The sequence below is a fragment of the Cricetulus griseus genome, chromosome 2 (assembly GCF_003668045.3).
Source record: "Cricetulus griseus strain 17A/GY chromosome 2, alternate assembly CriGri-PICRH-1.0, whole genome shotgun sequence".
In the NCBI taxonomy this organism is placed as follows: Eukaryota; Metazoa; Chordata; class Mammalia; order Rodentia; family Cricetidae; genus Cricetulus; species Cricetulus griseus.
Genome location: NC_048595.1, coordinates 348,502,082 through 348,574,170, shown reverse-complemented (window position 1 = coordinate 348,574,170; position 72,089 = coordinate 348,502,082). Strand labels below are relative to the sequence as shown.

General features: G+C 35.6%; 1 long non-coding RNA gene across 3 annotated transcripts; it reads right to left on the bottom strand.

Annotated features, from left to right (window-relative positions):
* Positions 1-20,858: 20,858 nt before the first annotated feature.
* LOC118238398 lies at positions 20,859-46,238 on the bottom strand. Of its 3 annotated transcripts, XR_004768579.1 has the most exons (3): positions 41,109-46,238; positions 21,585-21,848; positions 20,859-21,012 (listed from the first exon to the last, which is right to left on the bottom strand). It is a non-coding gene; the product is annotated as an uncharacterized LOC118238398 (long non-coding RNA). The 3 variants fall into 3 exon arrangements; XR_004768577.1 differs by lacking the exon at positions 20,859-21,012 and having other exon boundaries at positions 21,177-21,848; XR_004768578.1 differs by lacking the exon at positions 20,859-21,012 and having other exon boundaries at positions 21,177-21,790.
* Between the last annotated feature and the right edge of the window lie 25,851 nt (positions 46,239-72,089).

Genomic DNA, 72,089 nt, shown 5'->3' with positions numbered 1-72,089 from the left:
GTACTATTCCATGGACTGGTGTTATGGGTTGAATAAAATGAAGAAAACAGTTCATGAATATTAATCACTCTCTGATTTCTGATTGTACAAACATCTTGGCTAATATTCCTGTCAATTCTATCACATACCAAGATCTTATATATTTAGCCTCTATATAGTTTAAAATATGAAAAAAAGAAGAATCAAAGACCACACATCGCTGATAATATAACTTAAGTGCCTTTGGGTAAGAATTAATATATGAAAAAACAGAGGCAGTAGGACTATGATATAATCCCAGTACATGAGCTAGTTTGTTCGAGCCCAATCCCTATGGTAGGATGTCACGCAAAGACTTAATGCATGGGAGAGGGGCCGTGCCTGCCCCAAAGTACTCTACCAGACTATGTTGACTCCTTACCTGTTAGGAGTAGTGAATTGCAGGTGGTCTTAGGAGGAGGTAAAGGAGCATTAGAGGAGAAAAGGGGGATTGGAGGAGGGGTGGGAGAGAGAACACTGGTTGGAATGTAAACTCAAATAAAATATTTAAAAAAATGGTGTAAAACATTTGAAATCTAATAACTTGGCAGACTGTTAGCTTTTCTCAACCCCAAAGCTAGCGATGTCACCTGATAGTATCCTAGGCCTATGAAAACACTTTCTACATTTTACTTCAGCCTTCACTCAAATGGAATTACCAACATATTTCAAACATGCATTGGTTTATGGATTTCTTTGCTCCTTGAAACTATAAACTCCTTGAAATTACTTCTAATTTGAAACATGGAATTTGAGCTAAAATATGACTGTGTTCCCAAGGCCATAGTTACTCAAAACTGCTCCAGAATAAAATCTCCTTTATTGCTTTTTAGAAGATGAGAATTGAAGTTTTTTTTTTCATTGACAATATTCTATTGTGTATATAATCAAATAGTATACAATTTATTATGAGGTTATGATCATATACACCAATGATTTATCTGTTGTAATAATATTTAAGTAATGCAATAATGTAATGTAATAATATGTAAATATATGTAAGTAATATAGGTGATACACATATCCAATATCATTACCACTCAGTACATTATGGAACAGATTTGTGGACCCTCTCCATTGAGTAGCTTGCCTGAAGCTGGGATTGGTTGAAAGTTCACACACACACATACACACACACACACACACACACACACACACACACACACACACACACACAAAACTTGTTTGGTTATTGCCATTCTGGAAAATACCAAAACTAAAAGAATAAGTTACTACTAAATATTGAATGTTTTTGCATCATCATATTCTTTCAAAAGTTAATGAACTCCTCAAGTTAATTTCATTCTATAACAGTGATAATTTATGTGTTAATTTTTCTTTTCTTTACATTTTTAATTTTTTTCATTTGTTGAGATATTTTGTAGCCCAAACCAGCTTCAATCTTATGCTCCATCTTCTTTGCCTACTGTAGGGATTTTTTTCACAGGTTTAAACTGCTTACATGCCTGGCCTTCCTCTCATTCTCGCCCCAGTAAATCAAGGCAAGGGAACAAAAAAAAGTTTACACTTTTACACCTCTTCCCCCAACACTATACCTAATATCATGAATCCTATAATTTCTCTATAAAAATTATTAATGTAATCAGGATTACTACCATATCTGCTCTTTCCTTAATTCCATCAATTGTCCATCTTTAGTGCATTTTAAAATCATAGATGAATTATTTTGATGGAAGCATGCCCTCCCAAATCTGGTTTCTCTAATTACTCACACATTGGAAATAGAAAAGCTGGGTAAGAGATCAGGAAGCACTGATGTAAATATAACCAATAGAATTCAAGAGATGGAAGAGAGAATCTCAGGTGCTGAAGACTCACTAAAGGATATAAAATCATCTACCAAAGAAAATCAAAAGTCCAACAAATCCCTAACATAAAATATCCAGGAAATTTAGGACACCATGAAAAGACCAAACCTAAGAATAATAGGTATAGAAATGTAAAGATATTCATCCCAAAGTTACAGAAAACATACTCAATAACAACATAGGAGAAAACTTTCCCAACCTAAAGAAGGATATGCCGATGAAAGTATCTTACAGAACACCAAATAGATTGGACAACAAAAAGAAGTCCCCTTGGCACATAATAATTAAAACATCAAACTTAGAGGAAAAAGAAAAAATAAGAGCAGCTAAAGAAAAATGCCAAGTAATATATAAATGCAGACCTGTCAGAATTACACATGATTTCTTAATGGAAACTTTGAAAGCCAGAAGAACCTGGATAGATGTTCTATAAATGCTAACATGGAACATGGATGCCATCCAAGATTACTGTATCCAGCAAAGCTAACAATCACTATAGATGGAGAAAACAAGATATTCCATGACAAAAAACAGATTTAAGCAATATATATCTCCAAATCCAGCTCTACAGAAATTACTAGAAGGAAAAATCCAACCCAACAAAGAAAACTATGCTCAAAAATACAATAGGCAATGGATAATTCCACTTTAACAAACCCCAAAAGAAAAAAGGGAGGAATTCACAAATAATAACACTAACAACAACAAATCCAAAACAAACAAGAATCAACAATCAATGGTAATTAATATCCCCCTTTGCCAATGGTCTTAACTTGCCTATAAAAAGATACAGGCTAACAGAAGGATACAAAGAGAGAATCTATTCTTCTGCTGCATACAAGAAACACATCTCAATGTCAAAGACAGACATTTCTTCAGAGTAAAGAGTTGGGAAAAGACTTTCCAATCAAATTGATCAAAGAAACAAGTTGGTGTAGCAATCCTAATATCTAACAAATTACACTTAAAACTAAAATTAAAAGAGATGAAGAAGGGCATTTCATACTCATTATAGGGTCCCATTTTTAAGTACATTTCCTAAGTATAACACCAGTAGCACAAACTCTGAGAGCAACAATCAATTAATCTAACCTCTTGAAACTGAGTGCTTCTTAAGGCCAATGATATGGTCAATAAAAAATGGAAGCCTACAGAATTCAAGAAGATCTTTACCAATCCCATATCTGACAGAGGTCTGATTTCCAAAAATATACAAAGAAACAAGACACCAAATTACCAAATAATCCAAGTAAAACTTGGGGTACAGATATAAACAGAGGATTCTCAAGTGAAGAAACTCAAATTTGCTAAAAGACATTTAAGGAATAGTTCATCACCCACATTCATCTGGGAGGTGCAAATTAAGGCAACTCTGAAATACCATCTTACACTTATCAGAATAGCTAAGAACAAAAACACTGATTATGGATTATGATGGAGAGGATGTGGGAGTGCAAACTTGTAAGGACACTTTTGAAATTAGTACAGAGGTTTTTCAGAAAATTGGGAATCAATCTACCTTAAGACCCAGAAATAGCACTCTTGGGCATCTAACCAAGGATGCACAATCTTAAAGGCATTTGCTCATCTATGTTCATAGCAGCATTATTTGTGTGACGAACAATCAAACAACCGAGATGCCCCTCAACCAAAGAATTAATCAAGAAATGTCGTATTTTTACACAATGGAGTATTACTCAGAAATGAAAAAAACAATGACATCTTGAAATTTGCAGGCAAATGGATATAACTAGAAACAAAACCTATTTGAGTGTGGTAATCCAAACCCAGAAAGACAAGTATGGTATGTACTCACTCATAAGTGAATATTGCATATAAAGCAAAGGATGAACAGGCTAAAATCTACAGCTCCACAGACCTTTAATTTCTGATATGTTTATTTAGGATCTTATGGTCACTGATTTAGAGTGTGTGTGAAGCATGTTGTGTAAGTCATCCTGGAATTATGTTAGTATATATGATGTCAGAGATTCCTTTTCTAAATACTTTCCAGTAACATTGATATTTGTTGTCTTTCAGCCATAATTTGTTATGATACTACCATCATTTTTCTAAATTTTCCATGTACCAATTGTAGCATTTATAGAAGTTTCCTTATTCTTTAAATATATTTGATAACTGTAGTTAGTTAACTTTAGGGAATCTGGGTCTCTTAATGTTTTGTAAGTATTAAAACAGTGAGCTGGAAAATATTTTGGCAAGTTAATGGGTGAATTTTAAGGAAGTGTTCCTCAGAAAAGCTGCCAGTTCCACAGAGTTTTGAGATAGACTGGAGTCTATATCAAAATGTGAACTGACATAAGGATCCCTCTTCCTTCTGTCCACTCTTATAATACTGACTTACTATATCACATAGTGAGTTCTTCCTATCTTTTATAATATATTCCATATCTCGTCTGAATTCTCTCCATGGTAATCCAATACTAAGGACTCAAGAGAAGATTAAAACAACATCACAGTGATAGATGTTAAATTTGTTTCATTGAAAACAAATAACAAGCAAGAACAAAATATTACTTCTGATTTAAAACAGAGAAATAATATATTCTTGAGTCAAATACAGCCTGATTTAAAAAGATTTCAGTTACCCCAAATAGCATGTTCCAACATGCTAAGAGTTTTATGAAGATTGTTAGCAATATAACAAAAAGTTATGAATTAAGGGGATTTTTATATAAATTGGTAGAAAGTTAATAAAGACAGAATATAGAACAGTTGGGAAATCTCAGCTTTTGGCGCACCTGCTAAATGATGATATTCTTAACCCTAGGATTAGTGGAAGGCAGTCATTTTCATAGTTACATAGAAGTTGGGTCCTACAAAGTAATGGGTTGTAATTAGCTAGTTAGAGGGTCCAAGTATATATCAATATAAACGTGGTTTCCTATTTGGAATATACCACTATAAAATAATTCAACCTTAGTCAGTCAAATATCCTTGCAGAATTTTTAACAGTACAGCTTTTTTCTGTGAAGTACAGGGTATATTTGCTAAGAAGTTTTTTAATTATTGTTTTAATTTAGTATCCATTACTATCAAATGTAACTTCCATCCATAATTTATATGTAATCTTATAGAATAATATCTAATTCAAACTCTATGTAAATATCACTTAAGTAATTATGTTCTTCTCAAGGCATTGATAAGACACTGAATAAATCATAACATATGGAGGCAAATTGAAGAGTTCTGTTAGTGTCTCTGGTGTCTGACAAAATAGTTACTCCCTTGTAAGTCAAAGGATACATTATGTGTATTTGGAGTCTTCACTAAAATAACCAAGGAAAGACAATTTTTCTTTTATTTACTTTTCTTCATTCCTTTCATTTTCTTCCTTTCCTTCTTTCTTTATTTCCTTATATTTTCTTCTTGAGACAAGGAATCACTATCTAGTAATGGTTTTCCTAGAAATTACTATGTATGTCAGATTGGCTTCAAAATAATAGCCCCCATTACTGATATCTTCTGAATGCTTAGATCAAAGGTCTATAAAAAATGTGTGCTATCTTTCCTTGTAGGACAATGTAAAAATGTTACAACTTTTATGAAAAGTTCATATTTGTTAGAAAGTTAAGCCCTGATATTAAAATGGGTCATTGCAATCACAAACCAAGAGCAAACACAAAAATTAATGCTTGGATGCATGCTTCCTTTCAGCTCATGTTAGCTTCTTTTGCTATTTAAACCAAGGGAATCATGTTAGTCACACTTGCCTTGGCCTTCCCACATCAGCTGAAGTTATCAGTACAGTCACCCACAGACTTACCAATACACCAACTATATGTACAATCTCTCACTGAGATTCTCTTCATAGTTATTCTTTATTATGTGAAATATCCAATTAAAACTATCACAACCTGTAAATTTCTTTCTGAGCATCTATTTCAATTAGAATGTGTCTAATTTAAATTCAGGAGAAAAGTGATATATGCTAATGAATTGTTCTTCATTTCTGCAATTCAATCAAATGGTTACTATATTATATAAGCTAGAGAATCAGGATACATGGTGTTTTGACAGGTAAAACAATAAATAAGAGACCCAGAGGCAAATATTGGGGTTCAAGCTGAAGACCCCAGGACTTGGGTGTTCCTATTCACAATTTTGCTGGAGAATGAATGCTTGATACTGAACCTTTGCTCCTGTTTTATATATAACTACCTAATGCTGGGATTAAAGGACTAAGATGCCTGGTTCAGAGATCATCTATGTGTGAGTTGTTTCTCTATATGTCTGCATCAATCTTGTGTAGATATGGGTGGTCTTGGACTCACAGAGATCCATCTACATCTTAATCTTTACTCCTAGGATTAAAGGTGTGTACCACTATCTCCAAGCTTCTGACTGCTAAGTATACAAGGGTGTCCCTGGCTTCTATGGCTTGTGGATAATCTTCCTTTCTGAATCCTCAGGCAAGTGGTAATAAATCATAAATAATATATCACCACATTGAAAATTACTTGTAATAATGAGGTTCATGTAAAATCAAAATAATGAAATATCATGTACTTCTAAAGCATAAGTAGGTTAAATAGATGGAATTTTATGAGAAGTCTCTAATCTTATAATATTTGATATAATGTTTAAGAATATGTATTTATTTGAGTTAAAACTTAAATAACATATGAGAATGTTTTTTACAAGCATTTTCCCTGAAATTTTCTTTATCACCAATTTTAATTGATTTTCTATAGTAGATATATGATCTTATTTTATTTGAAGACCCATATTTAAAAAAGATTGCAAGTAAATAAAGAAGTATAAGAGGGAATTGACTTTATCATATATTTCAAGATATTTTATTAATTCCCATATAAAAACCACTCCTGACAGGTAATTTTTTAAAAAGCTTGTTGTGGTAGTTGTGATTTGTTCAGCTCGTCTTGGAAAGATTTTAATTATTATTGCACTGCTTGACTACATTCAAAACCTCTAAATTTGTCAGTAAAATGAAATTTCCTTGTGTAATGTTTTAATTACTTCAAAGAGTGCCTTTCTTTTGTGATCATAAAGTCAAAACTCATTTCCATGTTGAAACAATGTCCAGCTCAGTAGGAACTGAGAATGGTTGTATGCACTGCTTTCCAAGCAAAGAGAATCTGTTGCCATTCAAGGGCTGTCATTCTTTTTTAAACCTCATTCATTATCATCATCATAGTTCAGAAACAATGAACCACTTCTTAGTTCTTAAAACTGCGAATGCAATAATCAAGTATGCATTTGGTTTGTCTTTAAAACATGAAACAGAGAAAAGTGAAATTTCCTCTGCTGCTTTAAATTTAAAATATATGCCATATGAAAATGTCTTTCCAGCACTATGCTTCCAAGGTATTTCAGAAGCATTAATATTATATGTTTGCATATGCAATTTTTGTTTCTTTACCAAAACTGCATATATTGAAAAACCCATGTCCACTTTCTGAAAGAAGCCTATCTATAAAATACAAAGAGCCACATGCTGCTTTTCATGTACAATTCCTTGTGCTTCTTTTAAATAGTCTTTTTAAACCTGTGAATCTTATTTTAATTTTAATTGTACCATTTTACCCTCAGATAGGGCTCTTCCTTTGAAGCCAGCCAAAGGGCATAGTGATGACACATTTCAGCCCACAAGCAGGACAAATATGTGAGGAAGAACTCCATCAATGAAAACTCAATTTAGACTAGGAAGTGATTTGAATTCATACCTCTTTCAATTGGGCAGCAGGAAAGGAACCAATATTTTACCAAATCAAAATTTGCAGCAGAAGATAAAAGTAAATTTCACTATTTGGGACTTTGTGATTCAAAAGACTTATGGGAAAGGGAGAAGAACAAGAATTACATAGTAAACCTGTCTACAAGAGCTGATAAAATGGGCCATAGCATGCCAGCCATGGCAGGATTCATTTCAAGGAGCAGAACTTTTTATGTGATACATTTTTGGTCAAGGCACACAAGTCAGGAAGCTGGAGAACAAAGCAAAAAGTATGCATGAACGCATGAGTGAGTACCAACACACAAGCACACACACACACACAAACACACACACACACACACACACACACACACACACACACACACACTAAATGCACATGCAGCTAATCAAGCCTTACTGTTTTCTGTATATATGGCAGTTCAATAAACAGAAATTTATGAAAAAGTAATTTCAATTATTTATGTTTTATCACATTTATATCCCTGTCTTCTTTCTTCTTTTTTCTTTAAATTAGAAGCAATCTTATTTTGAAATATCAATCCCAGTTCTCTCTCCCTCCCATCCTCCCATTCCCTCCACCCAGTCCTACCCCATCCCTTTTCTGCTCCTTAGAAAGGGTGAGGCCTTCCATGGGAGATCATCAAAGTCTGTCACATCATTTGGGACAGGGCCTATATCCTCCCCAATGTATCTACACTAAGAGCGTATATCCCTATGGGAACTTTGAGCCTAATGTCCATTCTTACATTATGGATAAATACTATTTTTCACTGGAGGCCCCATAGATTTCCCAGGCCTCCTAACTGACACCCATATACAGGGAGCCTGGTTCCATCCTATGTTGTTTTCGGAGCTGTCTATTTGGTGTCCATAAGCTCCCCTTTGTTCAGGTAAGTTGTTTCTGTAGGTTTTGCCAGCCTGGTCTTGACACCTTTACTCATCACTCCTCCCTATCTCCAAGTGGAATGCAGGAATTCTGCTCAGTGCTCAGCTGTGGGTCTCTGCTTCTGCTTCCATCTGAATGAAGGCTCTAAGATGGCATATAAGGTAGTAATCAATCTCATTAAAGAGGAAGGATATTTAAGATAGCTTCTCCACTGTTGCTTAGATTCCTGTCTTCAATTTTTTTTTCAGAAGAAAAGAAGATTATTCATCCCTTGCTAGGTTGTGAAAATAAAATTGAAATGTAAAAAATGAGCTTGTAACAAAGGACACACTCTTCTTGAATACCTTGAAGATAGAACAGTGTCTTGAAATGTTTCACTCTTCCAATCTATGTTCCAGGCTCATTTGATATTTGACTTTCCTACCCTGACTAGCTCATGATTCCAACAATGTGTCCCTTCTTGATAATATACTTGAACATATCCAGGGCATATCTTTTTTTCCACTTAGGCTTTTCCCTGTTTAAGGAAACTGTTCTAGATTTATATCCTCATGAATTTTTATTGCTATGCTATTCTTTATACCATAAAGTCATTTTAAAACAATAGTCACTTTGCTATAATACAGCACTGTTGTGTTGTACTTTATCATAGAATATTAATCATGTTTATGGAAGTGTAAAATGCCCATTCCAACTTTACTTGGAAAAACTTTTATAGTCTATTGTTGTTTATTTCAAATGTATAACTTATCAACCACCACTAACATAATACAGCTTGTTGATGAAATAAATATACTGATATAAAACCAAGCAAAATTTGACTTCATGTAATTTATTATTTTAATTCTCACTTCATTAGTTGCTATGAGTTGAATTTGTCCTTCACAAAACATTTTAGAAAGATAATCTTAAGTACAATTAAATTGGAGTGGGATGAGAAGTAGTTAGGCCATTAAGAATGGAGTAGATGAACTGATGATAGTATTACAAAGTGACTATGACAAACAAATACACACACACACACACACACACACACACACACACACACACACACACATACACACACACACTCACTCACTTTTTCATGTCTGTCTCCTATGTCTACCTTTCTTCAGTGACTTACTATGTCAAAAAGCTTTGGTTTCAATATCAGTATAGGGAAGGAAAAAGCAGGCGAATCTCTGTGATTTCAAGACCAGCAAAGTTTACAGTTTTATTTCCAGAGCAGTCAGGACATGTAAAGAAACCTTATCTCAAAAATCTCAAAAATTAAAACCAAAGCTAAAAGTAGAAAGAAAGAAAGGAAGAAAGAAAGAAAGGAAGGAAGGAAGGAAGGAAGGAAGGAAGGAAGGAAGAAAAAAGTAGGAAAGAAAGATAGAAATATGTTGGATCACCCAGAATATAGACCTGTGAAATAACTGCTTTCTAGTCTTTCTAGATAGTCTACATGGTTGCTCTATAATAGTGTTCTAAAATAGATTAAATTAATATGTAATCATCTGACTCTTTTTCTACACTTACTGCTCCATCATAGAAAGTGAATATTTGACATGTTATAGAAGAAAAGAGTCAAGACTCCTGCTCTTACACATATAAACCTGTTAAGCACATGGTAAATTTTGTTACCACAGAAATGGGCTCTAGAATGACCTTCAGAGTCTTTCAGATGAGCATGGCTAGCTCATGTAAATATACTACCAATTGGCCTTGAGATTGTATTTAAATATATATTTGTGTAATGTTCATATTTATGTCTGGAGAAAATAGGCAATATTGCATGAAATATGATTCAATAATAGGTGATATTTTCTGAAAATGCATGTGATTTGATGAATATATAACTATATAGTATATGGAATTACATTATTTAGCAAGTAAAAGTCTCTAATCTTCCAAAATAAGGATCTCTGTTTCTGGGGACAGTTTTAAGTTTTGGGACTGAAGTTAAGCCTTTTCTTGCATTTGCAAGTCCCTCATTGCAAAACCCAGAAATGGAAAAAAATATGAGGATAACACATAATGTAATTTATTTATTAATAGAGAATAAATAAAATGATAAGCAGTATTACCTTTAAGTGAAAAATGCTTAAATAGCCAAATAATTCAAAAAATATTTTACATAATCATGATATTTCATGTATGTTGATTGTTTGAGTGTTTGTAGGATGATGAATGGCTATAAGAGTAGAGAACATTGTGTCTATAGAATGGAAGAAATGTCACAATTCTTTAAATAACTATTTAAACTTCTTATACACTAATGTTTTCACATTTGTTGTCAAATCAGGACCTGCCTGAACTGCAAACTTTTTTCTTGTTACCCTAGCAAGATTATAAAAGAAGATAAGCTACACTTTCATTCATTTACTTATTAGGAGAATATTTAGGTAATAATAAGGCGCTCAACTATCCAGCACCAAATTCCATTTGTCCCAAAATTAATGAACTTAATAAATTTTTCATAAGTCAGTTAGTTTCAGTGGCCTATAGATTAAAAACACTATAATGCCAGATGGAGTATCAGAGATATGTATGAGGCTTTAATTATCTAAAAACCAAAAATGAACTGTTCCTCCTGATACCTGGGGATTTTAATGAAGAACATACATATGTTCTTCTTGCTAATTGAAGATGAGCTTCATTTTTACAGATTTAATCTCCTGAGAATTTGAAACATAAGAAAGAGAAGGGTTGAAAAGAATTTAAAAAACCCCAAATTAACTTTGCTGCAGTGCTGCCTGTTGAATATAAAAATTAATAGATGATATGCATGTCTACTAAGTACATTGCAATTGGAATACATACACATGTATAAATATATACGTACAAAAATATAATATAGTAGTTTATGGATCCATAGTTATTAATTTAACAGTTACAAAAATGTAATAAATATTGTTTCTGAAACAAAACTATTTGATCCACAGTATCAATGTTGTTAAAATACTATTTTTACTTGTTGGAATCTGCTAATCTGTCTTGTGCGTACCTGAGAAGGTACGTGTGGATTAAGGATAGAAACGTATTAGAGACAGAAGAGAGATTCTGGAGGGTATCCAGGGAATATTAGAATCTGCCCTAAGTTTATCACTCAGAGTGTTTATATACCCCAAACAAAAAGGGAGAATATTCACGTGGTGACTGCATGCCTTTCCTATATTTCCCAGAATCCTCCTTCTTTCTTAGTCCCACCTAATTTGCTCCCCTATTGGTCAACAGTGCTTTATTTATCAACCAATAAGACAAACATATACACTGAAGGATCTTCTCCATCACACCTCTGACTAGAACATATCTCTTAAATTTCTACAAAGAGCAAGAAGCTTGATACTAGCAAGACATCAACAAATGTGTCCTTGAGGTAATATTAAAAAGGCATACAGTAAAAGAGTAATTAACTCCAGTTTCAACTTTACATGTTATAGACTGGAGAATCTATCATGTTTTGATAACTATTTATGTCTTAAAATTATGCTAATTCTTTCCTAGAAAAATATTTGTTAAACTGTAATATTCTGGAATTCAAAGAAAAATGTTAAAGAATGATCCAACTTTTAATTCAACTCTTGCTTTTACCCTTAATATCCTTTCAGTTTAAGGTGTTAGGTGATAAAAAATCTAGGTATAATACTATGAGCTAATTAGCAAAGGAAATAGCATCAACATTTAGTAAGAAGATTCATCCAGAAAATGTGGGACATTGCTTTAAAGAATATTTGATAACTACCAGTTTCTTCAGAAGTGAAAGGAGTACCTGTTTTAGGCCTGAGAAACCTTGCCACAAATTGCTAACTGAGGTGCCTCTTAACATACCTAAGCAGATGTTGGCTGCGCTTCCAGTATCACTCTGTATATATGGCTCCTTCTAGCAATTCAGACCACTTGCCCTAACCTTTCCTTTTCACTTTCACAAGCTTGGATTCTGCTTCCCTTGACCCATTATGATCCCTATATAACTCAGCCAGGCTGCCTCTCTTTATCAATCACTCTTCCATTGCTTTATCTCCCGGTTCATTTTGGCCATGCTCATTCTGGATTCTTCCAGATGTTTGTGCATTTGCCTGTATTTTCACGTTTATTTATAATATAATCCTCAATCACTTATGATGACATATGCCCCTTTATTTCTTTTTTTATAACTGTAGGCTGAAGAATCACATAGGTAAATGGTTTGTCCTCCTGAAGAGACCAGGAAATGAAAAAAGTATTTGTTCTTCAGGTTGTATAGTAGTATCATTGATGTAAGTTAAAAAGAAGTATTATATATTTTGGTATGAGAATCAAGAATACTATACATGAACTTATACTTAATACTTAATAATAATCTTTAAATAAATGATATTACTTTCAAAATTGAGGTTACATATGAAAAACAAGTCATAATTCTTACAGAACACTAAGCAAAACATTTAATGCTGTTTCACCTGACCACACTCCCCCACCCCCACCTCTCTCTCTCTCTCTCTCTCTCTCTCTCTCTCTCTCTCTCTCTCAATATTGGTTACCAAATAACCAATACTGGAATGTTGAGAAATAAGAAACTTGAACTACTTTGACAAAATAAGGAAAATAAATTTACTATGTTTCTGTTTATTTTAAATTATACCAGCTTAGTTCTCAACGATATGAGAGATTATATTTTAATAATAGTACAAAGTTGAAGCAAACATGGGGAAATTAAATGTTTTGATGTTTAAACTGATACAGTAAAAATGTCAAAGGTGTTAGCATCCCCTGAAGGATTTATTTGAGTGTGAAATAGGTCTTGTAATAGTTGCATTGATTCCTTACAGGGAGTGAAAATTTATATCTGGCACTGCATTTCTTTTACATTTGCTATTATCATATCAACAAGTATGAAAACAAAAGTTGTGAAAAATTTTTTGAAATTTGGGCAATGATACACTTAGTAATTAATTTCTATCTAAAAAGGAACTATAAGAGATGTACAACATCAAAATTTTAAATGTTTTTACTCTGTAATACTAGGACTCAGTGTTGGACAGCTTCTTTCCTCCCATGGATAAGGTGCTGTGATTTAAATCACCATGGCCACCATAGATGGCAATTTACACAGCAAAAAGATAGGCATAACCATTTGCGTTTCAACAAAAAGATGGCTACACACTGAACGCTGTCTGCCTTTATTGTTATGAGCACCAATACATAGGGAACCGCCTTGATTCTCAAGACCTGAGAACTTCATTTTCTTTCACCTATTAACAGGCATATGAATGTGTATCTTCTAATTACTAATGTGTATTACTGTGGTCTTTTGAGTGAGAATAGCCCCTGTCTCTCAGACATTGAAATGTGGAAGATTTTGGAGGTATGGTCTTGTGCTTTCTCTCTCTCTCTGTCTCTCTCTATCTCTCTCTCACTCTCTCTTTCTCTCTCTCTCTCTGCCTTCTACATAGGAAGAGGATGGATATAATCTCTCAGCTACAGTTCCCATGTTATGCCTGCCTTCCTGATACCATGCTCCCCTCCAAGAGGTTCATAGACTGTTTCCCTGAAACTCTAAGCACCCAATATTTCTTTCTTCTTTCTTATGCCTTGGTAATGACATTTTTGTCATTAAATGGAAAAGTGAAGTGGAAATAAAGAAAAAAGCTTATAATAGGGAGTGAACTATTGGTGATAACAGTGTTTTTAAAGGAATGTCAAAGACTTTTGGATTTTGAACTGTAGAAGTTGTTGAATTGTATAAGCATGGTTTATGGGGCCATCCTGATAGGTACTTGGAAGACAATAGGATTGAGTACAATGTGGACTATGGTGATTAGAATTAGATGATTTGAAATGGGAATAAAGTTTATGGCTAATTTTTGCCCTTATCCCAAGAATCTGCCTGAGGCTGAATTCTGACTAATTCCCTTAGCAGAGGAGATTTTAAGATAGTCAAATATTGAATCTGTAGTATGATTATTAATGATCACTTTTCTGTGGGTCTGCATTGAAAGGAAGAGTTAAAACAGCTAAATAAAGACACCCAAAATGTAAAGTTTGAAGATAAATAAAGAACAAGGATATTTAATGCTGGAAGCTTGTTTTGTGTGGAAAAAATAAGGAGAAATAGAATGGAGGGAATCATATCTCTGGCAAATCCCATTCAACTAACCCCACACTTTGTGAAAGAAAATGGCCTATGGATTTGTTGTTTCATTTTGGTCCCCATTCAAAGATCATTACACTAACATAAAGTAAGGAGGTTGTGAGGTTCCACCAGTATCAGGTAGCTGAAATTGTCATCATCAACCATGTGATTCTAGCCTTGTAGTCATGAAGGGTCCCTGTTTAAAGAATAGTGAAATCCTCCTTCATGATTAAGAAAAAATATTGAAGTGTGATGTATGGCAGAGGAGTCCATGTTTGGAGGCCAAGGAAAAAGTCTGGTTAGTTGTGTTTTAGAAACCCAAATATGCATTCCACACAATAGCAACCAAAGGGACATTGCCAAGGTCTTTCTATGAGGGTACAATTTCCTTTGTCCCCAAGCCACATAAAGACACAATGAAAAAAGAGAATTACAAACCAAAATCCCTCATGTATGTCCATGCAATAATATTCAACAAATTACTGGCAAACCAAATCCAAAAACACATCAGAGAAATCATCCCAACATGATCAAGATGGTTTCATTCCAGGAATGCAGGGATGGTTCAACAACGAAAATCTATCAATGTATATACCATATAAACAAACTGAAAAAGAAAAACCACATGATCATCTCGATAGATGCTGAAAAAGCCTTTAACAAACATCCCTTCGTGATAATGGTCTTCAAGAGATCGGGAATAAGAGGAACATAGCTAATCATGATAAAAGCAATATAAAGCAAACCAGTAGCCAACATAATAAATAACGCTGAGAAAGAAGTCAGAGAAACATCACCCTTTACAATATCAACTAACAACATAGCTTTGGGGTAATGCTGACGAAAAATATGAAAGTCCTGTATAGTAAGAACTTTGAGTCTTTAAAAGGGAAATTAAAGAAAATACTGGAAAATGTAAACATCTCCCATGCTCTTGGTTATGTAGGATCAACATAGTAAAAATGGCAATCTTGCCAAAAGCAATCTACAGACTCAATGCAATCCCATCAAAATCCCAACACAATTCTTCACAGACCTTGACAGAACAGTACTCAACTTCATATGGAAAAGCAAAAAACCGAGGATAGCCAAAACAACCCTGTACAATAAAGGAACTTACAGAGGCATCACCATCACTGATTTCAAGCTCTATTATAGAGCCATAGTTCTGAGATGGCAAAATTATGGTATATCTGCCAAGAAAACCTGCAGAAATGGGGTAAAAGAATCCCAAGAGAAATGTTTTGCTTTCAGCAAAGCTGAAGAAGAGAGATAACTATGCACTTTTAACATTGCTGTTATATATTGAGTATATCATTTGAAGTTTGCTTTCTGGATCTTGTTTTCATCCATTGTTTCCTCATTGTGGTCCTTGTTTCACCATTCATAATGGTAATATATATTCTGTTCCATTGTACACTAGAACTATATAATTTGCTTTTTAAAAAAAAAACTTTATATAGGGTTAAAATGAGAAGATTGCTTTGAGTCCTGGAAGAGACTTTCACTTCAGACTTCCAAAGTGTTGAAACTATAAAAGACTATTGGAACTTTTGATTTTTTACTATATGCAAAGCAAAGGAGACTCATGGGCTGTCATACAATTTCCATGTTTCTCTCCACCATTACAAAATGGAGTACAAACACACACATTCAGTTATATGTCATATAAACATGATAAGACAATATATATGCACATTTTGTCTTCAATTTGCTATTTTTAATAATTAAATATCAAATAAATGAACAAAGTGAACATTCAGAAAACTTCTTTAAATAAATATGTCTATCTACTTTGAATATTAGCATTGTATTTTTCTGTCTTGCCACATGATAAGACAAGTTGGTATCTCTACTTACATTCACAGTCCATATAAGATATTCCAAAATATTTTCACTACTACCACTATCATTGTGTGTTGTCACAATGTAATCAACTTTAATTAAGAATCCATTAATACATACTTATTTTTTCAAATGCCTTCCATAAACAATTATACTCACAGTTAATGCCTTTTTCTATACTTTCTCCATATCCCATTGAGTTGTTCTGATTTATTCTCACATATATTCAATCTATTCTTAAAACCTCATGAGTCTGCTTGAGCCCAGTCCTCTGTTCAGACTCCCATTATTGAAGTCCTCCAAACTCTCAGACTACTTCATCCAAATTAAAATATACACATTTTTGCCTGCTTCTTACAATCAGTGACACAGGGGCTGCTGTTTCCAGAAGCCTCTCCTAGGCCACTTCTTTTCAAATCTCTCTTTTTTTATTTAAAAACAAATATTTTCCATTTCCATACCACCTCCATCTCTCCTCCCTCTGCACCCACCCTCCTCTGACCCCCCAACTTTCTACAACCAATTCACTCCTCATGGGGATAAAGCCATCCTTGGGGAGCCAACAAAGTCTGGCATAGCAAGTTGAGGCAGGACCAAGCCCATCACCCCATATAAAGGCTGAGCAAGGTAGCCCACCACAGGGAATGGGCTCAACAAAGACAGCTAATACTACTGAGATAGGTCCTGGTGTCAATGCCAAGGTCTCTCCCCACAGATAAAGTCACAAAACCATCACCCACACTCAGAGTGTCTAGTTTGGTCTCATGCAGGTTCTCTAGCTGTCAGTCCTAGTCCATGAGCTCCCACTAGCACAGATCAGCTGTCAGTGTGGTTTTTTGTAGAATCATGGTCTGTAGCACAAATAGTAAAACCCAGGCTTTCATGGTGAAGATCAGAAAAGCAAAGCAACAAAACACTAGAGATTTCTTACCTCTACTAAGGCTGGGGTGATCCTGCCTTCAGAGTGACTGAAGACTGAATACACTGCACTCCTGTCTCCACCCATTTTATATTCCTCTCTAGTGCTAGGATAAAAGGTGTGTACCACTACCACCACTACAACCACCACCACCACCATCACCACCACCACCCAGCTTCTATGGATAACTAGTGTGGCCACCTGAATTCAATTTGTGAGCTCTCTTTCTCTTTTAGACTGATTCTCTTTGATGTATCACAAGGTAGCCCTGTACTCACAAAGATCCATCTGCCTCTGTCTCCTGAGCACTGGGATTAAAGATGTGTACCTCCACTGTCTGGCATCTTAGGCTGTGCCTAGCTTTGCACTCTGAAATTCAGAAAAGCTTTATTAGGTCATAAAAATATCATCACAGTGGTCTTGAAACCCTGTGTTCATATTATCCCTCCTCCCTCTCTTCAACTGCTCTAGGAGCTGAGCCCAGTGCTTGATGTGGGTTGCTGCATTTGATTCCCAAAGTTGCTGGATGTAGATTCATGTTTGTCTTTCTTGGTCTCAGTTACCTCACTTAGGATTTTTTTTTCTAGTTCCATCCATTTGCCTTCACTGCTGAGTAATACTCCATTGTGTAAAATTATCATATTTTCTTTATCCATTCTATGGTTGATGGGCATGTAGTTTGTTTCCAGGTTATGGATAATCACTTTTCTTCATATTTTTACTCTTCTATACTTTCAAAGTAGTGCGATAGAATCTCTGCTGCCTTTTCTCTTTTCTTTTCTCACTGCCTGTCCTGTGGGGTATTTTCTGGGTAGTTAATTTCTGGGGTAGGGAGCAGTGCACAGTATGTATAGTCAGTTTTATGCAAATGTGCCTGGATTTTATAAGAAAACTAGGCAGTATTCTAGGGGAGACAAGCTAGTAAAACAGTATTTCTCTGTGCTCTCATGTTCAGTCCCTGACACTGGATTCCTGCCTTGAGTCCCTTCCTTGGCTTTCCTTGATAATGGACAATAATTTATATACTAAAATACACACCTGCTGTCCTCATATTGCTTATGGTCAGTGTTTTATCATACCAACATAGAGCACAACTAGAATAGTAATATCTACAAAATTTGGTCTTTTATTGTTCAGAAAGTATGTGCCCATGAAATTAATGATAAATATTTACCAATGGTTTTGTAGATATGAAACACTCAATTAAATTCTATAGGGAATTTTTTCTGAGAAATGTTGTTTGCAGCTTGCCTTTACATCTCAAACTTTCATGCAACCAGTTATCAAGTTTATAATGTTCTATATGGTCATGTATAACTATGTCCTTATTCTGTTTTCTTGCATATACTAAACCTATTCAAAATTAGCTGACTTAAAAAAAAACACTTCATTATCAATCTTAAACCCTACAAGTTCAGCTGAATGAAGAGCCTAGATTGTAGCTTTTCCCATACTTTTCCTTTGTATTTCCTATGCAGAAAATATGTGTGTTTGCATGTGTGCACAAGCGTGTGTGTGTGTGTGTGTGTGTGTGTGTGTGTGTGTGTGTGTGTGTGTGTTAGTGGTGGAGGTGTTGTGGTGACCATGTCTAAGACCACTCAATGAAAGCAGCAACATGCTGAAAGCAATGTAGTTCCCTACTCCAACACCATAAAATATTTTAAAACAACATGTTCATATGATGCTATGCTGAGTCAATATGGAAAAAAATTAAAAAATGAAACCATCTTTAAGGACTCTTGTAAAAGATTGATTAAGACAATAGTACCTCATTACTTGTTGGCACTGTATTTACAGTGCTGTTCAATATATAATGAGGATGGAATTAATTCAGTCCTACTTTAGATTAGATTCTTCTATATTAGAACAAAAGGGACAAAAATCCTATGAATAAATCAGTTCGAATCCTGAGAAAAAATAGCAATTGTTAGTCTTCCTTTTTTTAATGGAGAATTGTCAAAAATACATTGCATACATTCATTTATTGAATAAATTGGGATTTTTCATAATATTATATTTAACAACAATTATTTTTTAAATTACATACCAATGCTTAAGGAAAGACATTGTATGGACAGAATCATATGACTCAAAAGTTTTAGAAATTACATAGCAAGAGAAAACTATATATGGTTCCTTTTTGAAGAGACGAAATTGTTTCCATTGTTTCAAAGTAATGATTGTTTTTGTTCACTATGACATCTTTTCCATATAAGTTAGCTTTCCTGAAACACATTTCTTTTGCATTGTTCACTGAATTAATTTTGTTTTAATTTTACCTTAAATGCTAAATCCAGTTAACAAAAATAGTAAATATTTTCACTTTTTATATTATTCCTCAGGAAATTTAGTGTCCTTAAGCATCAGTAATTTTCTCTCTAATTTGGTTACTTTAATATTTTCTATATTTATATTTCTTTAATGGAGTTTTATTACATATTTTAGAGAAAAACTGCTACTCAATTCTTCAGCGGACTTTATATTCTGACATGTTTGGCTCTTTATTAAAGTTTAGAGTTTAAGTCGTGAATTGTTTTAATGTATCAAAAAACATAATCTTTGATCACATGGCTGCACATATAAATATTAAATATTCCAAATTAAGCAAGTAAAGCCATGAAAATAAAATTTTTAAGACAAAATGAAAAAAATCAAGGTTGTGGGAAGGGAAATATATATAAACACCTTAAATAATAACAGATATCATTTTTTCTAAAACACGATGTTGACAAGTAATGAAAAGAAATGAATAAATGATTAATTTATAAATACATACTGGTACAGGCAAGAGCTTCAGAAGATTTTTTGACCTAACTTCTCAACAACAGATTTGCAAACTTTCCTTTAGATTCTTAAATTAAGTATTGCTGTGTTTTGTTAACTTGAATTAAGTCTTGAAGTGTTTACTTAAGTGATTTTCTCCAAAAAAAAAAAAAAAAACACTGCAAGAATAGAAGAAAACAAGAAAGGAGATACCATAATAGAGGAAGACAATTTAGGTTTAAAGAAAAATCAGGCACTGGGGAAATGTCTGGAGATCTACAAAGATGACACCAACTAACAATCTAAGCAACAGAGGAGAGGCTACCTTAAATACTCTCCCCTGATAGTGAGATTGATGACTGACTTATATGCCATCTTAGAGCCTTCATCCAGTAACTGATGGAAGTAGAAGCAGACACCCATTACTACTGACTGAACTGAACAGGAATCCAGTTACAGATTAGGATGAGTGATGAGCAAAGGGGTCCAGACCAAGCTGGTGAATCCACATAAACAGCTGACCTAAACAAAGGAGAGTTCTTGATCTCCAGACTGATAGCTGGGAAACCAGCATGGGACTGATCTGGACCCCAGAAACCCTTGAACGTGTGTTTCAGTGAGGAGACCTCGGAAATCTATGGGGCCTCCTGTAGTAGATCAGTAAGTACTGATCCCTAGCATAGGTGCGGACTTTGGGAGCCCATTCCACATAAAGGGATACTCCTTGAGCCAAGATACGCGTGTGGGCCTAGGCCCTATCCCAAAGGATATATAGACTCTGATGATTCCCTATGCAAGGCCTCACCCTCCCTGGGGAGCTGAAAGGATATGTGATAGGTAAGGTTTTAATTGGGGGGGTTAACAGTAGAGGGGGGATGTAGAGGGAACTTGGATTGACGTGTAAAACAATCTTGTTTGTTTCAAATAAGAAAAATCCTAAAAAAAAGACAAAACATCAATGCATATAAAACTAAAAATATATAAATCATTAAAAACTCAACAAACAAAAGAAGATTAATACATTCACAGCTTATTCTTAGATTCTATAATTTAATGAAATTCATAAAATGTACCAGTTTTATGTTTATGTTTATCTGTCACCACCATTCAATGCTACCTTCCACTTGTCCTGTGGCCTGATTTCTCATATCTCGGACAACTTGGACTGGTTTTTAAAATTCCACAAATTTCATGGCTTCAATATTATTTTTACTTTAAAACAATCTCCTCATTTTACATACCAATCACAGTTCCCACTTGCTCCCCTCCTGTTTTCTCTACCTTTCCCCACTTCACCTCCCTTCCACTCCCAGAGAGGGTCAGGCTTTATATGGGGAGTCACGGAAGTCTGGCACATCATTTTGAGACAAGACCAAGGCCTCCCATTCTACATCTAACATTACCTAGGTATCACTCCAAAACCCAGTTCTAGCACTAGGGTAAATCCCTAGTGGGTAAATCCCACTGCCTGCTCCTCAGACTGCCCAAGCCACACAACTGTCACTCACATTCAAAGGGCCTAGTTTAGTCCTCCTATGCAGGTTCCTTTCAGTGCAGGTCAATGAGCTCTCAATAGCTCAGGTCAGATGTTTCTGTGGGTATCCCCCAAATAGTCTTGATCCCTTTGCTCATATTATCACTTCTCCTGGGAGCTTGGCCCAGTGCTAAGCTGTGGATCTCTGCATCTGTTTCCATCAGTTTCTGGATGAAGATTCTATGAAGATAGTTCAGGGGAAAAATGCATCATGAAATTTACAGGCAAATGAATGGAACTAGAAAACAAAACAAAAACACCATGAGTGAGATAACCCAGACATAGAAATACAAACATGGTATAACTCTGTGGCTTTTTAAACAATACACAGTTACCCCATAGGGAATGTAGCTCTACACCATAAGAACAAGCTATTCGAACTTTGGTGTTTCTTGGTTCATATATGAAGCTACTTTGGACTTCAGAAGGGGGATAGGGCAAATAAGCCATCTTAAGTTTTTCTAGACTCATTAACTAATGGCAATGGGCATCACACATCACCATTTTTCTTTATAATATCATATTAAGGAAATTAGAGTTTACCATACAAATGCTGGGACAACACAGACATTAGTACCATTAGTGAAGCCATATGATACATATATACAAATTATTATGATTTTGGGCCAATACTTCTTTGAACCAGAAATTTCATATAATTGAAATCTGTCAATGAATCTTAACTTGAAAATCTTTCCAACCAGTCAATAACATAAATGTCCTTCTTTATTCTGGTCGTAGGAATATAGAAGCAGTTTGGACCTGGCTCAAGACAATAGACAGGCTCTTCCTATCTTAAAGTGGAAGCACTAAAGTCTATCCATCATCCATCCTCACCATCTCAACAAAGAGAATTGTATTACTTTTCCTTTCACCTTTAAAAGGATATTTTATTTATATGAATATAGATTTATTGTTTCAGCTGGTATTTTGAATTTTGAAAAACCATGAGATTTTTGTTGTTGTTGTTTTTCCAGACAGGGTTTCTCTGTGTAGCTTTGAAGCCTATCCTGGCACTCTCTCTGGAGACAAGGCTGGCCTCGAACTCACAGAAATCTGCCTGCCTCTTCCTCCCGAGTGTTGGGAATAAAGGCATGTGCCACCAAAGCCCAGCTAAAACCATAAAATTTTATTGAGTTTATTTCAATTGTCTGTGTTATAGTCTTCCTTGCGAGATTCATGTACTATGATTTTGACCATTTTCAGTTTGAAAAAATTATCATGACTCTGCCTAATATCTTCGTAGTATGGACACATTTTGAAAATTTTAAATGGCATCAATTAACTTACTATCATTTTCTTTGTTATTCCTGTAACTACAAAATTGTCAACAGAACTATTATGATAAGTACAAACTCATTTCTATGCCAAATAACATTCACTACATCCTATGATTAAACAAGAATTTTTTATGTAAAATATTGAGAACGTCTAACAACTGAACACTTAGAGGTTAATAGTAGATTATTGAAATTTACCCAATAAAGTAATTCCCTATTACTGGAAACTGCTTTTGCCCTTAAAAATTGTATTGGAATCTATTCCTGAGATTAGGAAAGCATCACGCCTTATTCTGCCCTAGAGTATCAAGAGCAATAGCCTTGGCATTGACATATGTTTTTAAATAGCCATTTTGAAGAAAATGGGATTTTTTAATTTAAATTAGAAATGAGATTATTTTACATGTCAATTCCAGTTCCCTCTCCCTCCCCTCCACCCCTGCTCTCCACTAACACCCTACCTATCCCATACCCTTTCTGCTCCCCAGGGAGAGTGTGTTCTTCCATGGGGGGGGACTTCAGAATCTGTCATATCCTTTGGGATAGGGCCTAGGCCCTCACCCATGTGTCTAGGCTGAGTGAGTGTCCCTCTATGTGAAATGTGATCCCAAACTCCATTCCTATGCTAGGGATACATACTGATCTACTACAAGAGGCCCCATAGATTTCCAAGGCCTCCTCACTGACACCCACATTCATAGGGTCTGGATCAGTCCCATGATGGTTTCCCAGTGATCAGTCTGAGGGCCAAGAGCTCCCACTTGTTCAGGTCACTTGTTTCCGTGGGTTTCACAAGCTTGGTCTTGTCTAATTTGCTCAGCACTCCTCCTTATCTACAACTGAATTCCACTTCAGTTCATTGTTTAGCTGTTGGTATCTGGTTCTGATTCCATCAGCTGCTGGATGAGGGCTCTAGGATGGCATATAATTCAGTCATCAATGTCATTATCAGGGGTGGGCATTTAATGTAGTCTCTCCACTGTTGCTTAGATGGTTAATTGATGTCATCCTTGTAGATTTCTGGACATTTCCCTAGTGCCAGATTTCTCTTTAAACCTGCACTTGTTCTCTCTATGATGGTATTTCTTATTTTGCTCTCCTCTGTTCTTCCCCCTACACAAACCTCCTGCTTCTTTATGTCCTCATTCCTCCTCTTCTCCCCTTCTCATTCTCCTAGCTCATTTATGTCTCACTTAGAGTAAACTTTGTTGACAGCTCCTCCAGTGGAGTGGTTTGTAGGTTGGTAATCCTTTGTTCTATGTTTAAAAATCCATATATGAGTGAGTGCATACCATGTTTATCCTTTTGTGACTGGGTTATCTCACTCAGAATGGGTTCTTGTAGTTCCATCATTTGCCTACAAATTTCAAAATTCCATTGTTTTTTTTTCCGCTGAGTAGTACTCCATTGTGTAAATGTACCACATTTTCTGTATCCATTCTTCAGTTGAGGGGAATGCAGGGTGCTTCCAGTTTCTGGCTATTACAAATGTTATTAAGGGGATTCATGAAAAATATGGTATTTTGGACTTGAAATAATTCAGGTAATTACATTTTTAAAAAAGATTTCTGGATTATTATGCAGTTGCTTTCTTTAGATGCCATTTGAATATATATTTTGAGAAGAAACTTTAAAGAATAATGACACTTGTACCAATCACAACTGGCCATTAATAATTTTATAGGCTCACTAAATAATGTGTTACTGATGATCAATATTAATAATTTTTTACAGAAACTAAAATTCTTTAGAGTCTACATTTAAATTATCTTGGACATATTTTGAGGTATTCCTTTTTTATGTATCTATTGTGCTACTTTATTAAATTTTAAACTAATGTTGAGCATGTATTTATTCAATGAGACATATTTACTCAGAAATCACTGTCTCTTGCATTCCCAGATGCCTGCGTAATGCCTGCTCTTCCACTATTGTCTGCCAGTCTCTGACATACATGCGACTCTAAGCCAAAGGTAAGCAAGAATTTCAAATAGCTTGTATTGTTCATATTGCTTCAGGGCATTCAGTCTTTGTCTCGAGGAGAAACTCATGGTTATGTTGTTCAGCTTCTCTCATTCCCAGAACTCTGGTTAATTAGCCTCAATATATGAACATTGATTGTCAAATTGTTGGGATGAAGAATTCTATACGGTCAAAGCTCAAGGGTGCTATCTGGCTATCTGTTCCCTGTAATTGTTTTGACTCTTATCATTGTTTGCAATTTTTGTGTCCCACAAAAGGCTGCTGAGCCCCTATGCTATTCATCCATTCATGTGTGTTTTCTCAGATATAAGAAATGATAGACCAATATCATCCTTCATCTGTCTTTCTTTTTCACAATTTTTCCCCATGAAATCATTTGCTAATGCTGAGGACAGAATACACATGTATTCTTATTTGATTATTTCACTATATAGTCTTTTTTGGATTCGTAAATGAGCTTTATTTGTGCTCATTGTCAACTATATCAGTATCCATATAACTCCTTTCCAAGTTAATTTTGGTTCTGTTGGTACATTTCCAAGTATGTTTGCGCTGTATGATTTTTCCTGAGACACTGTGAACAAATTCAACCAGACTGATCTGAAGTGATATAGTACAAAGAAAATATTTACCAAAGTTTGTTTTGTTACACCAAATATATTTGTCAGAGTTACCTATATGATCAGGAATGAAGGGTTTTCTATGGGAAAATGGATTATTTAAAAACAGTTGTACCATTGAAGTGTACACCAAAGGGTGGTGATGGCTTCATACAAGAATCATTACAGCTTTCTTCCCATTTTCAAGCATGCAAATGCCAAAATCTCTTGTCACTGATATACTACTTGTATGCTAAATAAAGGACATTTTGAATCTTGTGGCTTCTGAGCATCCTGGGTCTTTTTTAATTCCCCGCGTGTATTTAGACTTCATAACTTCCTGAGTCTTATAAGACTTCTTTCCATCCATAGACAAAAAATTCCAATTTGAAGAAAATAACTACAAAACTGTCAATTAATATATTTGACTGTATTTCATATTAGCTGCATATCATGTAATCATTACCACCTTGAGATAAATGTGTAAATTATTCTTGAATATAATTATCATTTATAAATAGATTTCAGAAGCTGTTTAGAGGAAGAATTAAATATGTTGTAATGCACTATTTTAATCAGTAAAATTAGGTGAAAATTGCATGCATTTGCCAATTTTAGGCATGACTTATTTCAGCAAACATTCATAATGCTTAATAAAATTAATATCTATTCAGCATAGTAGAGAATTTCTATTCAGAATGTTACAATTTGATTTGCAGTACTGCCTAATAAATGGCTCTATGAAGGGTTATTTCTATTGATATTAGCCTTCACATTTCTAAATGATTCAAATTTTATATTTATTCATTTGCCAATCAAGATTTTAATAATTCCTACTCTACTTATTATGTTCTGTTGAGCATACTGCATAATTTAATCAATGTTAGACTATTTAGAATTACTATTACAAATTTTTCAAAAGCATGACAAGTTTTAGTAAGAAAGTAATAGGAAGAATTATTTTAATAGGTATTCATAAAAGCAGGTATATTTTTGCATTAATGAAAATGTTTATCATGTAAAATGTTTGTTTTATAGCAATGAATTTATTTATATTATTATTTTGATACACAAGTAAAGAACAAGAGTCTTTTGAATCCTAAGTCATTGTGCTACCACTGAGAATTATCTACAAACTCAGACTTATTTATTATTATAATCCATGTAAAGGCCAATTTTTTTCACTTTTACAATTCTGCCTTCACAAGAGAACACATTCGGATGAGTGGACACAATCAAATACCATCTGCAGACCTATCATAAAGAAAATTTATGTATATTCAGGTTTATAATATGATATTTAGGAATATTAATCATTATGATGAGTTGCATAATCAAACTAACTAGTATGTCCTTCATCTTATTTAACTTGTGTAATAATATGTGAGATTTAATCTGTTTGTAAATTTCAAATGTACAAAATGTAATTAGTCCATTATAGTGATCAAACAGTATATCATCTTTCTAGAACTTACTTTCAGTGACTTCAAGTTAAACACTTTCAATAGCATCTTCCCACTTTCTTCACTAAACACCTGTGTCTAATGAATGATTTGCTCTCTGATTTTGTGTTTGATGTTTAACACAACTTTAAAAAACAGTACTATATCTGATACATGAAATAGTTCATTGAATATCCATTGACTTGGTAAATCTCACCAAGTCACTCAAAAATTAGACTGCCTATATGCTACTTCTTAGTGCTTTTAGCCACCTTAAATTATGTTAAAGTTCATGGTCACATTATCATAATAATATTTCCACAGAGATTAAACAAACACAAGGTATCTCAACATCCTGATATAAAGTTTTCAAATTGTTAGCAGGTTTCTTATGAATAGATGTTATTCTTCATGAAGATACTATTAGTGGAAGTGATGATAATTGATTTTTCATGTTAAGGCAGATGTAAGACATGATTTGAGATCTCAGAATAAGATGCAGGAGATATTAAAATGTCTGCTTAAAGAGTCACAAACATGGCTGGCAAGTTGGATCAGCAGATAAAAGCACTTGTTGCAAAACTTGGAAACACAAATTCAAATGTTAAAATGGATGAAGGAGACAACAGACTCCTGAAAGTTGTCTTACTTTCACACATACATGCCAGCATGTTCCCACTCCTTGCCAAGAAAGAAAAAAAAACCACCCAAATAAATGCAAATTTTAAATAGATAAAACCATAAATTTAACTATGCTTCTATCATTTATTGTTTATATTACAAATACATAAAATGTTCTGTTTTGTATCTAATTTACTAAAAGCACTTTTCCCATGTAAATTATATATCCAACATAAATATATGTCAATCTTGTATGGAATAGCTCTTTGTTATGCTGTTTTAGAATGCAATTTCTCATGTTGTCTATGAATATGTCTAGTGACTACACTTAGATTTTCTTCTTGTCCATCCTTTTTATTCACAGCATCAGATGTGGAAATATTCAGAAACAGACCTTAATTTCCTCCGTGGAATGTATGTTGTCTTCTTTACCGTCTTGTAACAATTGCCACAAGAAAGGAAATAATCATTACTTCTTTTGACAATTCTAGAACAATGTTAAATGATGTTGCTGACATGGTCCTATATTAGTTCTTTATAGAGTTACACATCTAGCTCAGATTTCTAATAAGGTACTTCCATTTTTTTTGTGTTCAGAAATGTTCATAGAACGCCTTATTCAACAACCATGTTGTTATTCAGTAAGATGTTAATGTTTAAACTGGATTTAAAGGTTTTAAAAACTCCTACAAAGGCATTTATCTCCTTGTTCCATGCTCCAAGTTGAGAACATAAACAAATATACACAAGATGCTTTTTGTTTTGTGTTTTTTCAACTGGGACCAGCTCATGCAGAGACAAAAGTGGTTGTCTGAGGTCAGGTATCATCTTGTGCCATTCTTCTTTGTTTCAGGAGCCCAGAAACATTTTATGTGGCAGCATTCTAGGGGTCCAAACACAAAACATCCCAGACAAAGGATGTGAAAATATGTGCTTTTTTCCCTTTTAAAAACTCTCCATATTGAAAAATAACAGATTTTGTACTTTATCACCTTTAAAATACTATGAAGAGACAGTTATGTAATATTATTGAGTTTGATTTCACCTATGGCCTAGTATATTTTTCTTTGAAGTTAGTTATTAAAGAAAGAGAAACCACAGCAGAAATATAACTCTTTAAAAATCACTTTCATTTCTTGCCATATAATATTCTCAAAAAAAGGTGTCATTCTGGAGTTAACAGGATACTGGAACTTTGATCTTAATAACATATATTTTATCTATGGTGCTAAATATCTGGAAGTCAAAAGGCAATGGGATTTTGAGGAAGGGAAAATTTAAATGTCTGTATCACAGCATGCTAGATCACCCTGAAAGCTTAACTCAATCTAAGATTTCAGGGAGGCAATTATGTTTGCAGAACTTTGATTTTCAGTTGCATAGTTTATAATAAAAGTTCAACTTTGGGGATGGAAGCAGATGGAAGCCTTTTTGATAGGCTCTTCTTATTCTACCATTCCACAGTCATTTCTGCAGATTCTGATGGGCTTGCAGAGCTGTAAGAAGCAACATATATTATGATGTAAATGCCATCATTATGACATATGCTTAAACTTCTGCTGAGAAATAAATAAAATATCTTGAGATGCCTGCTGTTTATCCCAGCTGTTTATTTCTCACAGCCCATAAATGGAAAAGTCACACAGTTTAGCATTTATATGTTACCAAGGCATTTGGAAATAATTAAAATTCTTTCCGAGAGTACTTTCTTTTTACTCTGAATTAGAACTTGTTATTTCCAGAAGAAAGGGCAAGACAGAACATTAACCGAGGTTAAATTAAATGTATTTGTTTTTCTTAATTCTTGGATCTTGCTAGATTTTTCCTCCCTTTTTTCCCTATTTTCTAATGGTTTAATAACAAAGGAGACAATCTGTGAGCAAGTAAATGGTTCCTAATCCATATGCCATTCTTCTTTTCCAGTGGAGGCATAGTTGCCTTTGGTAAAGTCTCTGGTGTATGAACTGATTTGACTTCAATGTTTATGACTTGTGCTGACATTAATGCATGCAAGCAAGGGAGAGCAAATTTCCCTTACTAAGACATGCTTCATTATCTAAAAAAAATAAAAAAACGAGTTAATATATTCTGAATTTTAATCTAACAAATGAATTTCATTAAGATGCCTTTCTAAACAAAAGAAAATGAGATATGTATAAGTTTATATGTATATAGATGTATAATCCATAGTTACTCATTTTATTATAGAAAGCAGATAAGCAGATTCTCATATTTTTATGAAAAATGAAAATATCTTACCAGAAGTGTGTTTTGCTATACTTGTAATTGTTTATGTGGTTAATATGCCTCCAAAAAATTAAAATTTGTGTCAGAAAAAATTCTATTTAATAATATACATACTTAAGAGATTAATCCTTAGGATAACACAGTTTCATAGGATGTTTCAAGTTTTAAAAGAGAAGTAATGTTCCCTACACAATGGTTGGTTTGGCAATTGATTCTGTCCTTTTACATTAAAGCAATCTGAATCTTGTGTGGTGAAAATATGTTGTCTGAGCATAAATTTCACAGGTGGCTGTAATTTAGTTGGCTATTTTCATTTTTATGATTTTCAAAATGTGTTGCATTGAGGTTCATTGTATCAACAACTAAAGAGTCATTTATTATCTGAATTTTCAAAAGTCAATATTTGAAAGCATTAACATTAGCAAGACTGAATTTTTGAAATAGCTTTATCTTGAGAAGACTGGGAAAACTAAATTTATATCCTCTCTCAACAGAAGATTCAGACTGAATCACTTATTATCATGAATATACTTAAAATAGCTCTAGAATTTATAGTGTAATCATGAATGTATTCATTATTTCCATGTTAAGAAAAGCAGAAAAATTTCCCACAAATTTTGTCACTGCATTTAAAATATATTCTGATCTGTAGTGAAATAACATTGGTTAAATTTAAATATTTTAATATAAAAAATTAAACTTTTCATCTTACCCTGTGATTGATTGTTTTACTGTCTAATTATGATTATTTTACTCATACATTCATAAAATTAATTTTATATAGGTTTTTCACGGTTTTAGGAAATACATACTCCAAAGTTAGAATTCTTTAAGCAGAAAATCCCAAATATAAAATGCTGTAGTCTGTTCAAGCTAACTCAGGGGAAAGTACTAAATTTGTCAGCAAAGTAAATAAACTCACCTTGGGAAGTATTATATGTTTACACATGATAATTCCATTAAAATTATCTAACCAAGAATATTCTTTTCTATGAACTTTTTATAGAACCTGCTCTTTCCTCTGTTTGCAGCATTCTTTTATTGTCCATACTTGTTTTCACTTAATCAATGGAAAGAATGTCTGACATGATGCAGCTTTAACATAAATTTCATTAAGATGAAAATTAGAATTTCACACTGTGAATTTCCTTTTGGCCTGGATTTTAGCTAAGTATAATTGTCCTTTATGATTCTGTTCTCCCAGTTATGTTGCCGCTTTGTCTCAAATCACGGCAAAGATTGGAATCAGAAGACTCAAATTCTCAGCTACGACAAAACTACGGAAAAGAGTGCCTGATCCCTGCAGCCAAGGTCAAACTTGTTAAGGAGGCAAAGTTCCTCCTTTCCTGCAGCCCACCTGTATTCTATCCAGCATGAGATCATGCCAAGACTGTTGCCTCCAAGATTCTCCATTGAATTCATTAGAAAACAGACAAACTTCAGGTTTTTTTTTTGTGATTTTTTTTTTATTAGTTCAAATTAGGAACAACCTAGCTTCACATGTAAATCGCTTCACCCTCTCCATTCCCTTCCCCCGAAAACCTCTGCCCCAACGTCCCAACTGCTACCCACCACATCCACCCTCCACTCCTCAAGCTGCATAGGGCCCTCAGACAGAGGCTTCCCAAAGTCTACCACATCATCTGGGCTGGCCCTAAGCCCTCCCCCATGTATCTAGGCTGAGATGTGGGACAGGCTCTAAAAGTCCCTTCTTACACCAGGGAAAAATACTAATCCACTACCACGGGACTCCTAGAGTGCAGAGGCCTGCTCATTGACATCCATATTCAGCAATCTGTATCAGCTGGCCTCTCAGATAACAGTCTGGGTGCGATGTGCTCCCTCCTGTTCAGACCAGCTGTTTCTGAGAGTTTCACCAGCCTGCTACTGATGCCTTTGATCTTCATTCCTCCCTCTCTGCAACTAGGTTCCAGAGTTCAGTTCAGTGTGTATCTGTTGGTATCTGCCTCTGCTTCCATCAGCCAAAGGATGAGGGCTCTACGATGGCATAGTCATCAGTCTCATCATAGGGGAAGGGCATTTAGACTAACCTCTAAAACATTGCCAGGATTGTCAGTTCGGCCATCCTTGTAGATCTATGGAAATCTCACTAGTGCCAGATATATCCTCGGACCTATAATGGCTCCCTTTGTTATGATATCTCTCATCCTGATCTCCTCTACTCTACCCCCAACTCAAAATTTCTGCTACTCCGTTACCTAGTCTCTTCTCCCCCTCTCCTCCTCTCATTCTGGAAGCTCCCTCTCCCCTACACTCATGCTCCCGATAAACTCAGGAAATCCTAACCCCTTCCCATTCTAAGGGGTCCATGCATTTTCCCTTAGAGTCCTTCTTCTTTCCTAGTTTCTTTGGTGAAGAGGATTGTAGGCTGGTAATCCTTTGCTCTATGTCTAAAATTCATATATGAGTGAGTACATACCATGTTTCTCTTTTTGTGACTGAGTTAACTCACTCAATATGGTTTCTTCTAGTTCCATCCAATTTCCTGTGAATTTCAAGATTCCATTGCTTTTTTATACTGAGTAGTACTCCATTGTATAAACGTACCACATTTTCTCTATCCATTCTTCAGTTGAGGGGCATCTAGGTTGTTTCTGGGTAATGGCTATTACAAACAATGCTGCTAGGAACATGGTTGAACATATGTCCTTGATGTATGAACATGCACTATTTGGATATATGCCCAAGAGAGAAATTGCTGGAACTTGATGTTGACTGATTCCCATTTTTCTGAGCAACCACCATACTGATTTCCAGAGTGGTCTTACAAGTTCGCATTCTCACCAGCAATGGAGGAGTGTTCCTTTTTCTCCATATCTTCTCCAGCATAGATTGCAAATGATGTTTTTGATTTTATCCATTCTGGTTGGTGTAAGATGTTATGTCAAATTTGTTTTGAGGTGCATTTCTCTGATGGTCAGGGATTTTGAGCACTTTCTTAAGTGTTTTACAGCCATGTCAGATTCCTCTGTTGAGAATTATCTATTTAGTTCTTTGCCCCAAATTTAATTTCATTGTTTGGTGTTTTGGTGGCTAGCTTCTTGAGTTCATTATATATTTCGGAAATCAGCCCTCTTTCAGATGTGTGGTTGGTGAAGTTCTTTTACCTTCTGTTGGCTATTGATTTGTCTTACTGAATGTGTCCTTTGCCTCATAGAAGCTTCTCAGTTTTAGAAGGTCTCATTTATTAATTGCAGATCTCACTCAGTGCTGCTGGTGTAATGTTTAGGAAGCAGTCTCCTGTGCTAATTCATTCAAGGGTGTCTCCGACTTTCTCTTCTAGAAGATTCAATGAGACTGGATTTATATTGAGATCTTTGATCCATTTGCACTTAAGTTTTGTGCATGTTGACAGATATGGATTTATCTGCAATCTTCTGCATGTCTGAATCCAGTTGTGCCAGCAACATTTGTTAAAGATGCTGTCTTTCTTTCATTGTATAGATTTGGCATCTTTGTAAAAATAAGGTGTTCATAGGTGTGTGAGTTAATATCAAGGTTTTCAATTCAATTCTATTGGTATAACTGTCTATTTTTGTGCCAATATCAAGCTGTTTTCAGAACTATGGCTCTATAAAGAGCTTGAAGGCAGGGATGGTGATGCCTCCAGAAAACCCTTTATTGTACAGAGTTGTATTGGCTATCCTGGGTTTTTTGTTTTTCCATATGATGGTGAGTATTGTTCTGTCCAGATCTGCGAAGAATTGTGTTGGGAGTTTGGTGGGGATTTCGTTGAGTCTGTAGATTACTTTTGGCAAGATAGACATTTTTACTATGTTGATGCTACCTCTCCAAGAACATGAGAGATCTTTCCATTTTGTGGATATGGAGTGAGTGGACAGCCTTGTCTTGTTCCTGATTTTACAGGAAACACTTTGAGTTTCTCTTCATTTAGTTTGATGTTGGCAGTTGGTTTGCTGTATATTGCTTTTATCATGTTTACATATGTTCCTGTTATTCCTGTTCTCTCCAAGAACATTATCATGAAGGGATGTTGGATTTTTGTCAAAGACTTTTTCAGCATCCAGTGAGATGATCATGTGTTTTTTTCTTTTTCAGTTTGTTTATATGGTGAATTACATGGATGTATTTTTGTATGTTGAACCATCCTTGCATCCCTGGGATGAAGCTTACTTGATCATGGTGGATAATTTTTCTGATGTGTTCTTGGATTCAATTCGCCAATATTTTGTGTAGTAATTTTGCAGTGATGTTCATGAGGAATAGTGGTCTGTAGATCTCTTTTATGGTTGTGTCTTTGTGTGGCTTGGATATCAAAGTGATTGTAGACTAGTAAAAAGGGTTTGGCAATGTTGCTTCTGTTTCTATAGTGTGTAATATTTTGAGTAGTACTGGTATTAGCTCTTATTTGAATTTCCAGTAGAATTCTTCAGTGAAGCCATCTGGCCCTGGGCATTTTTTGGTTGGGAGGCTTTTGATGTTTGCTTCTATTTCATTAGAGATTTTAGGCCAATTTAAACAGCTTATCTGTTCTTGGCTTAATTATGGTAAGTTATATCTATACAGAAAATTGCCCATTTCCTTTAGACTTTAGAATTTTGTGCAGTACAGGTTTTCAAAGTATGACCTGATGATGATGAGCCTCTGGATTTCCTCAGTATCTGTTGTTATATCCCACTTTTTGTTTGTGATTTTGTTAACTAGAGTGCTCTTTCTAGGCCTTTTGGTTAGTTTGGATAAAGGTTTGTCTATCTTGTTGATCTTCGAAAAGAACCCAATCTTTGTTTCATTGATGCTTGTAATGTTTTAATGATTTAAGCCCTCAGTTTGATTATTACCTGGCTTCCATTCCTCTGTGGTGAGTTTGCTTCTTTTTGCTCTAAAGCTTTCGGTTGTTCTGTCAATTCTCTAATGTGACTATTCTCCAGTTTCTTCATGTGGGCACTTAGTGCTATGAACTTTCCTCTTAACACTGCTTTCAGAGTGTCCCAGAAGTTTGGGTATGCTGTGTATACATTCTCATTAAATTCTAGGAAGGCTTTAATTATTTTTTTATTTGTTCCTCAATCCAGGAATGGTGCAATTCTGTGTTATTCAATTTCTAGGAGTGTGTAGGTTTTCTGCAATTTGTATTGTTGTTGAATTCTAACTTTAAAGCATGGTGAGCTGATAAGATACAGGGGGTTATTTCAATTTTTGTATCTGTGGATGTTTGCTTTCTTGCCTACTTTGTTTTCAGTTTTAGAGAAGGTTCCATGTGGCACTGAGAAGAATATATATAGTGACTAGTTCAAAACTATTGAAACTGTGAGCTAAAACAAATCTTTCCTGATTTAAGTTGATTTTTCAAATAATTACACAAGTATGACAAAAATGTTATTAATATAGTATCTAATATTCACAACTGATTATTTTTATGCAGCTATTATACCAAATTGTACACACTTGGAGACATAAACCAAAATAAATACATTTCTCCATAATTGTGGATTTCAGATTTCTCAATTTTGGCAAGACTGCTGTTTCCAAAGGCTTTGGATGAAATACATGTTCAGCCTTTTGGAGTTTTTTTGTTTTGTTTTGTTTTCAGATGTTGACAGTAATCTGGATTGTTCTCACTAACTCCATCACCTTTGTCTCTATGTGTGTTTTTATCAGTTTCATCTACCTCTTGTTTGTAGAAACATATGTGACATTTATGACACTAGTGATTAATCCAGGGTGAAGTCTTTCCCAGGCCCTTTGCTTAATTAAACTGACTGACTGATGTAAGATGACTATTAACTTATACTCTGTGAAAGAGTATTTGTATATTATTGGATTAGATATTGGATTTATCATTTTTGGAAATATCAGTCAGGTCTATAGATACATGGAATGAATGTCTGTTGTTCACACTTATTTTATGAAAAGATGGGCATTGATAGAAAAGCATGCTGCAAAGATTGCATCATAGCATATCTGAAAAAATCCAGGCACATTTGGTTACCAAAGAAGCACATTCATACAATAAGGACATCTTTTCAAAGATGTTCATAACAGCGCTATTTGTAATTGTCAGAAACTGGATGCAGCCTAGAGTCCCCTCGACCGAAGAATGGATACAGAAAATGTGGTACAATTACACAATGGAGTACTACTTGGCAGAAAAAAAAATGGAATCTTGAAATTTGCAGGAAAATGGATGGGACTAGAAGAAACCATTCTGAACAAGGTAACCCAATCGCAAAAAGAAAAACATGGTATGTACTCACTCATATGCAGATTTTAGACATAATGTAAGGATTACCAGCCTACAATCCACACTGCCAAAGAAACTAATAAACTAGGAGAACCCTAAGAGAAACATTCATGGTCCCCTGGAAAAGAGGAAAGGGTCAAGATCCCCTGAGAAAATTGGGAGCACGGGAAGAAGGGGAAGGGAGCTAGGAAATGAGAAGAGGAGAAGAAGAGGGATGAAGACGACATGAGGGAACAGAAAATATGAGTCTGGGGAAGAATACATGATAACAAGAATTGAGATATCATAATAGAGGCAGACATTTTTGGTTTACAGAGAAATCAGGCACTAGGGAAATGCCTGTAGATTGACAAAGAGGACACCAGCTAACAATCTAAGCAACTGAGGAGAGGCTACCTTAAATGCCCCTCCACTGATTATGAGATTGATGACTGACTTATATGCCATCCTATAGCCTTCATCCAGCAGCTGGTAGCAGTAGAAGCAGACACCCACAACTAATCACCAAACTGAACTGGAACCCAGATACAGAGAAGCACAAGTGAAGAGCATAGGGGTCCAGACCAGGCTGGTGAAACCCACAGAAACAGCAGACCTGAACATCCAGGAAATCTTGCTCCCCAGACTGATAGCTGGAATATCAGCATGGGACTGATCCAGACCCCAAGAACATGGGTTTCTGTGAGGAAACCTCAGAAAACTATAGGACCTCCTGTAGAAGTACAGTACTTATCCCTAGCATATCTGTGGACTCTGGGAGCCCATTCCATATAGAGGAATACTCCCTGAGCCAAGACACTTGGGGGTGCACCTAGGCCCTATCCCAAAGTATACAATAGACCCTGATGACACCATATGGAAGGCCTCACACTCCAGGAGGAGGAGAAAGGATATTTGATTGATAGGGTTTTAGTTGGGGGGTCGGTAGGGGAGGATGGGTGGGAGAAGGTAACTGGGATTGTCATTTAAAACAATCCTGTTTCTAATTCAAATTTAAAAAGTTGAAGAAAAGAAGAAAAGTCTAGGTAGTTAATTAGGGCAAGTCTTTCCTCCTTGAGAATAGCTCATTTACGTTCTTCTAAACTCTGCGTTCTTGAGTATTACCAAACATTTATTATTCACAAAGTAAAACTTGTCTGCTTGAGCTAGGAAATTGTATCAATCCCCATTCTGTTTTAAGGTAATCTCAGGACTTTTATTTTAAAGTGAGTTTATGTCTTGTGTTTTTCAATGCACTAAAACAGTATATGTTGCTGGGTCTTCTGAACACTGCAAGGGTTATTAGATGTAAATATTACTAGTTTTCTCTGTTGCACACAGAAGTCATAACTATATACTAGGGAGTCTGTCTCAGGGGTATCTTGAGTTTGTGGCTAATGTGAGCTACACTATGAGATACTTTCTCTAAGGGGAAAAATGTACTGGAGTGAAATCTAGTAGTACATTAAATGCAGCTCCTGAAAGAATTGCACCGAAGACAAGGTTGTGGGTAGACTGTGGAAATGTAGTCCTTGTGAAATTTTGAAATCACAGCCAAGTTCTAAGTTATGAACTTGTGCTTGCTAAAGTCAGCAGGACTAGTTGGAAGGAGGCTAGGGTGGCTGTCGAGGATGGGGAAAGAACTATGTGAAAGCTCCCTGTGCCACCATACTAACTTATAATGATCTCCAGTGAGGAAGGACTGCTGCTTCAGTTCCACACTATACATCACAAAAATTATTTTCACCTATTTATTCCAAAGAAAGTTACTTTCGGTAAAGCTTCACTTTGTTGTGTCAAAATGAACATAGCTAGCCTTTCAGTTAAAATGGAGAGAGCAGATGCTATTCAAGAACTCCTAACAGGACCGGAAATGTTGAGATGCTTTTGTGCAGCTGATTGGTATCTTAAAGGGAGAGAGAGAATTGGATAGAGCTCATTAGAGTGAGAGAAGGGAAAGACTGCAAAGAGTGGTCAGTTGAAATGTGCTGACTACACCTGCTGCCTGACAGCTGTCAAATGGGGCCTTTCCATCCTCCTATCTTCGAGACAGAGAAACTATCCTTGCTTTGAAAGAATGGCTTTCAAGTCATTGTGAGATACACTCTTGGGTTGTAAGAAACTCATTTTTATGATTACAAACTTTTCTTAAGTAAATGTTCTGAAAAACTAGTAGTCAGGGGTTCCATCACTGGGTTGTGTCCAAAGTAAAGAATGAAGCCCATGACAGAATCAGCTTTGAGGTTTCTCAGCCAAACACATTAATGAGGGGATGAAGTCACCCTTAAAGCATGACCTTAGGATTCTATAAGGTATATTAGCCAGCGTTTGTTCCAAGCAAAGCAACTTCAGTGAATTTCTTGCCTGCAAAAGAATCTTCAGTGCTTAATGCAAAGGTTATGAGTATAAACTTTTATAATAAATTTAAGAAAGTTAATTTAAAAAATTACTTCATATAGGTAAGTTACTTCTATCCTTGTTCACTTTGAGGTTCTTTAGTTTGAACCCATGGACTCTGAAATGCTAAGCACATAAGTAAGACATTGACCATGTGTGCATTCACTTTGTTTCTGTCTTGCTTGTTTTATGTGTATGCTGCCTATCATTCATCTATCTATATATCCATCTATCAACTATCAATGTATTTATAACCTATCTTCTACATCTATCTATCTATCTATCTATCTTCTATCTACTTATCATCATTTATCATCAATCATCTCTCTATATCTATGATCAACCATCTATCATTCTATCAACCCTCTCTCTATCATCTGTTTATGATGGAAGGTAGGATTCTGCATCCTAGTCTTCTCTGAGGCTTGTATGAATCCTCCAGACATAGACTTCTATGTAAAATACAGAAGTAAACATACACATCTAGATGGAAGTTCATTCAGCCTAGTCATACTTAGGAACTATTTTTTACATGTGTAATCTAAATAATTTTCAGATATTTTAATACCTCGAGGAAACTATTTTTAAAGATTATTTTACTCATGGGGAAATTAAGAGAAATAAAGTTAATTTTACAATTATGGTTGTATAACATGAAGAAATCATTTCAAGTTCATTATTGATTCAACTTAATTCTCCTAAAAACTCATTTTGTGACTATTTCTGATTAATTGATATAGAAGGCAGAGCAACACAGATAACTAAGATACAATGAGCTTTAGAATAGGCTAAATGATAGCAAACCACACTGTTAACTATACTCTTTCCTGACAGCCTCTTGGGTCCCGACTTTGCTTCAGGCCCCAAATAACACACAAGACAGTATATTAATCCTTAATTTGTTACCTGGTGACTAGGGTTGCTTATTGGCTACTTCTGTCTTAATTATTAAGCCATTTTCTATAAATCCAAGTATTTCCACATGGTGTTGTCTTACGAGGAATAACGGATCCGACACTCCTTTGCGTGCCACATTTCTGCAAAGAAGATAACGGATTTCCTATTCGTCCCTGCTTATATTCTAATTCTGCTCAGCTATGTCATTTCCTCTCTGTATGTACAGACATCCAGACTTCTAAGGTTAGCTAGTGGCAGTTTCCTGGGATCACATGATGATTCCTCTTTGCCTATACATCCCGGAATCCTCCTTGTCTCTTAGTCCTACCATCTTTTTGCCTGGCCAATCAGTGTTTTGTTCATCAACCAATAACGCAAATATATATACAACAGAACATTCCCTATCAACACACTGAATATGTAATTACTCAAATCCTTTACATTTATTCCACTGAAGTTCTCCATACACACTTAAACATTGAGATGTGAATATGTGTGCTCTTATGAAGTTCCTATTTTTATGTAGTGAAAAATAATCCATTCCATCATTATTCCAATGAGACTAAATATTTTATACTAATATGGATACACAAATATGCTGTTAAAACAAATTCTGATTTAGGTTTGTTGATGTATATCTGCCATCCCATCACTTTGGAAATAAAGACAGAATTATTTAAGTTAAAGGCAGAATTTAAGTGCAGCATTGTTACTTAGCAATTTGATGCAAAACTGTATACAGAATACATTTCCTCACAAAGACAAATGTCTAGATTTTGGTTTTCTATCCATATTTATGCTGAATTTTGAGCATAAATCATATATAACCACAGGATTGTACTATTGGGATATCCTATAGTTCTTTAAAATATTTTCTTTTTCTGAAATTAAATTGTCATATATGAGGTTTCTATATACAACCATTAACATGGCATTAGTTTATATAAAAGTCCAAGGAGTTAATTTAAAATGTTAACCTAGCTGCATACCACACCTGACATTATTGCCCATAGGAAAAGGGGGAAATGAATGAACTGACAGTATGTCTTGGCTGTTCTACATTTTAAAAGTGTCTGTGCACATACTTTTATAAAAAATGGCTTTGAAAAGAGTTCCAAGAGGAGGAGTTGAACACATGTCTATTAAAAATATCCAAAAAAGCAGAGAACTATAAGCCAAAAGCTTTCTCCACTTTTACATTCTAAACAATGATTCCATCACAACAGATCATTCAAAAGTGTTGTTACTTCTACTTATTTAATTCTAAATAAGAAGTTTAATAAGTTGGTAGAGAAATGAACACTCAAAAGCGGTGATAATGGGAAGGAAGGAAAACTCATTTAATATTTGTAAAATAATATACAGAATATACTTTTGTTAAAAATGCTAATAATAACAAACAAGAAATTTCCAGTTATATCACATTCATAAGTACATATTTGTTTAAATGTGTATGTTCTGGAAGTGCTGAGGGGAGATATGTTAAAACACTACCCACATTCTATTTATGTATGATGAATAATACTGGAGAAGTGATATACACTATGGTGACCAAACATAAATACTGTACAGAATATTGAAAGAACTGCTAATAACTTGTTCTGAAGCATTCACAAAAGACAAATTTAATATACTAAGCACTGACTATGCTACCTTATTTGTAATTAATAATGTTGTATTCCTCAAAATAATCAGATGCATTTTGATCTTAAAGATTCTATTCTAGTCATAAGGCACCATGACAAAAAGCACACACTGGAGGAAAAAGTTTAATTCAGTTTAGAGCTTCTAATTTATTATCAGAGAAGATAGGGAAGGAACTTGCCATACCAACTTGGGCAGAGGCTATGGAAAGATGGCGGCTTTCTAACTTGATCTTCAAGGCTTGTTCAGCTTGCCATTGCACAGTAGAAATGCCAACTCTGAGTGATCAGGACATGTCCAAATCAATCCAGAATCAAGAAAATTCATAACAGACTTCTCCATTGGTCAATCTGGTGAGGGAATTTTCTCAATTGAAGTTCTCTCTTTCAATATGACTCCAGCTTCTTTCAAATCGACACAAAACTCACCACTATAACCCCTGAAAAATGTGCAATTTCCTGTGTCAATAAATACTCAATGGAGCTGTAGAAAAAGAATAGGGACATTGTCTAGTAATATGGATTTCATTGTAAATGGAGTAATTGACAGAATCATCGTCATAAGAGAAGGCAAGGATTCTTCAATGCTTATATAGTCCACTGAAGCTACTAATGAATCTTGAATCTTGCAGAGATAGCACTTTCTTTGGAAAGCAGTCACTGACATTTTGGCTGTCCTTTTCTAAACTAGATCACCCTGATATATTATCTTTACTTAACCCCTCAAATATTTTATTATAGTCCCCATAATGTTTTACCTTATGATTTACATTGTAGACAGTGAACATACCCATTAGAATTAGTATGATATCTTCAAGTGCCTAAAATGTCACTCAAGATGAAGAATCAGAACATCATACAAGTTTATGATAAAAATAAGTTTGAATTAAGAAAAATAGAAGATTATTTCTCCAAAATATATTAAATTCCTAGAGTTTTATGCTGAGTTATGGATGAGGGGAGAATTGTGATAGGAATGAAAAAGTCTAATTAAATTATTCATCTTATGCATAAAGTAATTATGGAAGGGAGAAAAATTTGCAGGGAGATGTTCAGTGCTGTAAATTCTTCCAGTCTCAAAAATAAGTGTGAGTACAGTTCAATCAAAACTTTTGTTTTCAAGTAAAAGAAAATAATATCAAGTCTGGAACTGCTAGAGTCACTGATTGGGCTTGAAGAACTCAGCTGAAGTTGAAAAAAAGCTAGCAAAAGAGCAAGTAGAACATTATGGTCCACAGTGTTGCATATTTTGGATATAGTCCAATGATTCAGCCCTGAGTCACATCAAAAATACTATCTGTACATTTATTTATCTTTATTTTCATGTGAGTTGTCAGAAAAATACATACTATCTACATAAACCCAGCCAGTGTAGTAGTATCACCTTTGAAGTTGTAGTGAAAACAGTTCTCTACCACTCCAATACCAACCATCTTTCCATCTCACACCATTTTAAGTCCAGGGAGGCTATAAAAATGGAGAGAAAGAACTTACTACATGGTATGAAAGAAAAGGTCTTTGTATGATATTGACAAATATACCACAGTTAAGGTCCTCAGGGGAAGATCTTGATGAGTCATATGCTGTGAATGATCAAAGGAAGAACCCCACAGTAGTTCAGGGAAGTTGGGGCAGTGCTGTTTTGTTTTTACCCTGTTATAGTAGTTATAATGTGTTGTCAAGTTGGGAAGCTCCAAGTATCCAATTCCTCCCTGCCATCCCACTGCCCTTGTTACTGACTCAACTTGGAGCTTGGAGGACAACTTGTGAACCAAAGTCCCGTATGTCCCACTTATGCACTGAATTTTCTGTACTGATTATCCCAAGCTAATCTTGTGTGTTATATCAAAACATTCTTGTCTAGAACCAGAATGCTGAAAGTGTCATTTCCAAAAGCAAAGGGAGCACAACAGTCCTATTGGGGCACAAGTTAAATTTCATGAAATAATAGTACAGTTTGAAAGGTCATGTTTAGCTTACAGCTTTAAGGCAATTAGTAGAGACTCCAGGGATTCCAAATAATATTGTCTCAGTGTCTCCATTTTTTTTTTATTTTTTATTAAGGTTTTGACAAATGTTTACTAGAGATATAGGAAAACTTTTCATCCCCCAAGAAAAACATGATATTTAGATATAATACTGTTTACCCTGAAGTTCTCATAAGTAGTTTTCCTGTTCATTTTTCTCAGTGTATCATTGAGTCAATGAAATCTTTTGTTTTTATTGAACAATCAGTCATAGATTCTCATTTTATATGTCTGTTTTTGCTATAATTTCACACATGGTTTTCTGTGTTTAGTTTTTTCTATTGTATATTCCTTTATTATTTAAGACGTATCACTTAATACATACAACTAAATCCAAATATTATTATTATCCATAAATCTCATATTTATTTAGTAAAGTCTTTATAATCATAAGATATTTTTTCTATTAAAAAGGTTAACTTTCACATTGTAGCCATAGAAATGATTTGGGAGACAGCAGGAGTATCCAAAATAGATTAAGTTAATGTGTTAGGTTTAGTGTTCACACAGCATGCTTTACTTTAATTGATTACTGTATGACCAAACTTAAATTAGTAATATGAGTGCTGATAGAAGAAAATTAATTTGTAATAAAATACCCTTTAAATCACCGTAGCAAGTTAATCTAACTGAAATGACTACCATTTGAGTTAAGATTACAAGGCTACTTTTATAATAGGAACACATGCTAGGTTAAGCAACTTGAAAATGAAAAGAACAGGATAAGCTGAACTAATTTAACAAAAATCTTTACAATTACCAATAAATTATATTGTATTCATTTTTAAAAGTAAATTATACAGTAATTTCTTTAAATGACAATAGATTTCTAAAGACTTGAAAATGAACAGGTTATTTTTATGGTATACATAAATTCAAATTGTAACAATAGTCCTCACAAATCACTATTGCAACAGACTAATCTGTGTATTTTCCCAACAAGAATTAGTGTCAATTTATTTTAGGTCTAGAAAATTTTAACACAAATAGTTCTACATCATCATCAGCAGCAGAATCAATATCCAATCTTCTATAAAATAAACTTCTAGAACACTACATAAATAAAAAAATAAAAATGAGCCAAGCGTTGGTGGCACACACATTTAATCCCAGCACTTGGGAGGCAGAGGCAGGTGAATATCTGTGAGTTTGAGACCAGCCTGGTCTACAAGAGCTTGTTCCAGGACAGCCTCCAAAGCCACAGAGAAACCCTGTCTCAAAAAAAGCATAAATAAATAAATAAATAAATAAATAAATAAATAAGAGTTATATTACAAATGTCAATAAGAATACAAATACAGCTGATCATATAACTAAGAAACATCACAATAAATTTATATTATTATATAACACAACAAAGTAAAACCAGCCACTATTTTTACAGAGTATCTCATTTAGCTCTCAAGAAAACTTTGATGAAATATAATGATATGCATACAGTTATATTATAAAATAGAGTCCTTCTAAACATAGATCTAAGCGTCTAAAACTTTTAGCGGCTGTTATGATAACATTGCTTCACTTGTATTTTTCAGTCTGGCTTTTACAGCAATAACTGTTGATGTTGAACAATCTATGACTGGGAAGGAAAACAATTTGAGAGCCTTCCTTCTTTCAAGGTCACTTTGAAATCAGAGGGAATATATGAACAATATCACACAAAATGTTAAGGCACAATATGTGACAACATCAGAGGCTTGCTTTGCTGTCTTACAGAGCCAAGCACTTATAGAATTTTATTTGTACAAAGGTTCTATTACTGCCATTTTACAATTCTCAGGTATTCTGGAAGAAGATACAGCAATTTCACTTTCTAGTATGCCAGACATGTTGTATAAAAAATTTCATGTGGCCAGAGGTATGGATCATCCTGTCAAAGATTTTTTTTTTTGAGACAGGGTTTCACTGTGTAGGTTTGGAACCTATCCTGGCAGTCACTCTGGAGACCAGGCTGGCCTGGAACTCACAGAGACCTGCCTGCCTCTGCCTTCCGAGTGCTGGGATTATAGGCATGCACCACCAATGCCTGGCCCTGTCAAAGCTGTTATATAAACAATTTTAGTATATGTTCTGGGGAAGGGAGCACATGTCTCATGCAGAGATGTAGACAACTGTCATGTTTGTGTCAGAAAGATACTAGTTAGCATTTATGCTGCTCATGGTCTTAAACAATCCATTTGACCCAAGAAGCTTTGGCAAGAACTAATCTCTTTGTTGAAACTGTCACAAAGTCCATGGTTTCTTTTATTAGGATAGCCTGGTTCAGACACAGGCATGCTACAACAAAATAATTATCAAATATTTCTGTGTTTTATGATAGCAAGGTAATAAAGTGAAATCATAATTCTTTAATCAAAATCACATCACACTTTAATTGATGAAATAAGTCAATAGAAAAATCCTGAATGGCATGGACTTTAAAAGGAAGAATTAACAAACCAAAGCTAATATGCTTATGTGAAAAATTTAAATAACATCAAACAGATATGCAAATAAATTCCATGTGACCAGAAACATTCATAGTTTACCACCTCTGCAAAATCACTTGAGAACTTAATAAATATAATACCACAAAATTAGCAATACAAAAATGATAATATAAAACTCATCTGAATAACTCTAATTGCTCAGAGAGGAATTTAAAACTGCAATGTCTTGTTAGAATTCAAGAACAAGAAGAAACCTGTATACCAAATTTATTAAATACTTGGAAAAGTTACATTAAAATCTATTAAGGTTTTCATTAATAGAATTTGCATTGCATATTTTATAAATATTAAATTTCAGTTAAATGAATATAAAAATCAGGTAATTTTTCAGGGCAACAAGAGGTATAGCCTTTAATGTTTATTTTTTAATGTGTCAATTCTACTATGCTATTTTCATAGAAATTAAAACTATAAAATAATAAGATATATCTGTATATTTATATTTACATATTAATCCATAAGGTTTTTATGTATTCTTCTCACTCAAGTGAAGGGCAAAGGGGGGTCAAGACTCAAGTGGAGGGTGTAGGGCAGGGGGCATATAGGGGTGCTAAGAGTGAATAGTGGCCAGATTCAGGGTAGTCCCTATGTGTTCTGAGCAGGCTCAGGAAGACTACAGACCAATATCCCTCACAAACATGAATTCAATATACTAAACAAAATGCGGGCAAATACAGTCCAAAAACACATCAGAAAACTCACCCAATATGATCAAGGAGGCTTCATTCCAGGGATGTAGGGATAGTTCAACATAAAAAAAACAATCCATCAATGTAATCCACCACATAAACAAACTGAAAAACAAAAACCACATTATCATCTCACTAGATGCTGTAAAAGCCTTTAACAAAATTCAACACCCCTTCATGATTAACGTCTTGGAGAGCTCAAGAATAACAGGAACATACATAAACATGATAAAAGCAATATACTGCAACCAACAGCCAACATCGAACTAAATGGATAGAAACTCAGCACAAATATTCTAAAATCAGGAACAAGAAGAGGCTGTCCACTCTCTAGATACTCTTCAATATTGTACTTGATGTCCTAGCTAGAGCAGATAGACAACAACATGCAATCAAGAGGATATAAATTGGCAAGGAAGAACTCAAACTTTCACTATTTGCAGATGATATGATAGTTTACATAAGTAACCCCAAAAACCTCTACCAAGGAACCCCTACAGCTGATAAACACCTTCAGCAAAGTGGAAGGATACAAAATTAACTCAAAAAATCAGTAGACCTACTATATTCAGATGATAAACACACTGAAAAAGAAATCAGAGAATTGTAACTCTTTGCAACAGCTACAAACAACATCAAATAATTTGGGGTAATGTTAACCAAACAAGTGAAAGAACTGTATAGTAAGAATGTTGAGTCTTTAAAGAAATTAATTAAGGAAGATACCGGAAAATGGAAAGACTCCCATGTTCTTGGATAGGTAGGATCAACATAATAAAAATGGCAATCTTGCCAAAAACTATCTAAAGATTTGATGCAATCCCCATCAAAATCCCAACATAATTCTCCACAGATCTTGAAAGAATATTTCTGAACTTTATATGGAAAAACAAAAGACCCAAGGTAATGAAAACAACCATGTAAAATAATGAAACTTCTGGAGGCATCACCATCTCTGACTTCAACCTCTATTATAGAATCATAGTCCTGAAAACAGCTTATCATTGACAGAAAAGTAGACAGGTAGATGCATGGTATCCAATTGAAAACCCTTATATTAACCCACAAACTTATGAACACCTGATCTTTGACAAATAATCTAAATCTATACAATGGAAAAAAGAAAGGATCTTCAACAAATGGTGCTGGCATAACTAGATGTTGGTGTGTAGAAGACTGCAGATAAACCCATATCTATTAGCATACACAAAACGTAAGTCCAAATGGATCAAGGAACTCAACATGAATCCATTCACACTGAACCTTTTAGAACAGAAAGTTGGAAGTACCGTTGAATGAATTGGTAGAGGAGACCCCTTCCAGAACATAACACCCGAGGCACAGATATTGAGATAGACAATTAGTAAATGGGACCTCTTGAAACTGAAAACCTTTTGTAAGGCAGAGGACATAGTCAACAAGACAAAATGGCAGCCCACAGAATGGGACAAAAGCTTCAACAACCTCACATCTGACAGAGGGTTGATCTCCAAAATATACAATGAGTTCAAGAAGCTAGACACCAAAACACCAAACAATCTTATTAAAAAGGGGGATGCAGAACTAAATAAAGAATTCTCAATAGATGAATCTAAAATTCCTAAAAGACACTTAAGAAATTGCTAAACATCCTTAGCCATCAGGGAAATGCAACTCAAAACAACTCTGAGATACTATCTTACACAGACTAGAAGTGCTAAAATGAAAAACAACAATGACAGTCTATGCAGGAAAGCATATGGAGAAAGAGGAACACTCCTGCAGTGCTGGGGGGAGTGCAACTTGTACAACCACTTTGGAAATCAGTATGGCAGTTTCTCAGGAAAATGGGAATCAGTCCACCTCAAGATCCAACAATTCCTCTCTTGGGCATAAACACAAAGAAAGCACATTCATACAACAAGGACATATGTTAAACTATGTTCATAGCAGCCTTGTCTGTAATAACTAGAACCTGGAAGAAACCTAGATGCCGCTCAATTGAAGAATTGTTAAAGAAAATGTGGTACATTACACTCAGTCAAAAAAAAAAACCCAATGAAGTCTTGAAATATGCAGGCCATTGTATGGAACTAGAAGAAAACATCTTGCGTGAGGTAACCCAAACTCAGAAAAAAAGCAGGGTATACACTCACTCATATATGGATATTAGACAGAGAGTAAATGACTACCAGCCTACAATTTGTGCCTCCAGAGAAACTAGGAAACAAGGAGGACCCCAAGAGAACACATGCTCCCTGAAGAAGGGGAGAGGTAAAAGAAACCCTGAGCAAATTGGGAGCACAAGGGGAGACAAAAGGGAGGTCAAAAGGGGAGAGAGGAAGAAGAGGAAGTGGGAGGAGAACAGGAGAGAACAGGACTGAGACATCTGAGTTATAATGGAGGGCAAGGCAGGAGATGCCTTGGTAGAGGGAGTCAGAAAGGTTTGGAGAGAGGTGTGGTACAAGGGAAACATTAGGTGATCCACAGGCATGACCTCAACTAAGAATCTAGAACATGGTGGAGAGGCTGGTTTAGATGGCCTTCCCATATAATGAGATTGATGACTACCTTGGTAACCATTCCTAGAGCTTTCATCCAGTAACTGAACAAAGCAGAAACTGGCACCCACAGATAAACACTGATATATACTCCTGGAATCCAGTTACAGAGATGGAGGATATATGAGCAAAGGAGCCAAGACTGTGCTGGAGAAACTAGAAGAAACACTTGACCTGACTTAGTGAGAGCATGGAGACACAAGTTATAAAGATAGGGAACCAGCACTGGACTGATCCAAGCCCTCTGAATATGGGCACCAGTTAGGCAGCCAGAGCAGTCTAAGGGACCTCTAACAGTGGAGCTAGTCTTTATCCCTACAGCAAAATAGACTTTGGGATCCATTCCATATGGAAGGGTACTATTGTAGCCAAGATACAAGAAAGAGGGCATAGGCCCTCTCCCAAATGATGTGACAGATAGTGAGAACCACCTCACTATCCTTTGGGAGTGGGTGGTGGGTGGGTTGGGGGTGTCAGTGGGGAGCATGGGAGGATGGGAGGGTGAGGGAAAAGGGTGAATTAATTTGTAAATAAGAGTGCTTCTAAAATAAAAAATATTAAGAAAAAGGTTTTTTTAATAATTGATTTTTCTTGTTTTAGAAGCTGATAAAATTAGTATCCTTTTCTGCCATAAGCATTCTGGGGAAATAGAAAAGCTTGCAAAATGATGCCTATTCCTACGTTCAAGGCTTAGGAATTTGTGAGTTCAGGCCATAAGACAGAAAACCTGAGATGGACTTAGAAAATTTGTTTAATCTGATTTTCAATTTTTAAAATTTTAATTTTATTTTATGTGCATAATATATTATTTTATATTCATTAAGTCTCACTACTTAGACCACTGTCATTCCTTTCTTCTCTCTTAATAGATTAAATTTTAGCCTAAATTAAGGATGGCAATCTCTTTTACTTATTCTAGACACTGAAATGCAAATTTCTTCTCTATACACCTGACTGCTGAATCAAGTTGACATAGAACAATAGCTATCTTAATTCTGCCTTGTCAAGATGGCTCACCATAATCACTACAAGAAAATAAGAAATTAAAATTCCACCTAACATTATAAAACTATTCAGCAGATAACTGAAATATACCTACCCATCTAGAAAGGCATACAAACGCATATCACAAACCTTGAGCAATATTTATCATTTGATTTAACATCATAACTTAAGTATATCATATATTATTCATACATAAAGCATTATATGATATTAGCATATCTTTTATTTCACAATAAGTGGATAACAGACGGAAGAAAATAAAGGAATTTCTATGTATATTCATATGCACAAATATACAAGTTAAAAAGCAAGGGAAAAAATGTGTGATGACTCAGACTTTTGGGCAGTTGTGTCACAGCTGTCAACTCCCACAAGGAAGAGAGGAGAGAATTAACTCCTGAAAGTTTTCCTCTGCTCCATATACCCATTATGTTATCTCCACATCCATATATATAAACATTATACACACAGTAACAAAATGTCAATTTATAACATTTTTAAAATAAAATAATACAGTAAGGAAAATATGAAAAAATTAATCTGCATTTTGTATGTTGTGACAAAGCTATAAGAAGTTATTAACACTATGTTTTCATTACCTAGTCATTTATCCTAATCCTCCAAAAAGTAACATTGGAATCTGGGCTTTTTCACTGAGTCAGGTAGCTCAAATCTTCATTCCTAAAGTCTATGCACAATTAATACCGGTGTATGGGTTGGATTGTTATAATTTTGTTCAGAAAACTTCTAAGTCTTTTAATCAACATAAATTATTGACCCCAATGGGAGGTCCAACTTTTTCTCAGAAGTAAGAATAAGGCATTTCCCCAGCAAAGTTCTTCCCTGCTTTTCTTCTGAGAGGCAAACTTTGGAAGAAGGATTACAATTCTTCTGATTCAACTAGTCCTAGTATTTGTATTAAAACATCTATGCCAACAGAAAATAAAGTTTTTGCTAAGGAGTCCCATGTGAGTATTACTAGTATATCTAACCTATTATTTGTAGAATTCTGACTTTCAGAAAAATATCAATATTTATTGATCTCTAGCTCATCTTACATAGCCATCTAGAGATTGTTTTCTTTTTGTTGAGTATGCTGCAACTTCCTTGGCACTGTAACCATCAAATAAGTCACACCACCATTCATGTTTTTAAATTTTCCTTTTTTTGGCTGACAGATATTAATTATGCATGTTGTTTCATTATGACATTTTTCTAGATATATGTAATATACTTTTATCATAGTCACTCCCTATTACTCTTTGTTGTCCACTTTTGCCTCCATCAATTCCTTTCTTCCTTTCTTCTTTCTTGTTAATCTTGCTTCTACATCCACATTTTCCTTTTCTTTGTTTATCTCTTCTGTTTTTTTCTTTGATTTTGTTTTGCCTTGTTTCTGTGGTCCAATGGGTGCATTAGGGTTTCTCACATCAGAATGGGTGAAGGATTACTTACATGAGCCTCAGTATACCACATGTGGCTCCCACACTGGAGAAAATGACTGTTCCTCCATTAACAATTCTTAACTCTCTATAAATCGTCAAGGATAGGTGTGAACCAATGAGTCACTTCTCCATGACAGGATGTTGATAGGCCCAATCATCTTTAGCCAATAGCTGCTGTGATTTCAGGACTGCAAAAGCCATCAGAGGACTGGAAGTCAGCATTACACAAAGCCCTTTCCCACCATTTTGGTTCCTACATATCTTGTACTTCCACAACTACTTGGGTTGTTCTTTGAGCTTTGGAGGCAATGACATTGATCTATCATTTACCAGCACACTGAGCAGACACTTGTTTTCAGTACTCGGGACAGTAATGAGTTTCTGCTTGTATTGCCACTAGAGAAAGAAGCTTGTCTCTAAACAAAGCTGGCACAGAAGCAATATAGGGAACACACATAATCATTTGGAAATCTGTGGATACATATATCCATTTGGCAAAACAACAGCAGTAGCTTCCTTACCAGGATGGATGGCTAGCACTTTTGAAGTCAATTGATCATTTTACCATTTCATGCCATATGCATCAAAATATGGAAAGGAAGATCCAGTGAACTCTGTTCCATCATCACACTTCTTTTGATCCTAAGCTACAGTCTGAAAAACTTCCATGACAGAAGGTAAGGTATTATGTTTTCCAGTCATAATATTTCTTTTCTTTTTGTGGTGTTTTGGTTTTGCACTTTGTAAAATCATTCACCATCTTGTATTTTTTATTTTTATTGTTTAATATATTATTACATCCTCACTGCAGTTTTACCTCCATCTCTCCTCCCAGTCTCTCCCCACCACTTCCATTCTCACAAGATCCATTCCTCCTTCATTTCCCTACAAAAAGAGGCATGTCTCCCAGGGAAATCAACCAAACATGGCATTCAATACTGTAGTTAGATTAGGAAAATCCTCTCATGTTAAGGTTGGCCAAGTCAACACAATATTAGGAAAATAGACCCACCCAAAGGCAGGCAATGGAGTCATACACAACTCCTGTTCCCACTGTAAAGTGTCCAACAACAACATCAAACCATAACATATATTCTGAGGACCAAGGTCAGACTCTGTAATTGTCAGTTTAGTCTCTGTGAATCCCCACAAGAGATGCTAATTTTGATTATGTGGGCTGTTTCCTTTTGGTGTCCCTAAACCATTTGACTCCTACAGTCCCCCTGTTCTTCCCCAGGATTTCCCATGCTTCACCTAATGTTTGGCTCTTGGTCTTTGCATCTACTCCCATCAGTTGCTGGATGAATTATACTGGGTGCCAGTGTATAAATACACTCTACCTTGCCACAAGGACATTTGCTCAACTAAATTCTTACCAGCTATATTAATAGTTGCAAGACATTGGAAACAAACGAGATGTCCCTCTATGGAAGAATGGATAATGAAAATGTAGAACATTTATACAATCAGGCATTATTATTATTCAGCCATTAAAAAATAACATCATGTAATTTGTAAGAAAATGAATGAACTAGGAATAAAATGATCCTGAGTAAGGTAACCCAGACCCAAAAAGACAAACAGTATATACTCACTTATAAATATATATTACACATAAAGCAATTATAATCATGTAACAATCGACACACCAAGAGAGGAGCACTAATTGGGGAAAATATGGTTTTCCTTGGGAAGTACAAATAAGATAGAATATGAAGGATGAACTGGGGGAATATGCGGGTGGGATTAGGAGGGAATGGGGTGAAGGGATGAAGGAAAAGAATACTATAATAGATGACTAGAATTGGGGGACAGGAATTTCAGGGGCAATTTGGAACCCCAGTGTACTGGAAACTCCCAGGATCTACCAGGGTGATCCTAGTGAAACTTCCTATTAATTGGGGTTACAGATTCTGAACACAACATCCTCTTTAATCAGGAGTTATGATAAATCTTTTGCCAAAAGCTGCCTGAGCCCCATAGCCACGTGTGTGCTTTACTCCAGCTGCCTGCCCGAGTTAGGCCCAAATGAATATATAGAGAGACTTGTATTAGTTACAATGCTGCTTGGCCAATGACTAGGATTCTCATCTGTTAGCTCAGTCTCAATTATCATACGTCTATATATTTTATAAGACTTATCTTATCGGATGCCTTTTGGAATCCCTCCTAGCTGGTGGATCACATTGTGCCGCTGGAGCAGGAGCTGAGGGGAAAAAAGGGCCCTTCCTGTTTCTCTTTTGCTTAAATATGAGTCTCCTTGCTATGTCACTTCCTTCCTGGATCAGCACTTCTCTACTACATTTCCCAGAATCCTCTTTGACTCCTAGTTCCGTCTAACTTGCTGTCTCATTGGCCAAACAGTATTTTATTCAATAATCAATAAGATAAACATACACAGTACATTCCCCATCAATCAGGCAAGTATTTCAGTAGAGAAGTTGAACACCCAAACACTCACAAAATCTTTAACCTACATTTTATTCGGCCTGAAAGACATGCTGGGGTAAAAGTGGTGAGAGTGTCTAACCAGTGACTAGTCCCACTGGAGACCTATGCCAAAAGAGGAAGCCCATGACTGATATGGTCTGAATAGACACGAACCATAGTCTGTGTAGCCCAGTGATCCAGGTAGTACCAAACATATGTGGAAAAATAAGAATTCAAAGAAATGATTCCTAATGATACTTTGCTACACATAATATTTCTTTACAAATGCAGCATGACTTTTGAACTCTCACATTTAATAGCTGGTTGGGCTTTTAGTCATATGAAGATATAGAAGCAGAGATAGATAATATTAGTGTTTATTTAGAATAATATATTTATGTTTTTATACATTTTCATTTTATAATGTTCACACATATGAGTGCGTGAGTGTGTGTGAGAGAGACAGAGAGAGAGAGAGAGAGAGAGAGAGAGAGAGAGAGAGAGACAGAGACAGAGACAGAGACAGAGACAGAGACAGAGAGAGACACAGAGAGAGACAGAGACAGAGAGAGAAGAAATGTCAGACATGCAACAACTACTACTGTTGCCTTAATTGTAGGGACCCAACAACCATAAATGTTCCCATTCTTTTCAACAATAAAAGGAAGTGAATCAAAGAAATGAAGGAAGCAGAGATAAAAGGGATGGTTATAGTCAAATATTGCATTAATGTGTGTAGAATCATCCATATTACTTGTTAAACAGAATATAATAATATTTTCAATGATTAAGAAGGAAGAAAGAAATTTTAAAAAGTGTAACACTGGCAGATAAATATCATAGCATCATATGGAAATGTCACAATAAAACATATTTTCTGTAGTTAAACAATATTATAAATACTCTACAGTAAAATAATGCATTGAATAATTGGAATTTGTTCTAGCATATATGTGAGGAAGATAAGTTAAATAGTTGCTACTTCTATATCTAAGACAGATATCAATGGGAAATACCTCAGTGACATAGTACCCCAGTCACTATCACAGAAAAAGTAACAGGGATGTTTGGCAAGGAGACTCACTAAGTAACATGCATATTCACTAATAACAAATTTCATATTTATCAAAATGTGCCTATTTTTGTTTCCTCATGTATTCTTCTGAGATTTGATTGGTTAAACATTATACTATATTTATTATTGTATTCATAATGATCATTTAAGAAGGACCATATTAGGTATTATCAAAGTGTGTTGGAAAATTATTGAATATTTAAATGAAGAAATTGATTAATGAATTCTGAAATAAAGAATCATTCATTCTTAAAAACAGAAATCCATCAAATAAATAAAGCATAGGAATTTGTTACATCACACAGTAATACCTTATACAAAAACTAAATATACATCTTTTCTACAATCTGTAATTTATTAGAACATTTTAAAATTTGGCTTGGCAACCACAAAAGTTATAAGGAAAATCTACTCATACTGAAAAGCATGAAGCTGTCAATACAATGTTTATATATTGTTGACACCATATATCATTTTCTACAAAATGAAGAATGACAAATAGTAAATTACATGACCTGTGAAATATACTGTCATTTTCCACAACCTTCCTTCAAGGTTTTTAACACTGTAGAATAAATAAGCCTGTCAAAAGGAGAAGTAACACAAAATTGACATCTAATTGAATGGACTGTTTCAGAATAAAGAGTTTTCTTTGAATAGGATGGTTGAAAAATGGAGGTCACGAATTTGAAAGAGATCAAGAAGGAATATGAGAAAGTATTTAGACAGAGAAAACAGAATGGAAAATTATATAATTATACTATGATGTCAAAATAAAAGAAATATATTATTGGAATTCTTAGATCTTGGAGGACAAAATATTATAATATAAAGGAGAAGACCCACTAACAGAATATAAATTGCTTTAAACTTTAGATGAAAACGTGTAACCTTCATATTTCCATGTCCAATCAATAATATAAAGCTGAAATTGCAAGACAGTGTATCCCTGAGCCAAGACACATGGTGGTGGACCTAGGCCCTATCCCAAAGGATATGGCAGACACTGAAGACCCCTTATGGAAGGCATCACCCTCCCCGGGTAGCAGAAAGTTTATGTGATAGGTAGGGTTTTAGTTGGGGTAGGTGGTAGGGGTGGAGGGGAGGGAGAGGGAACTGGGATTGACATGTAAAACAATCTTGTTTCTAATTCAAATTTAAAAATGGGGAAAAAAGAAAGATAGTAGAAGAGAGCGTAAATATGATGGCTACAGCACATTACTAGGAAATACAGGAGTGCCTATAAAATGAAAACTGCAATGTATTAGTATGGCACTTTGAGGCAGGACCAAGGCCCTACCCCTATATCTAGGCTGAAGAAGGTATCCATCCAAACAGAATCGGCTCTGAAAAGCTAGTTCAAGCACTTGGGATAAATTCTTGTTCCACTGCCAATGCCACCACAGACTGCCCAAGCCACACTATTATCACCCATATTCAAAGGGCCTAGTTTAGTCCTATGAACGTTCCACTGCTGTCAGTCCAGGTCAATGAGCTCCTACTACCTCCTGTTACTTCTTTCTGTGGATATCCCCCAAACAGTCTTTACTCATATTATCATTGCTCCCTCTCTTCAACTGGATTCTAGGAGCTCTGCTGTAGATCTCTGCATGTTTCCATCAGCTGCTGGATGAAGGTTCTATGTTTATAATTCAGGTAATCATCAATCTGATTAGAGGGTAACGTCAGTTAAGGCACTCTCTCCACTAATGCTTGGGTCTTAGCTGGGGTCATCCTTGTTGATTCCTGGGAAATTCCCTAGTGTCAAGTTTCTAGCTAGCCCCATAATGGTTCCCACAATCAAGATAACGCTTTCTTTGATCCCCCTCTCTGTACTTCATCCACCTCAACCAATCACTTCCTTCATGTTCTCCTGCACCTCCCCGTCTCCCCTCCCCCTCCCCTTCTGCCATTTTTCCCTCACACCCCATGCTCTCAATTTTTTTCTGGTGATCTTATCTATTTTATCTTCCCAGTGGAATTCATGTATATTTCTCTTAGGGTTCCCCTAGTTACCTTGCTATTCTGGGGACATGGAGTAGGGTGGTTATCCTTCCTAAATGCCCTTTAATGAAAGAATGAGTAAAGAAAATGGGGTACATTTACACAATGGAGTACCACTCAGCAGAAAAAAAAAATGACATTTTGAAATTTGAAAGCAAATGGATGGAACTAGAAGAAACAATCCTGAGTGAGGTAACCCAGAAACAGAAATATAAACAGTGTATGTACTTACTCATGTGTGGATATTAAATGCAAAAATTTATAGCTTCTTTTTCTTAGTTATTCTTTGTGGTGGTGTTGGTGTTGCAGGGGGATTGGGTGCTGCTTGTCAGTGTGTGTGTGTATGTGTGTGTGTGTGTGTGTGTGTGTGTGTGTGTGTGTGTGTGTGTGTGTGTGTTTGTGTGTTTGTTCCTAAATACTGAAATATATCCAGTCCAGTTTATAGTGTTATTTATACATAAATGTTTTCAGGTCTGACCATTCATTGTTGGGATATACTCTCCCTTAGGAAGGTATTTCTCCCATGGTTAGCATTCCTTAGCTACACACATTTCTTTGTCTAGAGTTGAGGTCTCTTGAGATCTCTCCCTTCTACATTAGTATGTCTGTTAGTATTCTCCTTCTTCTGGTCATGTTTAGGCAACCATGTTTTTAAGACTTCATATCATGGTTTCTAATTGTCTTGGAGACACTATGTCATAGACAACTCCATGTTTCTCTGATTCTTACAATCTTTCTTCCCTCTCCTCCACATTGATCCTTGTTGGGTAGTATATATATAATTTGGGAATAGACTCCGAAATTTGTGATTTTGATTGGTGGTATTTTTCTGCAATGCTTTCCACTCTTCTGAACAGAAGTTTCCATGATAAGGGCTGAGAAGCACATTTATATAGACTAGCATAATCCCTATCTAAATTCTAAATAAGTGTTTTATACCCATAGATAATGCAGATCTGATTACATTTTCATGTAAAACCAATTTATCAAATATTCTACAAAGTTGACAAAGCAGTTTTTTATTGAAATTATTTTCACAATAATTAGAGAAATACATGTTCAAAAATGTCATTAAATCCACAGCCATAATGTCCCTTCCCTTTTCACTCTCACACACTATTTTAATTATACACAGGGATTCCTTTTTTTTTTTTTTTTTTTTTTTTTTTTCGAACCAGGGCTTCTCTGTGTATCTTTGGAGCCTATCCTGGCACTCGCTCTGGAGACCAGGCTGGCCTCGAGCTCATAGATATCCGCCTGCCTCTGCCTCCTGAATTCTGGGATTAAAGGCGTGCACCACCAACGCCCAGCTACACAGGGATTCTTTGTTGCTGTTTATCTGAAGTTGAAACATGTCTTTATCCATTAAATTTGTTCAAATAATTTGGATTTATCTCCTACTCCTACTTTTCTAAACTAAGCTTTTTAATTTGACTGCACTGAGAAGTACAATGCAATAGAAACAGTAGTTTATCAAAGAATGATCTCCTAGTCCCAGGTCACTACAATGCATGGCTTGTCTACTAGAAAAGAAATATACTTGTAGACAATGTAGAGGACAAGCCAGATGGAACAGTGGCTAAAGGCTTTTGCTGTATAATTCTGGCAACCTGTGGAATCCACAATTCTGTGGAACACTGTTGTCCTCTTAACTACTCCCGGATGCTTTAGCTCAAGCCTGATTAACACACACACACACACACACACACACACACACACACACACACACACACACACACACACATCATACATACACACAATATTAAAAGTGATTATTTTTTGATATTAGAAATGTAGCACAAAAGTGCTTATATAGAAGGCAGCCACTGTTCATATTCTCCACTCATACCCCCTTACACAGAACAGTGGAGACTCCCTTTTCCCTGGAGGGACTGTGGCTGTGTCTTAACAAATAATGAAATCCACTGATGTTCTACAAGGTGAGCAAGGCAAACTAGAACCTGATCTTTTTGGTATAGAGAAACTCAGAAGAATTCACATTTTTATGAGTTACAGTAAGTTTTAATTTTTTTTTTAGTTAATAAAGTGATTTGTGGGGTTTATTTATTTATTTATTTATTTATTTATTTATTTATTTATTTATTTTTAATTTATTTATTAGTTCTAGTTAGGAAACAAGCTTGTTTCACATGTAAGTCCCTTCTCCCTCTCCCTCCCCTCACCCCCATTCCTCCTCCCCCATCCCCAGCCTACTCCCCACCACATCCACCCACCACTCCCCAGGCAGGGTAGGGCCCTCATGGGGGCTCTGCGAAGTCCACCAAATTTTCCTATGCTGGTCCTGGGTCCTTCCCCATGTGTCCAGGGCCAGAGTGTAACCCTTCAAGTGGGAAGGGCTCTCAAAGTCCCTTCTTGCACCAGAGAAAAATATTAATCCACCACCAGAGGGTCCTTGGAGTGCAGAGGACTCCTTATTGACATCCATGTTCAGGGGTCTGGATCAGTTTTGTACTGGTCTCCCCTGACAGCATCTGGTGTCAATGTGCTCTCCTTTGTTCAGGTCAACTGTTCCTGTGGGTTTCTCAAAATTGGTACAGACCCCTTTGCTCTTCATTCCTCCCTTTCTTCAACTAAATTACCGATTTCAGCTCAGTGTATATCTGTGGATGTCTGTCTCTGCTTCCATCAGCCACTGGGTAAGGGCTCTAGGATGGCATAAAGAGAAGTCATCAATCTCATTTTAGGGGAAGGGCTTTTAGGTTATCCTCTCCACTATTGCCTGGATTGTCAGATCATGTAATCCTTGTAGGTCTCTGGAGATCTCCCTGTTTCCAGATCTCTTCTCAGACCTATAGTGGCTCCCTCTGATATGCTATCACTCATCCTGCTCTCTCTCCTCTATTCTTCCCCAATCTCAATATTTCTGCCCTTCCATTTTCTCTCCTCTATTCCTCTTCTCTTGCTCTTATTGTAGCAGCTCCCTACCCCTTACCCTCATGCTCCCAATTAGTTCAGGAGTTCATGCCACTTCCATTCCTGGGGACCGTTTATCCCTTAGAGTCCTTCATGTTTCCTACTTACTTTGGTGGAGAGGATTATAAGCTGGTAATCCTTTGCTCTATGTCTGAAATTCATATATGAGTGAGTACATACCATGTTTGTGTTTTTGTGACTGGGCTACCTCACTCAGGATGGTTTCTTCTAGTTCCAACCATTTTCCTGCAAATTTCAAGATTCCATTGCTTTTTTCTGCTGAGTAGTACTCCATTGTATAAATGTACCACATTTTCTCAATACATTCTTCAGTTGAGGGGCATCTAGGTTGCTTCCAGGTCTGGCTATTACAAACAATGCTGCTATCAACATGGTTGAACATATGTCCTTGTTATATAAACATGCACTTTTTGGGTATATACCCGAGAGTAATAGCTGGATCTTGAGGTAGACTGATTCCCATTTTTATGAGCAAACACCATACAGATTTCCAGAGTGTTCTTACAAGTTCGCACTCCCACCAGCAATGAAGGAGTGTTCCTTTTTCACAACATCCTCTCCAGCATAGATTGTCATTGGTATTTTTGATTTTAGCCATTCTGACAGGTGTGAGGTGATATCTCAGAGTTGTTTTGAGTTTCATTTCTTTGATGGCCAATGATTTTGAGCACTTTCTTAAGTGTCTTTCAGCCATTTCAGATTCCTCTGTTGAGAATTCTCTATTTACTTCTGCACCCCACTTTTTAATTTCATTGTTTGTTGTTTTGGTGTCTAGCTTCTTGAGCTCCTTATATATTTTGGAAATCAGTCCTCTGTCAGATGTGGGATCGGTGAAGATCTTTTCCCATTCTGTGGGTGGTCGTTTTATCCTATTGAGAGTTTCCTTTGCCTTGCAGAAGCTTCTCAGTTTCAGGAGGACCCATTAATTAATTGCAGACCTCAATGTCTGGGCTACTGGCATAATGTTCAGGAAGCAATCTCCTGTGCCAATTTGTTCAAGGGTAGTTCCCACTTTCTCTTCTAGGAGATTCAGTGTGGATGGATTTATGCTGAGATATTTGATCCATTTGCACTTAAGTTTTGTGCATGGTGTCAGGTATGGATATATCTGAAATTTTCTGTATGTCTGAATCCAATTGTACCAGAACAATTTGTTGAAGATGCTCTCTTTTTTCCATTGTATAGATTTAGCACCTTTGTCAAAAATAAGGTATCCATAGGTGGGTGGGTCAATATCAGGAGCTTCAATTCAATTCCATTGGTCTATCTGTCTATTTTTGTGCCAATACCAAGCTGTTTTCAGAACTATGGCTCTATAGTAGAGCTTGAAGTGGGGGATGGTGATGCCTCCAGAAGATCCTTTATTGTAAAGAGTTGCTTCGGCTATCCTGGGTTTTTTATTTTTCCCTATAAATTTGTGTATTGTTCTTTTAATATCTGTGAAAAACTGTGTTGGGATTTTGATGGGGATTGCATTGAATTTGTAGATTGCTTTTGGCAGGAGTGCCACTTTTACTATGTTAATTCTACCTATCCGTTAGCACGGGAGAGCTTTCCATTTTCTGGTATCTTCTTTAATTTCTTTCGTTAATGTCTCATTGTTAAAGTTCTTATTGTACTAGTCTTTCACTTTTTTGGTTAGTGTTACCCCAAGATATTTTATCTTGCTTGTGGATATTATGAAAGGTGATGTTTCCCTGATTTCTTTCTCACTGAATTTGTCATCTGTATATAGTAGGGCTACTAATTTTTTTTTTTAGTTAATTTTGTATCCTGCTACCTTGTTGATGGTGCTTATTAGCCTTAGGGGTTCCCTGGTAGAGTTTTTTGGGTCATTAATGTAGACTGTCCTGTCTTCTGCAAATAGTGAAATTTTGACTTCATCCTTTCCAATTTGTATCCCTTTGATTCCCTCTTCTTGTCTTATTGCTCTAGCCAGAACTTCCAGTACAATATTGAAGATATGGTGTGAGTGGACAGCCTTGTCTTGTTCCTGATTTTAGATGAAACACTTTGAGTTTCTCTCCATTTAGTTTGATGTTGGCTATTGGTTTGGTGTATATTGCGTTTATCATGTTTAGATATCTTCCTGTTATTCCTGTTCTCTGCAAGATCTTTATCATGAAGGCATGTTGGATTTTGTCACAGGATTTTTCAACGTCTAGTGAGATTATCATGTGGTTTTTCTTTTTCAGTTTGTTTATATGGTCAATTACATTGATGAATTTTCATATGTTGAACCATTCTTGCATCCCTGGGGTCAAGCCTACTTGATCATGGTGGTTGATTTTTCTGATATGTTCTTGGATTCGGTTCGCCAATATTTTATGGAGTATTTTAGCATTGATGTTCATGAGGGATATCAGTCTGTAGTTCTCTTTCTTAGTCATATCTTTGGGTGGCTTGTGTATCAAAGTGATTGTAGCCTTGTAGAAAGAGTTTAACAATATCCCATCTGCTTCTATTCTGCGGAACAGTTTGAGGAGTACTGGAATTAGCTCTTGTTTGAATGTCTTGTAGAAATCTGCAGTGAAGCCATCTGGCCCTGGGATTATTTTGGTTGGGTGGCTTTTGATGACTGCTTCTATTTCATTAGGGGTTATAGGTCAATTTAAACTGTTTATCTGATCTTGATTTAATTTTGGTAAGTTATATTTATCCAGAAAGCTGTCCATTTCCTTTAGATTTTCCAATTTTGTGGAGTACACGTTTTCAAAGTGTGACCTGAAGATTCTCTGGATTTCCTCATTGTCTGTTGTTATATCCCCCTTTTCATTTCTGGTTTAGTTAATTAGCATGTTCTCTTTCTGCTTTTTGGTTAGGTTGCCTAGAGGTTTGTCTATCTTATTGATCTGCTCAAAGAACCAACTCTTTGTTTCATTGATTCTTTGTACTGTTTTCCTAGTTTCTACTTTGTTGATTTCGGCTTTCAGGTGGATTATTTCCTGGAGTCTACTCCTCCTTGGTGTGTTTGCTTCTTTTTGCTGTGAAGCTTTCAGTTGTTCTGTTAATTCTCTAATGTGACTTTCCTCCAGTTTCTTCATGTGTGCACTTAGTGCTATGAACTTCCCTCTTAGCAATTCTTTCAGAGTGTCCCATAAGTTTGGGTATGTTGTGTCTACATTCTCACTAAATTCTAGGAAGTATTTTATTTCTTTTTTTATTTTTCCTCAACCCAGGAATGGTGCAATTAGGTGTTATTCAATTTCCACTTATATGTAGGTTTTCTGCAATTCGTATTGCTGTTGAATTCTAGCTTGAATGGTGGTCTGATAAGATACAGGGGGTTATTTTAATTCTTTTGTACCTGTGGAGGTTTGCTTTGCTGCCAACTCTGTGGTCAATTTTTGAGAATGTTCCATGTGGTGCTGAGAAGAAGGTATATTCTTTTGTGTTTGGATGGAATGTTCTATAGATATCTCTTAAAACTAGTTGTGTCATAACTTCTGTCAGATCCTTTGTTTCTTTTTTTAAGTTTCTGTCTAGTGGTTCTGTCCAATGGTGTAAGGGGGGTGTTGAAGTCTCCTACTATAATTGTGTGTGGTTTTATGTGTGGTTTGAGCTTTAGTAATATTTCTTTTACAAATGTGGGTGCTTTCTTATTTGAGGCATAGATGTTCAGGATTGAGACTTCATCTTGATAGACTTTCCCTGTGATGAGTATGAAATGCCCTTCTTCATCTCTTTTGATTGATTTTAGTTTATAGTCTAATTTGTTAGATATTAGGATTGCTGTACCAACTTGTTTCTTGAGCGCATTTGATTGGAAAATTTTTTCCCATCCTTTTACTCTGAGGTATCACCTGTCTTTGAAGTTGAGGTGTTTTTCTTTTAAACAGCAGAAGGATGGATTCTGTCTTTGTATCCATTCTGTTAGCCTATATCTTTTTATGGGTAAGTTAAGACCATTGACATTTAGGGATATTAATGTCCATTGTTCATTGGTTCTTCTTTGTTTTGGATTTATTGTTTGTGGTGTCATTGCTTGTGGATTTCGCCCTCCTGTTTCTTTTTGTGTTTGGTAAAATTAGATTATCTATTGCCTGTGATTTTGTGAGTTTAGTTATGTTCCTTGGGTTGGAGTTTTCCTTCCAGAACCTTCTGTAGTGTTGGATTTGTGGATATGTATTGTTTAAATCTGTTTTTTTCATGGAATATCTTGTTTTCTCCATCTATAGTGATTGAAAGTTTTGATGGGTAGAGTAGTCTGGGTTGACATCCATGCTCCCTTAGTGCTTGTAGGGTATCTATCCAAGACATTCTGGCTTTCAGAGTTTCCATTAAGAATTCGTGTGTGATTCTAATTGGTTTGCCTTTATGTGTTACTTGGCCTTTTTCCTTTGCTCCTCTTAATATTTTCTCTTTATTCCGTAGATGTGGTGTTTTGATTATTTTGTGTCTGGGGGACTTCTTTTTGTGGTCCAGTCTGTTTGATGTCCTGTAAGCTTTTTGTACTTTCATAGGCATATCCTTCTGTAGTTTGGGGAATTTTTCCCCTACGATTTTGGTGAATATGTTTTCTGTACCTTTGAGCAGAGTTTCTTCACCTTCTTCTACACCTATTATTCTTAGTTTTGGTCTTTTCACTGTGTCCCATATTTCCGATATTTTGCATTAGGGATTTGTTGGACTTGAGGTTTTCTTTGGTTGATGAATGTATATCCTCTAGAGAATCTTCAATAGCTGAGAATCTCTCTCCCATCTCTTGAATTCTATTGGTTATACTCACATCTTTAGTTCCTGATCATTTATCCAGCCTTTCCATTTGCAGCATTGCCTCATTCGGTGTTTTCTTTATTGTGTCTATTTCAGCTTTCATGCTTTGAACTGTTTCAAGAACTTCCTTCACTTGTTTGGATGATTTTTCTTGGGTTTCTTTAGATTCTTTAAGAGATTTGTTTATTTCTTGAACTTTTTGGTTTGTCTTTTCCTCCATTTCATGTAATTTTTTGTTTGCTTTTTCTTCTATTTCTTTAAGGGATTTTTTTGTTTCCTCTTTAAAGGTCTCTATCATCTTGCTGAGATAATTTTTGAGGTCCATCTCATCTTCATGTTCTCTGTTGGGCTTTTCAGATCTTGCTGGAGTGGAGTCCTTAGATTCTAGTGGTGTCATATTGATCTTTCTGTTGTTGAGTAAAATCTTATTCTGTCTTCTTCCCATATCTTCTTTTAGTGGGTGCAGGTGGGGTCTCTCTATCTCCTCTTGTGAGAGGCCAGGAATTCAATGCCCACAACTCTGGATGATCTTGCCTCTCCTGGTAATCTCCTCACTCCTTGTGGATAGGTTGGCGGGAAGAGATGGAAGAGTGGGGTGTTTCTAGATTCAGGGAGCTCCTCTTTGTCTGTGCATGTCTACCCCAACCAGGCAGGTGCAGGCCCAGGGTGGTCGGGGAGAGTGATGGTTTGGGTGTGGTTTTGGTAAGGGCAGAAGCTCACTCACCTCGTTCCTGGGTCAGTCGGCAGAAAGGATGGAAGAGTGGGGTGCTACCAGATTCAGGGAGCAGGGAGCTCCTCCCTGCCTGGGTGTGTCTACCCAAATCAGGCAGGCACAAGCACGGGGGTGGGTGGTCGGCGCTGGAGAGGGGGGGTGGTTGGGGGGTGGGTGGTGGTCGGGTGAGTGATGTTTTGGGTGGGAGTTGGGTAAGGTCATAGACTCACTCACCTAGTTCCTAGTTCTTGGTTCTGTCGGCCGAAAGCGATCCAGAAAGGTTTGATTTTAAATGAATGTTACAATCATGTGCATCAATGTTATTGAACTTGAAGGCTCACAGAATTTGTTTGAATTATGTTTTCCAGGAACTCCTCACTTACATACCATTTTCCGTATCCCAAAAACCAGATGAGTGCTTCTGTCACAGAAGAAAAGAAAGCACAGGGGACCAAGAACCCCACTCATCCTGAAGTTGCTCAAAACACATTATTAAACTTAGTATAACAAGTATATTAACATATAATAAACCTATAAACATAGGTTAAATAAACCTATAAAACTGGCAGATATCAGATACCAAAGCAGTGTTTATAAATAATAATCACAAAGAAGTTAATTAGTATTATGAAATGACTGGGGATTTTATGCACATTTCTATATAGAAGGTTACTTAGTATCAGGGATGCAAACTTAAGATGCTAAAAAAATAAAAGTCTAACAAAATATGTGGACAAATATCACTTTTTACAAAGTCATTAGAACATCTTATTTGTTAGAATACAAGTAAGCTTCCAAGAAAGGTTACAACCAACAGTAAGGAGGTATTACATAAACCCATCATTGTATCTGGCTTTCTTGGGCTGCCATCTCCCAAATAATATCATAGAGACTTATTAGTTAAGAATGCTCAGTCGTAGTTTAGTCTTGGTTCTGGCCAGCTTGTTAAACTTAAATGAACCTGCTTATCTTCATCTATATTTTGCCTCAGGGCTTTTTACTGGTCTTTCATTCTGTATGTCCTACTTTCCTGATTATTCCATATCTGGGGTCTGGTAGCTACCTGGATGACTGAACCCTGAAGTTCCACTCTATTTCCCTCTCATTTTTCTCCTGAGCCTAGATTCCTTCTAAATATTTTCTCTGCCACCAGCCCTGCCTATCCCTATATTGTATAGCTTTTAGTCATTCAGCTTTTTATTCAACAAATCAGGTGCCTTAGGCAGGCAAGGTGTAACAAATGCAGTGCATCATTACATAGTTTTAAATTTGTAGCATAAATTATGCAGCAAACTTTTCCTAGTTAAAGCAATATCCCACAACATATCTTGGAGAAACCATGAATTGCCATTTGAAAATGAATCACTGCAGAGCAGGTATGTGGCAATAAATTCTAAGCAAGTGGAACTGTGCTAATTATAGACATAAAAATATAACTATTATATTCCAAAAAAAGGTTATATAAAAGTGACAGATAAACAATAAAGTCTCTTGAAATAATCTTAGAGGTCCCCCTGCTGGGGTTCAATCACTGTTTTACTAATTAGGACTTGTAAAAAATAGGACAAAATAGCAATTTGAAAAAAACTTAACTGGACTTAATTCATGCAAAAACATAGCAAAGATATATTTATGAGTACAAATCCTGAGTCATGTATCCAGAATGTTATGGGCAAGTATGCAAAGCTCTATGTGTACAACATGCAAAAGAGGTCTTAGTTAAATCACAAATAACATAACCAAAATATCAATACATATATCTAAATACCAACTGTCCTTAGCAAATGTAAAATAAACTGAGATAGTTTTAACAGTCTCCTTAACCAAAATAACTTAAGGAAGAACACATATATATGACTTATGATTCTAACTTCTACTCCATCCTGAAGGAAAGTCAGGAGAGGACATTGAGCAGGAAATTAAGTGCACACACTGAGCTGCTTACTGGCTCAACTTGCTTGTTAGTACAGCCCAGGACTATCTACAACAGTGGGATAAGCTGTGAGCTGTTCTCTTCATAACAATCATATCAGTCTCCCACAGACATGGCTGCTGGCCTTTGAGCTCAATGGTGTTCTTCAATTTATCCTTTTCCTTCTCAGGTGAGGTTTGGTTGTATCAATTCAATAAATAAACCAACCAGAAAAACCTTTTATAAAATAAGATAGAGTAGTTGATTCATTTTTTATAATTTCACTGTCAGTAAAGCAAGTAGAATTGTTACACATAGAGTATGTTAAAGCCTGGAGCTCCAAAATTATTGAGAGATGGTGGGACCATGACGCAAGTGAATGAGCGAGGAGGATATGGTGTGACACATCTCTTTGACACATTCAAGATATGATCTTGTGTTCACACAATGATGCCTTTCCAAATATCCCCCTTTTCAGAAGACAACAGCTTTTTGCTAATTTTATCACAGAAGTCCAATCTGCAAATCTTAGAAAATAAAATATTTCCTTCACAATAAGTTGTCTATAGGCATTTTGAATTAGTATTTTCATGTCGATTGTTACACTTACTGTAGGGAGACAACCTAGCCCCGCCCAATAGTCCTGGGACAGGTACCAGGTGGACCCAGGACTCGCCCATAAGGGCGTGGTGAAGGAAAGCCGGGGTGACACAAGGGAGCTTCTTAAGGTGCTGCACATGGGGACCCGAGCCCCTTTTGTTCTGGCCGCGCTTGCTGGGTTCTATAACCTAGCTCTGGCCTGTGTTTTGCCTTGGTGTCTTCTTGAATAAAGAGACTTTAATCTAAACAGGTGGTGCCCGTTATGAGCATACTGGCACAGATAAAAACTGACAATGCTCCAGCATATGTCTCCACAAAAATAGAACAGTTCTTCAAATATTATAATATTAAGCATGTCACAGGCATACCACCCAACCCTACAGGACAAGCAGTCATTGAAAGGTCTAACAGGACACTTAAGGAGATGCTCCATAGGCAAGCTGGTAAGTTGAAACCCCCCAAATATAGATTACATAATGCTTTATTAACGTTAAACTTTCTTAATGCCAATGACAGTGGACAGACAGCTGCGGAAAGACACTGGACTACGGGAAAAAACTGCTGAACTGAACCAACCAGTGTATTTCAAAGATGTGCTGACCTCGGTATGGAAGCCTGGACATGTGTTACGTTGGGGTAGGGGTTTTGCATTTATCTCCACAGGAGAAGAAAATCTTTGGATACCATCAAATTGATCAAGATTCGAGTTGAAGAAGATAACCCTTCGACAAGGATGACTGACAGGTATTTTCTAAGGAACCCCCCTCTAGAAGTCAAAGGACACTACATGTATGGATACTTAAGGAAACAACATAGCTATAACCATCGAACAAAAGGAACGTGCCATATGATAAAATTTACAGCTGTCTCTCGAATAACTCTATGTCTATTCATTTCCTAGTCCCTATTCAACTAAATCGAGGCTGGATTTAGAGTTGGATTTGGCTTTCCTACTCTAAAATCCAAGCATGTTATTTAACAACATTTAAAAGTTTCTGTGTTATACCAAGAAGCCAATTGCTGTAATACAGAATAAATGAAAAATAAGAGTACTATCTTTGTCTTTTCTTGGCTTTTTCTTTCACACCCTCTCATAATCGTTGTTTGTCAAGGTTTGTCAAGGTACCTTTCCCGGTACACATACATGAACAAGTGAACATTTCTCTGATGACACTTATGTTTGAGTCCCATACAGCCAACAAGACCCAGCCTGACAGCAATCCCTTCATACTCCGGAAAAGGAATTGGACTACATCTCCCCGACTGCACTAGATTCAACTCACTCCGTTTCGACTGACACTCCAACCAGAACCTCGAGTAATGACTTCAATCAAGTTGAGGATTTCAACGTAGATCTTCAATCAAACAAATCTCATCTAACATGGACTAGACATAACTCATTGGAGACTTTCCCTGTACTGGCATTTTTTTTCCCACAGGGCCCCCACATGACTATCATCATCCCATTTCAGCAGAACCACTGTTTATATCACAAAGTCCATATGTTACTTCTAGGAAGTAACCTAGAAGATGCTACGTCCCTGTTCCCCATTATTGTGTATTAGGGTAGTGTAAGTCTAGTTAAGAATGACCTTCTTATTGTTTAGAGTTGGGATTGGAAGAAGGTGTTCAAGTTAGACACTTTTTCCACAATACTTTAAGACTTAGCTAGAATAGACATTGAGAGTTAGAATGCTCAGCACTTGGGAGGCAGAGGCAGGTGGATCTCTATGATTTCAAGGCCAGCCTGGTCTCCAGAGTGCCAGGATAGGCTCCAAAGATACAGAGAAAACCTGTCTCGAAAAAAAAAAAAGAATTAGAATGCTGTTATATTTTTTGGTTCATGTGGTTTTATTTGTGTGTGTGTGTATTAGTAGGAGAGAGCATGATAGAACAATAAGAAGGTATTATAAAGATACAAAGTGATTTCAAATTTTATTTTTATCTACATAAAGAACAAAAATATAATTTTCTTAAAATTATGAATGATGAAGTTAAAATTTCTTAAATTTAACTAGTCAATAAATACTAAGCTCAAACATGCACCAAAACTGTAGGCCTCACATGCAACGTTCTTTTCACAACTGAATAACAGGTTCTTCCAATGCAATAAATCATTCAGGAAGTTTTTCTGAAAGTACAAATCTGAATATTTATAATTTCAATTTTTATTCTTTGGATAAAAGATTCTTTTATAGTGCAAATACATTATAATTAGAATTTCTGTTGTAAAAAATCACTGTAAAGTGAAACTGTTCTCAATGATAGAAGCCAGAGGGTAAATAATTTTAATGCTAGATCTGTGTCTTTTAAGAAAGAAGGAAAATTTATTGTGACAAGCCTTTGTTTGAGTACAATGATGCAATGGTCAACAATGTTTCTTTGAATGGAAGTTGAATCAGATTCTCTTTTTGACGCTAAATCTATGGACTTTGTGATATAAACAGTGATTCTTTGATGCTTAACTTCAAAGCCTCCAAAGGAAACTAAGCAAAGAAATCCATGATCTTTCTATTGGCAAAGACTTCTTACTGCTTTATGCTCGGGGCACTTCATAATAACCTAATGAGTATTCAAAAGGGAGGAACTATTAAGTGGTGAGATTAGCAAGAATACCAACCACTAAAGTACTTTTTTAAGACAATATTGGAAATGTGAATGTGTGAACTAGAAACCTGAATGGTTTGGTAATGTGGCAAAGTGTATGACCCCCTTAAAGTAAACAGATTGCTGCTCAGCAACAGTGGATTTTTGCTTTGGCCACAGTGGAATTCAGAACAGGTTTTGAGGACATACCAATGTTTATAGAAAATACAAAAGTCATAGATTAATTTCATTCATGTCATGATTCACATTCCATTTTTATTTTTTTAAGGGTTTCATTTTTCCAAGCAAATTATTTGCCTCTTCCACCCTCGCTAAGTGAAGGAAACATGTTTATGGAAAAAAAGAAATGCTTGCCCTGAGAAATGTCACATACTAAGCTATTTTAATCAATGCCCTGAAATATACTTTACTTTGAAATCATTTGTGACAATTGTTTTTCCTGCCAGTATCTCCCTGGAGAATACAACTCTCCTGTTTGCCAAGCTATTAGTGGAGCATAAGGCAACTTTGCTCATGCAGAAAATGAAAAGGATGACTTTGTTGTTTGTTTGTGTTTGTTGGTTTTACTTTTGTATGGTTCCCTCCAACTACATTGTTACTTTCTCTTTGAACTAGAAATGGAACTTGAAAGATGTTTGAAAACTCTCTATCGTCCAATTGCTTTCTGAAATGAAGAGAACTATTTCTTAAAGTCTGTTTTCCTTTTCACATATTCTATTGCCATATTAATTATGAAATATGTAAAGGAATAAACAGAATTGTTTTTCAAATATCTAAGCATGAAGAGTATTTAGGAAAGATGAACTCTGCAGACAGATCCTTGAATCCTATGTTCCAGATGTTTTTCTCAACATGAGAGTGTATTGTCTTTGTCCTTAAGATTTCCTCTCTAAATGTGATATCCAAATATGAAGATGCATTATTAATAATAACTATTGTAGCCCAAACTTCATTTCCTCCTGAACTGTCTTAAATTCATTTTTATAGAATAATTAAGGATATGGCTTTATCTCAGAGGAGGTCAGTAAGAGGGGAAATGCCTCGTCTTCTGCTCTGTATCTCCCCATGACCCAATGGATTATTTTGTCCTTAATGTCTTCCTAAATTGTTTTCTTGGTTTATGTAGAAATGCAGGTGCCATTTTTCTTCAAACTGGAAAGACAGCACTTATGCATGTGGTATGAAGGAGGGAGAGGTAAATGATGGGATCCTAAGCTTTATAAAGAATAGAGGAATATGAATGCAGGGTAAAGAAGCAAGTATGAGATGTGTCCACTAGTCCAATAGTAGAATGAATATTATTGGAATAATGAAACAATTTCTGATTACATTTGAGACCCATCCTACTAATGAAACTCATGCCTGGTACCATTATATGGTCTAGAAAATATTGATACCTCTGTCATAGGGGAGACCTTAATATTATTGTGCTACATGAACATAATAATAAAATATCTTCAAAATTTAAACTTATCAGAATTTTTTTTAATTTTTAGTACTTGGGCATTGAAACAGACACTCACAATTCGTCAATGTGCTTATAATAAGCAAATTTGGAGGGGTCAGTTTTAACTAAAACTTGATGTCTCATCCTCCCCTCTTCAAGTTTCCAACATCATCTCAGAAGATAGAATGATTGTAAGAGAAGATGTAGATACCTGTAGCAAAACAGTATTTACTGGGCTGACATTGAAGTGCCATAAATGCACATATGGGATGGGACAAACAGGACCTGTTCACAATCAAGCAATCTAAAACTTCCATCATGGATAGAGGAGGGAGTGGTGAAGTCACAATCATACTTGAGGAGCTATTGCCAAAGAATGGCTGTTGGGTAAATGACAGTCAATGACCTTCAGTGATACTGTATCTGAGGAAATATCCATGATCCAGTAGATGATCAAACACCAGGTATACAGGCAGCATGAAGTGGCTAAAGTGGTATACATAAATCTAAACATG